The following is a 72,089-nucleotide window of genomic DNA, read 5'->3' on the forward strand; positions in this document are numbered from 1 at the left end:
TGGAACAGACCAAGCTAGACAGGAACAAGAAGCAGGAATAGGCTTGGTTGGGCAACAGAAACAGACTAGACTAACAGGAGCAGGAACCAAGAAAAGGCTGGGAAGCAGGAAGGCGACGTCTGGTCTGACCTCTGGTCAAGGCCAACAGTTAGCAAGCGGGCAACGTCAGGTCCACGTTTCTGGTCAGAGCAGGTGGCTAACAGGCAGGCAAGGTTAGGTCTGGGCTTCTGTTCAAGGCAAGCAGCTAGGTAGGTGTACTGCTGTGGATTTACAGCCTGTCTCACTAACACAGACTACTCAATAATTACTGTGGATTCTTTTGGATTCGTATTAGATAAATGAAACTTTTATTAGAGGTGCACTGGTCTCTACATCTAAGCAGTGCTAAGAGTTCTTAGACCAGGAAAAGACACAATCATACATACATCATCACTGGTCCTTACATCATCTAGGCTCTTAACATCAGCTGGGGGGGGGGGGGGGGCCATTACAGTGAAAGCCAGGAGCTTTTTAGACCAGGAACAGATCCTCTGCACAGTTCGTCCACTCACAGATGAGCCCCCCACTCTGCTGTAACAAGCCCCCTTTTTATTAGATTTAGAGCTCATGTTCAGAGCTGAGGAAAATTACAGAATACTTCTCTGTTTAGGTAAACAAACCATACTGTGGGAACATGGTCACATGCTCTCCAAGTCCAGGTGGCCAAGCTGGGCCTGGAAAACAAGTGCCATCTTCCTCTTCACATACCAACTTAATTAGAGCTGTGTCTTATCTTCCACATTCCAACTTGTTTTCACATGATCAAAGTTAAACAATCATTTTTAAACAGAATTACTTCTAATCAACAATACAGACCCCGAGTGCATTAGTCGGTCAAGACAGAGCTGAAAAACAATCTTTAAAATTCACTTCCATTTCAGTAGGCAAGGTCAGGTCCAGGCTTCTGGTCAAGGCAGGCAACTAGCAGGCAGGCAAGGTCAGGTCTAGGCTATTGGTCAGGTCTAGGCTATTTGTCAGGGCAGGCGGCTAGGCAGGCAGGCATGGTCAGGTCCAGGTTTCTGGTCAAGGCAGGTGGCTAGGGAGAAAAAGCACAAATGAAACACACCAGGTACACTGATGGAGTAGCTGAGGCAGACAGTCCCAGTCCAGCTCCTCCTTTAAAAGGTGGAGAGCGAGGCATAGGAAGTGCCAGCTTAGTTAAAGGTTGCAGTGGCCGTCAGCTCTGCTGCATAGGACGTGTGGGAGAAGGAGAGGCCGAGTGCTGCCCAGACTGCCGCACAGGACCCGAGGCATCACACCGCGGTGGACTCCCATGCAGCCGCAGAGAAAAGGGAGGAGGAGCCAAGGACCTCAGCGGAGGCAGCCAACATACAAATGAGGCAGAACCCGCGGCGGCCACTCACACCACTAGACGGGTGAGTCATGACAGTACCCCCTTTTGACAGCCCCCCCTCCTGCCCCGGGCCCAGCTTGGATGGGTAGTGGGCATGGAAATCACGAATCAAGTCTGGAGCGTAAATATTGGTGGCAGGTTCCCAGGAGTTATCTTCAGAGGCAAAGTGTTTCCAAGAAAGAAGATAAAACAATTTACCAGCACATAATTTGGAATCAAAGATATCTGCTACGTCATATTTGGGATCTGGCTCGGTTTCGGGAATAATGGGCTGTCGTGGCTCCAGGTGCTACCTGGAGGTAAAGAAGGGTTTCAGAAGAGAAACGTGGAAGGCATTGTGGATCTTAAGGTTGGAGGGAAGTTTCAAGCGGTAAGTGATGGTTCCCACCCTAGATTGGATGGGGAAGGGTCCAACAAATCAGGGTGCAAATTTAAACAATTGCAGATGTAGTCGTAAATATCTGGTACTAAGCCAGACCTTTTGCCCTGACTGGAAGGGGGTGTGGTCCTTCTCTTGTTGTCCACGAAGCTGTTTAAACTTGGCTGCAGCCTGTTGGAGGTTTTCTTGAACCTTACTCCAAATGTTATTTATTTATTTATTTGTAACATTTGTATCCCACATTCTCCCACCCATTAGCAGGCTCAATGTGGCTTACATAATACCGAAAAGGCGATCGCCAGGTCCGGTAGATGTTAAACAAATACAGTATAAAATAATGGTCAGGTAAGGTTAGGGTATACAAGTACAATAAGGGTCAAGGAAATAAGGAATATTTATTTATTTATTTATTTATTGCATTTGTATCCCACATTTTTCCACCTCTTTGCAGGCTCAATGTGGCTTACAATACATCATGAATAGTGGAAATACATCATAAAATAGGTATTTAGTGTTACAGAAAAACCTTGGGTAACATGACAATGAAAAGAAGAAGAAAAAACCTGATAGTAATATAGCAAGCAGGTGTCATTCACATTTGCTGATCTTTGTGGTACACCTTATCAAAGAGATGGGTCTTCAGTAGTTTGCGGAAGTTGGTTAGATCGTGAATCATCCTTAAGTTGTGCGGTAGTGCATTCCAGTTTTGTGTGCTCAGGTAAGTAAAGTTTGACGCATGCATTAGTTTGTATTTCAGACCTTTGCAGTTAGGGAAGTGCAGATTAAGGAGTGTGCGGGATGATCTTTTGGCATTCCTGGATGGTAAGTCGATCAGGTCTGACATGTAGGCTGGTGCATCTCCGTGAATGATTTTGTGAATTAGGGAGCATATTTTGAACGTGATGTGTTCTTTAAGTGGAAGCCAGTGTAGTTTTTCTCATAGGGGTTTAGCATTTTCATATTTTGTTTTACCGAATATAAGTCTAGCTGCAGTGTTCTGGGCTGGCTGAAGTTTCTTGATTATTTGCTCTTTACAGCCGGCATAGAGTGCATTGCAGTAGTCTAGATGACTGAGCACCATTGATTGTACCAGGTTGCGGAAAACAGTCCTTGGGAAGAAAAGTCGTACTCTTTTTAATTTAATGGAACATCTTTTTGGTCGTGTTTTTCGCGTGGCTCTCGAGTGTTAGGTGTTGATCGATGGTAACTCCAAGAATTTTTAGGGTATCCGAAATTGGAAGGTTTGGTGTGTTGATGGCGGTGAATTTGTTTTTGTTATGTAGAGAGGTGAGTATTAGGCATTGGGTTTCTTCTGCATTGAGTTTTAGTCGAAATGCATCCACCCATGAATGCATGATATGGAGACTTTGATTGATGTTATTAGAAATTTCCTTTAGATCTTGTTTGAATGAGATGTAAATCGTTATGTCGTCTGCATATATATATGGGTTGAGGTTTTGGTTTGATAATAGTTTGGCCAAGGGTATCATCATTAAGTTGAATAGTGTCGGTGAGAGGGGGGGATCCCTGTGGGACTCCGCATTCAGGTATTCATGTGGCTGAAGTAGTCGAGTTAGATGTCACTTGGTAAGACCGAGTTGTTAGGAATCCCTTGAACCAATTGAGAACGTTTCCTCCAATTCCGAAGTATTCAAGGATATGTAGTAGTATTCCATGATCGACCATGTCGAAAGTGCTTGACATGTCAAATTGTAGGAGAAGTATGCTCTTTCCAGTTGCAATCATTTGTTTGAATTTGGTCATGAGAGTAACTAGTACTGTTTCAGTACTGTGGTTAGACTGACATCCTGATTGGGAGTCGTGAAGTATTGAAAAATTATTTAAATAGTTTGTGAGTTGTTTGGTCACTAGCCCTTCCGTTAGTTTGGTTATTAAGGGGATGGATGCTACTGGTCTGTAGTTGGTCAGTTCACTGGCACTTTTCTTTGTGTCTTTGGGTATGGGGGTGAGTAGAATGTTTCCTTTCTCCTTCGGGAAGAGTCCATTTTGTAGCATATAATTTAAGTGTTTCGTTATGTCTGTTATGAATTGTTGGGGAGCAGATATCATTAGGTTGTTGGACATATGTCTAGTTTGCAGTGAGATCTGGCAAATCTTTTGAGTGTTTGGGAGATAATGTCCTCTGATATTGTCTCGAAGTTGGTCCAGGTTCTGTCTGCTGGGTGGATGCCAGGGTCTGGGTCTAGACAGTCAAGGAGTTCAGCATAGTCAATGGTACTGACAGGTATCTTAAGTCGTAATTGTACGATTTTCTCGTTGAAATATTTTGCGAGGCTGTCTGCTCCTGGTGTGTCTTTGTTGTTGGTTGTGACTGGTGTGGTATCTATTAGTTTATTCACGAGTTGGAAGAGTTTATGTGTGTCCTTATAGTTTGGTCTAATTATAGTTTTGTAATATAATCTTTTAGTTTGTCTTATGGTATATTTATATTTTCTTTGGAGTTGTTTCCAGGCTTTAAATGTGGTGTCGTCATTCATTTTGTTCCATGCACGTTCTAACCTTCTAACTTGTGTTTTAAGATTTTTCAGCTCTTCATTAAACCATGGTATTGATTTCTTTCTGTGTGAGATTCTGGTTTGGGTTGGAGCAATGTTGTCTAGTATGGATCTGCATCTGTTGTCCCATTCTAAGAGGAATTGGGTTGTATCTGTATTTGTTGACCATTCGTTGTAGTATATCTGTTGCCAGAATATTATCAGGTCTATTTTTCCTCTCGTGGTGTATTTTTTTCGTTCTTGTTTTTTCAGTGAATCTTTCGTTCGCCTTTGGAGGGAGATGTTTGCTTTATAGTGGTCAGACCACAGTGCGAGTGTCCATTTTGTGTCTGTTAGTATAAGGTTTAAGTTGGGATTAAATTTGTGTGCGATAATGTCTATTGTATGTCCTTTAATGTGAGTTTGCTGCATGTTTGTTCTGCGAAGATCCCATAGTTGTAGGAACTCTTCACATTCTTAGGTGCTTGTTGAGTTGAGGTCTTCAAGGTATAGGTTGATATCTCCTATTATGATAAGATTTGAGGTAGAGATACAAGTATTCGAGATAAAGTCCATGAAGTGTGTTTGGGTGTCTTGCCAGTTGCCAGGTGGTCTGTAGAGCAGGACTGTGTTAAGGTGTTCCTGTAAATTAGGGTGGTTAATTCTTATCAAGGCGATTTCCAGTTGTGGCAGAATGGATTCAGCTGTGGTTGTAATGGTAAACTCAGATTTGTATATTATGGCTATCCCTCCTCCTCTTTTTCCATTTCTTGTCCAGTGGATAATTTTGTAACCTGGTGGGCATAAATCTATGATTATGAGGTCTTTGAGGTAGTGAATCCAGGTTTCAGTGATGAATAGGAGGTCTAGATTGTCTGTGGTGGTCCAATCTGTAAGAGTCTATGTTTTATTTACTACTGATCTGGCGTTTACGTATCCTATTTGGATTGGTCGGTAAGGTTCAGTTTGGGGAGTGGCTGTGTTAATTTTTATTATTTGCCTGTTTTCCTGGTATCTGGTTCTGTTGTGTTCTTTCTTCCCTTTCTGTTGGTTGTTTCCGAATGTATTTGTTTTTCCTTTTAGTTGATTGTTGTTCTTTTGGGTTGGTGAGCTGTAGTTGGATAGTTTGTAGGGTTTATGTGCTGTGGGTAGATTAGTGTTTATATTGGGAGTGGTCCATGCGTGGTAAATTAGGGACTGTCTTTCTTCTATGTTTGTGCAGTGCTGCGTACGTTTTGTAGCGCTATATAAATGCTAAATAGTAGTAGTAGTAGATTATCATGAGCAATTCGTTGATATTCATGTTAGCTGTGGTTGGTAATGTTGGTGATGCCTGGTGTTGTTAGTGAATGAATTTTTGTGTGGGCATCAAGCAGTATCAGCGTTAAGCATATATAAGCATATATTAAGCAATTTGTGTGAACATCAAGCTGTATCAACGTTAAGCATATATAAGCATATATAGGCGCTTTTGTGTGAACATCAAGCAGTGTCAGCATTAAGCATATATGAATATGTATAAGCATAAGTTACTCAGTTTTGTGTGAACATCAAGCGGTATCAACATTAAGCATATATGAGCATGTATAATCATATATTAAGCAGTATTGTGTGAATATCAAGCAGTATCAACATTAAGTGCATATTAAGCAATTTAGTGTAGACATCAAGCAGTGTTATGTTAGGAAGCTGTGAGGTGCATAGAGGCAATTAGAGGTATTTAGGCACTTAGAGACATGTTTAGGTTTGTCCAAGAAGCATTCAGAGGTTTAGATTCGACTGTAAGTATTTAACACTACATAGATCCATGATATGTCCCTGCATAAGATATAAAGAGTTTAAGCTAGAAGGTTTCTATGAGAATCTATTTTGCATGCAGTGGTACAAGGAGTCTGAATACTACCCATCCATGTTTCTCATGGCCGCCATCGGAAGGCTGTCCCAGTGGGTTGGCCTCAGTCGGTTGGTGTCAGTAGCTGCCCTTCCTCCCTCTGTTCTCAGCTGTGGTTCGCGTTCGGTGGTGCACATGTGGTGTTTTGTTCTCCGCCGTCGGTTGGCATCCGTCTCGCCACCAGCGCCTGTCGTTCTCTTCCTCGCTTCGCTCAGTCCGGCTGTGTTCGGTCGGATGGTCCACGTGGCCTACCTCGGGGTTGGCGCTCAAGTTGTTGTTCTTCTCGTGTTCTTCGACCCAGTCCTTGGCGCTAGCCGGGTCGCGCTGGGTGGCCTCAAGTGTCTGGGTCTCTCGCTTTGCTCGGTGCTCAGAGGCACCTCGTGACCAACAGTAGTCTCCATGTGCAGGACCAGTCATTCTGGTCGTGATCGCACTCCCGCCGGGGTCTCTGGAACAGGGATGGCTGAGTCGGTGCGGGTGTTGGGCAGGCCCGGGCCCTGGGGTGGATCACGGCATTCGGCACCGGCACTAGCCCCCACAGGGAGAGGTCTACCTGCCTTCCTGGTCGATTCCACCGTTTCGGGCCCCCTGAGGGTCTGGGTCTCTAGTGCAAGGGCAGACTCGGGTCGACTAGGTCCGTTCGTTCTCCTTCCCTCGTTGTCAGGTTCGGCGAGGTGGGCGCGAGTCGGACTCTGTCTAGACAGGTCTCGGTCTGAATCTCCGTCTGCGCTCTCGTGTGGTCTCATCGGTGGCGATGGTTGTCTGCCGCGTGGTCTACTTACTGGTCTCTGTGGGGCAGGCAGACCACCTCTGCAGCATATGGGCAGTTTCGGTCGGTTGGACCCGGTCGTTCTCCGTCCCTCGTTTTCAGGTTCGGGCTAGGTGGGTACGGAGTCGAACTCGGCCTGGAATAGGTCTCGGTCTGTGCGGGTTCGCCGTGCGGGTTCGTCGGTTCGCTGATGGCGATGGTTGTCTGCGGACCTCTCCCTAGGCAATCTATCACTGTCCAGTACCGTTCTTATCCACGATCCGGATTTTTCAGCAGTGAATCGCCTGGTTTCAGGGCTCGGCTCTCGGAGCTCCTCCAGGTACGTCCTAGTCCGCCGCCATCTTTTATTGTTTTATAATGTCCAATCCGATGTAAAGTTTTGATGCATTGCAGAGTTGAGGCATTTAAGTTGGGTCAGTAGGGTAGTCCTTGCAAAACAGATAGGTCTTTAATGATCGCCTGAAGTTTAGATGGTCATGGATCGTTTTCACACTCTTTGGTAGTGCATTCCACATTTGTGTACCTAAGTAGGAGAAATTGGATGCATTGGTTGATTTGTATCTGAGTCCAATGCAGCTTGGATAGTGGAGGTTCAAATAGGTATGTGACGCTCTGGTTCTGTTTCTGGTCAGAATGTCCTGGAGGGTTTAGTGAGCCACTGGAGGTGGATTGGCGGCATGAACGGGTAAAGGTAGTCAAGGATGTTGTCCATAGATGATGAAGAAAAGAGACATGCCTGAAGATTCATATAAATGATTATTGTAGGCAAATTCTGCCCAGAGGAGCAGAGAAGCCCAATCATCTTGATGGCCATTCACTTACATGTGCAGGAACTCCTTAAGGGTTTGGTTGATACATTCAACTTGACCATTGGTCTGAGGATGATAGGCTGATGAAAACTGGGTTGTTACTCCAAATGTAGCACAGAGGGACCTCCAGAAGCGCGAGGTGAATTGGAGATATCGATCGCTGATTATACCTAGGGGAAGTCCGTGGAGACAAAAAACATGTTGAATAAAGGCTTGAGCCAGAGTAACAGCAGAGGGCAAAGATGGCATAGGTATGAAATGTGCCATGCAAGAAAGACGGTCAGAAACTACCCAAATCACGGTGTTGCCCTGGGATGGAGGGAGATCGGTGATAAAGTCCATTGAAACTTCCTGCCATGGGCTTCACAGAATAAGCAGAGGTTGAAGGAGGCCCCAGGGCTTGATATGAACAACTTGAAAAGCTAAAGGTGGACAAAGCCATGGGACCGGATGGGATCCACCCCAGGATATTGAGGGAGCTCAGAGAGGTTCTGGAGGGTCCTCTTAAAGATTTGTTTAATAAATCCTTAGAAACGGGAGAGGTTCCGAGGGATTGGAGAATGGCGGAAGTGGTCCCTCTTCACAAAAGTGGTGATAGGGAAGAAACTGGAAACTACAGGCCGTAAGCCTCACTTCTATTATTGGAAAAGTAATGGAAGCGATGCTGAAGGAAAGGATAGTGAATTTCCTGGAGAAAATGAGCTGCAAGATCCGAGACAACATGGTTTTACCAAAGGGAAATTGTGCCAAACGAATCTCATTGAATTCTTTGATTGGGTGACCGGAGAATTGAACCGTGGACGTGCGATAGACGTAATCTACTTAGATTTCAGTAAGGCTTTTGACACGGTTCCCCACAGGAGGCTCTTAAATAAACTCGATGGGCTGAAGATGGGACCCAAAGTGGTGAACTGGATTAGGAACTGGTTGACGGACCGGCGCCAGAGGGTGGTGGTAAATGGAGTTCGCTCGGAGGAGGGAAAGGTGAGTAGTGGAGTGCCTCAGGGATCGGTGCTGGGGCCGATTCTGTTCAATATATTTGTGAGTGACATTGCCGAAGGGTTAGAAGGTAAAGTTTGCCTATTTGCGGATGATACTAAGATTTGTAACACAGTGGACACCCCGGAGGGAGTGGAAAACATGAAAAAGGATCTGAAAAAGCTAGAAGAATGGTCTAAGGTTTGGCAATTAAAATTCAATGCGAAGAAATGCAAAGTGATGCACTTAGGGAGTAGAAATCCACGGGAGGCGTATATGTTAGGCGGGGAGAATCTGCTAGGTACGGACGGGGAGAGGGATCTTGGGGTGATAGTATCTGAGGATCTGAAGGCGACGAAACAGTGTGACAAGACGGTGGCCGTAGCTAGAAGGTTGCTAGGCTGTATAGGGAGAGGTGTGACCAGCAGAAGAAAAGAGGTGTTGATGCCCCTAAACAAGTCGTTGGTGAGGCCCCACCTGGAGTATTGTGTTCAGTTTGGAGGCCGTATCTTGCTAAGGATGTAAAAAGAATTGAAGCGGTGCAAAGAAAAGCTACGAGGATGGTATGGGATTTACGTTACAAGACGTATGAGGAGAAACTTGCTGACCTGGACATGTATACCCTGGAGGAAAGGAGAAACAGGGGTGAAATGATACAGATGTTCAAATATTTGAAAGGTATTAATCCGCAAACGAACATTTTCCGGAGATGGGAAGGCGGTAGAACGAGAGGGCATGAAATGAGATTGAAGGGGGGCAGACTTAAGAAAAATGTCAGGAAGTATTTTTTCACGGAGAGGGTGGTGGATGCTTGGAATGCCATCCCGCTGGAGGTGGTGGAGAGGAAAACGGTAACGGAATTCAAACATGCGTGGGATAAACATAAAGGAATCCTGTTCAGAAGGAAGGGATCCTCAGGAGCTTAGCCTTGAATGGGTGGCAGAGACGGTTGGGAGGCGGGGCTAGTGCTGGACTTATACGGTCTGTGCCAGGGCTGGTGGTTGGGAGGCGGGGATAGTGCTGGGTAGACTTATACGGTCTGTGCCAGAGCCGGTGGTGGGAGGCGGGGCTGGTGGTTGGGAGGCGGGGATAGTACTGGGCGGACTTATACGGTCTGTGCCCTGAAAAAGACAGGTACAAATCAAGGTAAGGTATACACAAAAAACTAGCACATATGAGTTTATCTTGTTGGGCAGACTGGATGGACCGTGCAGGTCTTTTTCTGCCGTCATCTACTATGTTACTATGTTATGTTACTATATGGGCTCTTTTATTGTGGGCGCAAGTGGGACACGTGGTGACAAAGTGGCATATATCTTGTATTGTACGAGGCCACCATTAGTGTTGGGAGATAAGGAGGGGCATAATCGAAAGCGAACATCCATCTCCATGGACGTCTATCTCCAAGAACAGGTACGTGAAGGGGCGGGACAGACCGTATTTTCGAAAAAGATGGGCATCCATCTTTTTTTTCGATAATATGGTTTGTGCCGGGCAAATCGGATTTGTGCAGATTTGAGCTGGGCGATATCGTTTTCAGCAATAATGGAAACCGAAGGCGTCCAGCTCAAAACAAACAAATCCAAGGCATTGGGTCGTGGGAGGGGCCAGGATTCGTAGTGCACTGGTCCTCCTCACATGCCAGGACACCAACCGGGCACCCTAGGGGGCACTTGTAACAATTAAAAAAAAAAGTAAAATACCTCCCAAGTTCATAGCTCCCTTCCCTTGGGTGCTGAGCCCCCCAAATCCCCCCCCCCCCCAAAAAAACCCACTGCCCACAACTCTACACCATTACCATAGCACTTATGGCTGAAGAGGGGCACCTAGATGTGGGCACAGTGGGTTTTGGGGGCGGTTTGGAGCGCTTCCATTTACCAGCACAAGTGTAACAGGTGGGGGGGGGGGGGGGATGGGCCTGGGTCCACCTGCCTGAAGTCCACTGCACCCACTAACAACTGCTCCAGGGATCTACATACTGCTGTAATGGAGCTGGGTATGACATTTGAGACTGGCATACAGGCTGGAAAAAAAGCTTTTAAAGGTCTTTTTTTTTGGTGGGAGTGAGTTAGTGGCCACTGGGGGAGTCAGGGGAGGTCATCTGGTCATTTAGGGCACTTTTTTGGTGAAAAAAAGGGTCCAAAAAAAGTGACCTAAATTTGCGCTAAAAACGCCCATTTTTTTCGATTATCGGCCAAAGGCGCCCATCTCTTCTCGGGCTGATAACCACACCCCAGTCCCGCCTTCACCACGCCTCCGACATGCCCCCGTCAGCTTTGGCCGTTTCCGCGACGGAGTGCAGTTGAAGGCGCCCAAAATCAGCTTTCGATTATACCGATTTGGGCACCTTTGTGAGATGGGTGCCCATCTCCCGATTTGGGTCGAAATATGGCCGCCCATCACTTTCGAAAATAAGCTGGAAGGTGTACCATCTTGCGGAACCCAGGATATCCTGCCAGTTGAGAGGAATGCCCCCATTTAAGGACAGTTCATCGAAGTCGGGGTGGCAGCAGAGACAGAGTGTGCGAGGGAGACACCTTCCTAGTAGTAACAATACAGGCAGGATTTAACATAGGTTGAGGTTCTTCTGGTTCTTCAGGGGGTTCAGAGGTTCTGGAAAGGGCCTGTATGTTCTTTTCAGCTGGTGAAAAGGTAAGCTGGAAATTGAAGCAAGCAAAAAATAAAGACCATCGTGCTTGCCGAGGGTTGAGAGGTTTGGCGTTTTGAAGGTATAGTAGGTTCCAGTTATGACAGTGGAGGAGTGTTTGGACCCTTCCAGTAAATAGCGCCATTCTTGTAAGGCCAACTTAAGGACTAGAAGTTCTCTATCACCGCTAGTGTAGTTGCGTTATGTAGGAGTAAATTTCTTCGAAAAGAAGAAACAAGGATGGCGTTTTCTGGATGCAGAGGATTGAGATAGGATAGCTCCGGCTCCAAGAGAGGATGCATCTACTTCCAGAATAAAAGGTTTAGTTACATCATAATATGGGAGCAGATATGAAGGCATGTTTTAGTTCCTCAAAGGCTTGAAAAGCTTCCAGAGACCAGTTCTTGACGTCAGCCCCATTTTTAGTAAGGGCTGTCAGTCAAGCAGTAATACTGGTGTAGTGGTCAGTAAACTGTCTGTAGTAATTAGCGAACCCCAAGAAGCATTGTAGGCTCAGAGACCTCGGGGTTTGGGCCAATCTAAGATGGCTCGCAATTTCTCCGGATCCATTTGCAGACCCTTGGAGGAGATGATATATCCCAGGAAAGGAATGAGCGCACTTCTCCAATTTTGCAAAGAGGTGATTATCTCGTAGTCATTGCAGGACCATTTATACATGCTTTGGATGGTCTTGCAGAGATTTGGAAAAGACCAGAATGTCATCTGGATAGACAGGAGTACAGAAGATCTCGGAAGATGTAATTCATAAAGTCCTGCAAGATGGCTGGGGCATTACACAACCTGAAGGGCATAACTAGGTATTCGTAGTGTCCTTCATGAGTGTTGAAGACAGTCTTCCACTCATCCCCTTCGCGGATATGAATGAGGTTATAAGCCCTTCGGAGATCAAGCTTAGTGAAGATTGTCGCCCCCTGTAGGCAGTCAGTTCCAATATTAGGGGAAGAGGATACCAATTCTTAATAGTAATATCATTGAGACCTCGGTAATCAATGCAGGGTTGGAGGGTGCAATCCTTTTTGGAGACAAAGAAGAAATCTGCTCCAGCGGGAGAGGTAGAGGGTCTAATGAATCCCTTCTGAAGATTCTCTTTGACGTAATCCCTCATAGCTTGAGATTCCTCGAGAGAGAGAGAGAGAGTGTATAAAGGCTGTTACGGTGGTGCCCAGGTTCCTGGCTCTCAGTCACCTTGGCCCCCAGTGGTCAGACCTGGTAGCTGCTGTGAACTGATGGTTTACCGTTTCCCATGTTCCAGAGGATATGCTGGTCCGGTCCGGATCTTCCAGCCTTCCAGATTGTTTTGGGAGTTTTTTGGAACTAAGCAGTACCCGTACCTGGTGAACTCCCTTGTATGCTGCCTTTATTAACCACCTGGGAAGGTCTCTAGTTTGCCTTGCAACAGAGGTCCTCAGAGGAGTTTCCTTTGGTAAAGTGAATGATACATACCTGTAGCAGGTGTTCTCCGAGGACAGCAGGCTGATTGTTCTCACGACTGGGTGACGTCCGCGGCAGCCCCCACCAACCGGAAAAAAGCTTCGCGGGACGGTCGGGACGCAGGGCACGCCCAACCGCGCATGCGCGGCCGTCTTCCCGCCCGTGCGCGACCGCTCCCACCAGTTGAATAACTAGCAAAAGATGAAACACACAACTCCAAAGGGGAGGAGGGAGGGTAGGTGAGAACAATCAGCCTGCTGTCCTCGGAGAACACCTGCTACAGGTATGTATCATTCACTTTCTCCGAGGACAAGCAGGCTGCTTGTTCTCACGACTGGGGTATCCCTAGCTCTCAGGCTCACTCAAAACAAGAACCCAGGTCAATAGAACCTCGCAACGGCGAGGGTACAACAGAAATTGACCTACGAAGAACAACTAACAGAGAGTGCAGCCTGACCAGAATAAATTCGGGTCCTGGAGGGTGGAGTTGGATTTACACCCCAAACAGATTCTGCAGCACCGACTGCCCGAACCGACTGTCGCGTCGGGTATCCTGCTGGAGGCAGTAATGTGATGTGAATGTGTGGACAGATGACCACGTCGCAGCCTTGCAAATCTCTTCAATAGTGGCTGACTTCAAGTGGGCCACCGACGCTGCCATGGCTCTGACACTATGAGCCGTGACATGACCCTCAAGAGCCAGCCCAGCCTGGGCGTAAGTGAAGGAAATGCAGTCTGCTAGCCAATTGGATATGGTGCGTTTCCCGACAGCGACCCCTAGCCTGTTAGGGTCGAAAGAAATAAACAATTGGGCGGACTGTCTGTGGGGCTGTGTCCGCTCCAAGTAGAAGGCCAATGCTCTCTTGCAGTCCAATGTGTGCAACTGACGTTCAGCAGGGCGGGTATGCGGCCTGGGAAAGAATGTTGGCAAGATAATTGACTGGTTAAGATGGAACTCCGACACCACCTTCGGCAGGAACTTTGGGTGGGTGCGGAGCACTACTCTGTTGTGATGAAATTTGGTATATGGAGCATGAGCTACCAGGGCTTGAAGCTCACTGACCCTACGAGCTGAAGTAACTGCCACCAAGAAAATGACCTTCCAGGTCAAATACTTCAGATGGCAGGCATTCAGTGGCTCAAAAGGAGGTTTCATCAGCTGGGTGAGGACGACGTTGAGATCCCATGACACTGTAGGAGGCTTGATAGGGGGCTTTGACAAAAGCAAGCCTCTCATGAATCGAACGACTAAAGGCTCTCCAGAGACGGCTTTACCTTCCACACGATAATGGTAAGCACTAATCGCACTAAGGTGATTCCTTACTGAGTTGGTCTTGAGGCCAGACTCCGATAAGTGTAGAAGGTATTCAAGCAGGTTCTGTGCAGGGCAAGAACGAGGTTCTAGGGCCTTGCTCTCACACCACACGACAAACCTCCTCCACTTGAAAAAGTAACTCTTTTTAGTGGAATCCTTCCTAGAGGCAAGCAAGACACGGGAGACACCCTCAGACAGACCCAACGCAGCGAAGTCTACGCCCTCACATCAGGCCGTGGAGCCAGGGATTGAAGGTTGGGGTGCAGCAACGCTCCGTCGTTCTGCGAGATGAGAGTCGGAAAACACTCCAATCTCCACGGTTCTTCCGGAGGACAACTCCAGAAGTAGAGGGGAACCAGATCTGACGGGGGCCAAAAAGGCGCTATCAGAATCATGGTGCCGTGGTCTTGCTTGAGCTTCAGTAAGGTCTTCCCCACCAAAGGTATGGGAGGATAAGCATACAGGAGCCGGTCCCCCAGGGAGGAGAAAGGCATCCGACCTAGCCTGCCGTGTGCCTGAAGTCTGGAACAGAACAGAGGCAGCTTGTGGTTGGTCTGAGAGGCGAAAAGGTCCACCGAGGGGGGTGCCCCACTCTCGGAAGATCTTGCGTACCACTCTGGCATGGAGCGACCACTCGTGCGGTTGCATGACTCTGCTCAGTCTGTCGGCCAGACTGTTGTTTACGCCTGCCAGGTACGTGGCTTGGAGGAGCATGCCGAACCGGCACGCCCAACGCCACATCCCGACGGCCTCCTGACACAGGGGGCGAGATCCGGTGCCCCCTGCTTGTTGACGTAATACATTGCAACCTGATTGTCTGTCCGAATTTGGATAATTTGGCATGACAGCCGATCTCTGAAAGCCTTCAGTGCGTTCCAGATCGCTCGGAGCTCCAGGAGGTTGATCTGCAGATCCTTTTCCTGGAGGGACCACAGACCCTGGGTGTGAAGCCCATCGACATGAGCTCCCCACCCCAGGCGAGATGCATCCGTCGTCAGCACTTTCGTGGGCTGTGGAATTTGGAATGGACGTCCCAGGGTCAAATTGGTCCGAACGGTCCACCAGAGCAGTGAAGTGCGGCAACTGGTGGAGATGCGGATGACATCTTCTAGATTCCCGGTGGCTTGGAACCACTGGGAAGCTAGGGTCCATTGAGCAGATCTCATGTGAAGGCGAGCCATGGGAGTCACATGAACTGTGGAAGCCATATGAACCAGAAGTCTCAACATCTGCCGAGCTGTGAACTGCTGAGACGCTCTGGTCTGTGAAGCCAGGGCCAGGAGATTGGCGGCCCTCGCTTCGGGAAGGTAGGCCTGAGCCGTCTGGGTATTCAGCAGAGCTCCTATGAATTCCAGAGACTGAGCTGGCTGGAGATGGGACTTTGGGTAATTTATCACAAACCCCAGCAGCTCCAGAAGTCGAATAGTGCACTGCATCGACCGGAGGGCTCCCGCCTCCGAGGTGTTCTTGACCAGCCAATCGTCGAGATATGGGAACACGTGCACTCCCAGCTTGCGTAGGTAGGCCGCTACCACCACGAGGCACTTTGTAAACACTCGTGGGGCAGAGGCGAGCCCAAAGGGCAGCACACAATACTGAAAGTGCCGTGCGCCCAGGCGGAATCTGAGATACTGTCTGTGAGCTGGCAGTATCGGGATGTGAGTGTATGCATCCTTTAAATCCAGGGAACATAGCCAATTGTTTTTCTGAATCATTGGCAGAAGGGTGCCCAAGGAAAGCATCCTGAACTTTTCTTTGACCAGGAATTTGTTCAGGCCTCTCAGGTCTAGGATGGGACGCATCCCCCCTGTTTTCTTTTCCACAAGGAAGTACCTGGAATAGAATCCCTGCCCTTCCTGCCCGGGTGGTACGGGCTCGACCGCATTGGCGCTGAGAAGGGCGGAGAGTTCCTCTGCAAGTACCTGCTTGTGATGGGAGCTGAAAGACTGAGCTCCCGGAGGACAATTTGGAGGCAAGGAGGCCAAATTCAGGGCGTATCCGCACCGCACAATTTGGAGAACCCACTGGTCGGAGGTTATGAGAGGCCACCTTTGGTGAAAAAACTTTAACCTCCCCCCGACCGGCAGATCGTCCGGAACGGACACTTGTAGGGCGGCTATGTTCCCATGGATCCAGTCAAAAGCCCGTCCCTGGCTTTTGCTGTGGAGGCGCAGGGGGCTGCTTAGGCGCACGCTGTTGACGGGAACGAGTGCACTGGGGCTGTCCCTGTGCCTGACGAGGCCTTTGGGCCGGCTGGTTGTACCTACGCTTTGCAAAAGAATAGGGTGCAGCCTGCCGGGCCCGGGAAAAACGTCCACCTGTTGAGGTGGATGCTGAAGGCGCCCGGTGGGAGAGCTTGTCGAGAGCGGTTTCCCGCTGGTGCAGTTGGTCTACCATCTGCTCGACCTTCTCACCAAAAATGTTATCCCCCCGGCAAGGGACGTCGGCCAGTCTCTGCTGGGTGCGGTTGTCCAGGTCAGAGGCACGCAGCCATGAGAGCCTGCGCATCACTATGCCTTGGGCCGCAGCACGAGATGCCACGTCACAGGTGTCAAAGATACCCCTGGACAGGAACTTTCTGCACGCCTTCAGCTGCCTGACCACCTCCTGATAAGGCCTGGACTGCTCCGGCGGGAGCTTCTCGACCAGGTCCGCCAGTTGTTGCACATTGGTCCGCATGTGAATGCTCATATAGAGCAGGTATGACTGGATGCGGGTCACGAGCCTGGAGGATTGGTAGGCCTTCCTCCCAAACGAGTCCAGAGTGCGAGACTCCCGCCCCGGGGGCGCCGAGGCGGTATCCCTCAAACTCCGTGCCCTCTTGAGAGCAGAATCCACGACCGCCGAGTCATGGGGCAATTGGGGGCCGCATTAACTCTGGGTCGGAGTGGATCCTGTACTGGGACTCTGCTTTCTTGGGAATGGTGGGTTAGTTAACGGTCGCACCCAGTTCCGAAGCAGTGTCTCCTTGAGGACATTGTGCAGCGGTACCGTGGAGGACTCTCTAGGTGGTGATGGATAGTCGAGGACCTCGAGCATCTCGGCCCTCGGCTCTTCCACAGAGACCACGGGAAAGGGAATGCTAATAGACATATCCCGCACAAAGGAGGCAAAGGAGAGACTCTCGGGAGGTGAGAGCTTCCTCTCCGGTGAAGGCGTGGGGTCCGAGGGAAGGCCCGTAGACTCCTCTGAGGAGAAATATCTAGGGTCCTCCTCTTCCCCCCACGAGTCCTCATCCTCGGTATCGGACATAAGCTCATGTAGCTGAGTCCTGAACCGGGCCCGGCTCGACGTCGAGGCACCGAGGTCTCGGTGTCGTCGAGCGGTGGACTCCCGCGCCGGTGGGGACGGAGCTCCCTCCATCGACGTCGACGGGGACTCCACCTGCGTGGCGGTCGAGACCGGTGCCGCAAGCGGCGACGGTGTCGACGGCCCCGGCGCCGGGCTAGAGCTCGCCGGCGCCACAGTCATCGGCGCCGAGGGCGCAAGCACCCCCGGCGCCGGCACAGCCTGGCGCATCAGCCCTTCCAGGATCCCCGGAAGGATGGCTCTGAGGCACTCGTCCAGGCCCGCTGCCGGGAAAGGCGGTGGGGCCGGTAGGGGTGTCGGTGCCGGAAGCTGATGGGGGCCAGGAGATGGCACCGAGGTGCCGGAACCTCGACGCGTCGGTACCTCCACAACCGACGGGGACCTCTCCTCACGTAGACGCTTCGGCGTCGCCTCCTCTCCGATGTGCACCGAGGGCGACCGGTGACGACGCTTCTTGCGATTGCCCACGCGGTCTCTCACCTCCACTCTCACCGGAGGACCGGCGGGCCGACGGGACCTGTTCTCCTGGGGGCGATGCCATCGGTGCCGACGTCTCGGGCATCGATACCGGTACCGAAGGGCCGGGCGTCGATACCGATGCCTTCGATGTCGACGTCGAGGGGCCGGCGCAAGTTCCAAAAAGACGGTCCCGTAGAACTTGCCTCGCAACCTGAGTCCGTTTCCGGAGACCGAGACACAGGGGACACGACTTGATATTGTGCTCCGGCCCGAGGCACTGGAGGCACCAAGCGTGGGTGTCGGTCTGCGAGATCGGCCGGCCGCAACGACCACACTTTTTAAATCCACTCGGGACCTTCGAGGACATCGACGGAAAAATCGCGTCGGCGAAGTCAAAGTCGTCAATGGTGGCTAGAATCACACCTCGAAAAAAGAAACGACCGAGCGGCCACTAGGCCGCAACGCGGCGTCCCCGCTGGAAGCGAGGGAAAAGGGGAGCGCGTGCTCCACACGTTCAGGGTTTTTTTGTTTTTTTTTTTTGAAAAGGAAACCGGCGGTAACCAAAAACAAGTCAAATAAGAAGCGACGATCTGCGTAAACGCGATCGAAAAATTCCGGCGGCTGAAAACAGAGAGAGCGGCGAAAACACAACTCTCTCCAGTCGCGGAAAAAAAGGAACTGGCGGGAGCGGTCGCGCACGGGCGGGAAGACGGCCGCGCATGCGCGGTGGGCGTGCCCTGCGTCCCGACCGTCCCGCGAAGCTTTTTTCCAGTTGGTGGGGGCTGCCGCGGACGTCACCCAGTCGTGAGAACAAGCAGCCTGCTTGTCCTCGGAGAACATAGTAACATAGTAGATGACGGCAGAAAAAGACCTGCATGGTCCATCCAGTCTGCCCAACAAGATAAACTCATGTGTATACCTTACCTTGATTTGTACTTGCCTTTTTCAGGGCACAGACCGTACAAGTCTGCCCAGCAGTATTTCCCGCCTCCCAACCACCAGTCCCGCTGGATTGCTGTGACTCCTTAGGTTGGGAGATGTTTACCTAAAGCATCTACTTCGAGTTCCTGTGCACTGAGGTGTGCTCTATTAGTCGCCAGTGCTTTCTGAAAAGTTTTTGCAGTCGAAAAAGCACTAGCGATACGATCTAAAAAGCTTTTCCCAGAGGAACTTGCTTCAGATTTGGTTGGTGGCAGCCTACCATGGGGCATGTCTTGTTGAGATGTTCCATTTGGCTTGGTCTGATCTCATTAGAAATTAGCTTGAAATCCTTTTGTGCTTTGCTGGACTGCAGCTTCAGTGTTTACAGATTCGTGAAGGGAGTTGGCCACATGAACTATAAGACTTCCCTCCGAAAAGGGGGTATAAAAATCAAAACTCCACTAGTAAGACATCCTTGCTCTACCGTAGTTAGCAGGATTTGAACCTGCACAGGGAGACCCCAATGGATTTCAAGTCCATCGCCTTAACCACTCAGCCATGACTACCACTTGTTTGAAGAGGTTGAGGGTCGCTGGTGTTGGGGAGGAGTGCAGAGGGTACGACGTCGGTCCGCGCATTCTTGAGATCTTTCCTGGAAGCGGCTGTCAATGCGAATGCACAAGGTGATCAGTTCTTCTAGAGACGAAGGAACCTCTCAGCCTGCCAATTCATCTTTAATACATTCAGCAAGACCCTGCCAAAAATGGTGGTTAAGGATTCCTGGTTTCAGCGTAATTCCAAGGCCAGGGTCTGAAACTGGATAGCATAGGCCCCCCACAGTGAGGTCACCCTGCAGGATGCGGAGGAGCTCACTAGCAGCCGGAGGGCAATCCTGGCTCATCAAAGAGTAGCCTAAAATGTGTAAGGAACTCAGAGACGTCAGACAAAATGGGATCTTGCTGTTCCCATAGAGGAGAGGCCCAGGCCAGTGCACAACCAGTTAATAAAGAGATAATGTATATCACTTTGGTTCATTCAGAGGTGAATGAGGCCGGCTGGAGCTCAAAATGCGTAAGACACTGATTCAAGAAGCTGCGACATGAGGAGGCTGTTCTGTCAGATCTGGGGGATTCCGGAACCCGGAGAGAAGTCCTCTTCAGAACCGCAGCAGAAGCTCCTGCCTCAGGAGAGACGCCTGGTCGTTGCTGAGAGCATAGCATGGAAAGCTGAGAACAGACATCCTGGAGCACCCCGATAGATGATGAAGATGGGATTTCTGCTGTTGGACGACCTGTGCCAGGTCAGGAAATTCAGGCTTGTCTGACGAACTCATGGTCAGTCACAGATTCAGATGTAGTGAGCCCTTTTGCTCACAAACCAAGAGTAGATGTAGGATCTCTGTTGCTGGAGAAGCGGTCGGCAAGGACCCAGATCTTCACCTGGGATGACCGCCGTTCACCAGCGGTTGAGCCCCTGGGTGTGGGCGGTCAGCAGGACTTGGGCAGGAGACTGGAACAGACCAAGCTAGACAGGAACAGGAAGCAGGAATAGGCTTGGCTGGGCAACAGAAACAGACTAGACTAGCAGGAGCAGGAAAATAATAACAGGCTGGGAAGCAGGAAGATGATGTCCGGTCCACCCTCCGGTCAAGGCCGACAGTTAGCAAGCAGGCAACATCAGGTCCACGCTTCTGGTCAAGACAGGTGGCTAGGCAGGCAGGCGATGTCAGGTCCACGCTTCTGGTCAAGGCAGGTGGCTAGGCAGGCAGGCAACATGAGGTCTGGGCTACTGGTAAAGGCAGGCAACTAGCAGGCAGGCAAGGTCAGGTCCAGGCTACTGGTCAGGGCAGGTGGCTAGGCAGGCAGGCAAGGTCAGGTCCAGGCTTCTGGTCAAGGCAGGTGGCTAGGGAGAAAAAGCACAACTGAAACGCACCAGGTACACCGATGGAGTAGCTACTACTACTACTACTTAACATTTCTAGAGTGCTACTAGGGTTACGCGGCGCTGTACAGATTAACATAAATTGACATAAAGGACAGTCCCTGCTCCAAGGAGCTTACAATGTAAAGGGCGAAATGTCAAGTAGGGGCAGTCCAGGTTTCCTGAATAGAGGTATGATGGTTAGGTGCTGAAGGCGACATTGAAGAGGTGGGTTTTGAGCAAGGCTTTGAAGATGGGCAGGGAGGGGGCCTGGCGTATGGGCGCAAGAAGATTATTCCAGGCATGGGGTGAGGCGAGGCAGAAAGGGCGGAGCCTGGAGTTGGCGGTGGTGGAGAAGAGTACTGACAGGAGGATTTTGTCTTAAGAACGGAGGTTACGGGTAGGAATGTAAGGGGAGATGAGGGTAGAGAGGTAGGGAGGGGCTGTAGATTGAGTGCATTTGTAGGTTAAAAGGAGAAGCTTAAACTGTATGCGGTACCTGATCGGAAGCCAGTGAAGTGACTTGAGGAGAGGGGTGATATGAGTGTACCGGTTCAGGTGGAAGATAAGACGTGCAGCAGAGTTTTGAATGGACTGAAGGGGGGATAGGTGGCAAATTGGAAGGCCAGTGAGGAGTAGGTTGCAGTAGTCAAGGCGAGAGGTAATGAGAGAATGGATGAGAGTTTGGGTGGTGTGCTCAGACAGGAAGGGGCGAATTTTGCTGATGTTATAGAGGAAGAAGCGACAGGTCTTTGCTATCTGCTGGATATGCGCAGAGAAGGAGAGGGAGGAGTCAAAGATGACCCCGAGGTTGCGGGCAGATGAGACGGGGATGATGAGGGTGTAATCAACAGAGATAGAGAGTGGAGGGAGAGGAGAAGTGGGTTTGGGAGAGAAGACAATAAGCTCGGTCTTGGCCATGTTAGCTGAGGCAGAGAGTCCCAGTCCTGCTCCTCCTTAAGTGGTAGAGGCGGCGTCTGAGTTCAGCATGGTGCCCCCACCCTGGAAGAGTGAGGCAGAGGAGGAGCTAGCCTAGTTAAAGGTTGTGGCGGCCATCAGCACCACTGCATGGGACATGGGGGAGGAGAGGCCGCCGCCCAGACCGCCGCACAGGACAAGAGGCAGATCACCGTGGTGGCCTCCCACGCCACCCAGAGAAAAGAGAGGAAGAGCTGAAGACTACAGCCGCTTCTGCCGCACAGGAGATGGAGAACACTGCAGCGGCCGCCCACACTGCCGGACAGGTGAGTCATGACAGTTAGGGCCTTAAGTTGCGGTAATTGCCCCTTAATGGATCTTAAAATGCTCTAACACAGTTTGTTACACTGCAAGTCATATTGTGGCCATAAAATCATGGTAAACATCTTTTCTTGTTCAGAGGTAAGGAGAGAGCAGCGCATTCATGCGTCTGCTCCTGTCCTGATGCCATCTTGACCCTGACTGCCACTGTAAACATCATACTTTCAAATATCATGTGAATTCGTTAGTTGCTAAGGCTTTCAGACCTCTGGAAATTAAGATGAATTAAGTCTTGCTTTGAAGCTAACATTCTACAGCTAATTATGCAAACACTAATTTTAGAACACATGGATTATTGTAACAGCTTTTATCATTTCATTTGATTACACCTTATAGTTCCTTTCAAAGGGCTTTAAAAACTTACCTATTTTCACTATAGAATTCTGATTTACAGTGATTTAACTTTATTTCATCTGGATGGGATTTTGTTCTGATTCTGTAATCCGCTTTGCACCATGAAGTTAAAAGTGGAATAGAGATCACATAATAGAATAGAATAATATGCTGGTGGCAGTGTGGTTATTTGCCAAAAATTACAGCTGCTCCAAAACACAGTGGCCAAGCTTATATATAAATCTACCACATTTGAAAGTACTAGATCTCTGTTAATGCAAATTGCTTTGGTTACCTGTGGAAGCTCAATCGGTGTTTAAATCAACCGCTCAATATTTAGCATTATTTAACTGGTCAGTACAGATGCTGACCGGTTAAATAGTGCTTAACCATCTATCCACCAATATTCTGCAGGGAATAACCAGCTATCTCCCACTGAATATCCACAGTTAGCGGCTAGCGGATAACCAGTTATATTTATTTATTTATTTTTTACATTTGTATCCCACATTTTCCCACCTATTTATAGTCTCAGATTGTAAGCTCTTTGAGCAGGGACTGTCTTTCTTCTATGTTTGTACAGCGCTGCGTATGCCTTGTAGCGCTATAGAAATGCTAAATAGTAGTAGTAGTAGTAGTAGTAGTCAATGTGGCTTACATAGTACCGGAGAGGCCTTTTCAGGCTCCAGTGTGAACAAATACAGGGAACAAATACAGGGTGATGTTGTGGTAAGATCAAGTTCATGTGGCACAGCCACATTAGGGAATCGGAGAACGGAAGAGTTGTGTTATATAACCGGCTATCCGCTGATTGGCAGCCAAATTTGGCCGCATCAAGCCCTGGTATATTTTTGGCCAGCTTAAGGATGACCAACTATGACTGAATATCGACATAGCAAGTTTTCTTTAAACGGGCCAGAAAAACCCTGGATATTCAATGCTGTTCACCGGAAATGGCCTGGCATTGAATATCTAGGTTTAGCGTGAACCGTGGGAGACAGCCTGGCTATCTCCTGTGGTGTAAATATCTGGGCCCATATGTATGGTCAGGTACCCAAATATATGACATCTTTACTTTATTTACAGGAAGAATTATATCATCACTTCAAGACATTTCCTCACCCTTCGATTTCCTTTCCTTCAGGGCCTGAACTATAAAGTCGAATTTGTCCGGTCTTTTTCTTACCTAGCTACACACTGGTGGAATAAAATTCCGCATAATGTGCGTATAGAAACAAACTAAGATCATGGTTGTTCTACAAATGTATTAGTGATTAATGTTAGCAATGAATATTTACTGTTTGCCTGAATTTTTGTGAATCTAGGGTTTGCACTATTCTTGAACTGTAAGCTGCTCTGATCTAAGTTTTTGGTATCAGCAGCCTATAAGTGGCATTTGAAATGTAATGTAAATAACTCCAGCTAAAATTTGGGGTCATTTTACCATGCCAGAAGCTTCAAAGCTGTGGACTGATGATCCAAAGCCTGTCCTTAATAGGGCTGAGGGGTCAATCAGAACACCTCCCTCCCCCAATAATGACTCCCCCCCTCGATCACACTTCCCTCACTGGATCAACACCCCACCTCCAATCACATGCCCTACCACCAGATCAATGCCCCCATCCCCAATCAAACTCCCCACCAGATCAACAGCCCTAACTCTTGATCATACTCCCCCCCACTAGATCAACATCCTCATCCTGACCATAACTTACCACTGGAGCAACACCCTCTATTCTCAAATCATGACTTCCCTACCCCTCTAAGGCACCCCCCTCCATCACTAAGGGCTTAAAGGCCTGTGCATGGTGGTCTAGTGGTCCAAGGGCAGGAGTGATCCCCAATCACTCCTGCCTTGGCAGCACCATCTCCAAAATGGTGCCTTTAGTTGTAGTCTCATGCTACTACTATGGGAGGGACATTTTAGGCCCTTGATGTTGGGGGGGGGGGCTTAGGGGATTGGGGTCATTACTATCTGGGGGTATTGCTCTAGTGGTGGGTCATGGTTGAGGTGGAGATTGTTCATCCAGTGGGAGAAGAGTGCGGACATGGGGATGGGGGGGTCACAATTTAGGAGGGGTTCTGATGAGCCCCAAGGTCCCTTTAACGTTAGGCATGGAGCATCAAACCATGGCTTTGAGGTCTGATGCTCCCAGCTCAATTAAATAACACTGCTTGCAAGGTGGCTTGCAAGCATACTTATTCATTTACCCCGGAAGTCAGCAACCTTCATCACTGAGATACCACAGGTTGCTGACTCCCATGGTAAATCAAAGTGCAATATAAGTACGCCTTTTACCACACCTTGACAACTACCCCTGAAAAAACAAAACAATGTTTTGGATACTACACATAGTTTTTGTATTTTGTCTCCAAAAAATAAAACCTATTGAAAAATATCAACCACAGCAACTTAGACAGATAGAGAATCTGAAAGGAGTGCAATAAATGTAAGAATCCTTGCAGCTTTGGTGAATGTCCAAATTGTTCCACTGATATTCTTTGTGATGCATTGATTTTTAGTTCTTTTCTGTCAGATGCATTATCCAAATATGTCTTTGATGCAAATTGCAACCCTCTCTTTAATTTATCCTAATTGGGAAAAATGGTGGCATATAAAACATCAATAGAATAGAAGAGAAGAGAATTTTGGGTTTTTTAAATACTGTATGTTCAGCTCTCTCTCTCCTGATAGGCTTTCTCTACTCAGGAGATTAGCATGCAGATAACCAGAATATAGAACATCACTGTGAAAACTCAGAACTCTTGAACCAGAATCTTCTTTAATGCAAATTCAAACAAAGGAAAATAACTTACAGTTAGATGTGCTGGACAAGAGTCTCTGTCTTACAGAACTGGGAGTCTATTCCAGCTCACTCTGTATACCAGGGGAGCCAGGGGTAAATGCAGTGAATACTTTTTTTTAGTTTAATAATTTTTATTGATGAAAGCAGAGATAAAACAATTCCATATTAACAAGGATAACTCAGGCAATTAACACTGCATGCCTGTACTAATACAGCAAAATTGCTATCATCAATTTCTTTATTTCTTCACCCACCTCCCCCCTTCCCCTCCCCCCTCCGTATTACTATATTAATTGACAATGGCATATGCATACAAAGGTGTTATACATAACTATTATTCATAAATCTGCCTGTGATTTTGGAATGTATCAACTAGCAACCTGAGCATTATGTAACAAAATTTAAATAAATATAAATCACTGGTACCATTCTTTGTGCTTAGTTTTTATTCCTTTGCTCTATTATACTGTGGCTCTGCCAGTCAGCAAGTTATCACCCACTAAACAGGAGAACCACATCACATCTGCATGGTACCACTATCTCCATCAGGCTTTACTTCTTTCTTTTTGAAGTTAGTTTATCTGCACAGTGCACATCAAGGGTCCTATTTACTAAACTGTTCCAGAGGCGCATTAGCCTTTTTAGTGCGCACTGCGCAGGTGTCCACACTATTCTGAAGGCGCCCACACAGCATATGCCAGTTTGTTCACTCTATTTAGATTATGTTTCAACATTTTATTGATGGTATATCTTATCACATCAACAATCATGGGTGCACACAGTGTTGCCCTAAGATATCCATTCCCATAATTCCATTACAACATCCCTCATCAAACTTTTTATGCCTCCCATTCTCCCTTCTACCCACCCTATAACTCTTCCAACCGGGCCTTAGGGTCTTATATTCTTGGTGGAATCCCTCCTATTCTTCTTTCCCGTGAGTACTACTGCTTAGAACCCCCCCCCCCCTTTCCCCCATCCCTTTCCTCCCACCCAACCCTTTCCCTCCAGCAACACAGGATATGACACCTTTGCCAGCTCCTCTAGCTTGTAATCAGGAGAAACGCGCTTAAGCAACGGGGTCCAAGGTCCCCATGTTCTCTAAACCAGTGTATAGGTATCCGCCTATGCCCCCGTCACGCCTATAGTATGTGGGGAGGATCTGCTCATCACTTACTGCCTCAGACCTGTTATGTGTGACTACCCCCTCCTCCCCCAGGCCATGTGTTCAATGTTCGATATACTGTAATACCGATTTTAAAAGTTTAATAAGTAGCTCCTTCCTCTAGGTGTCAGGGTCTCCCACATTGGTTCCCATTGTGCCCTGAACCTCTGTCCCGGTGTACTATCTATCTCTCGGACTCCACATCGGTCAATTCGCATTTGCTTAATCATTTGACCCCGCCATACCTGTAGGGAAGGTTCTGATACATCTCTCCAGAACTGCAGAATAGAAGTAATGCCATAATACATTCCAATGCATAAGAAGGCTTTAAATCCCTCTGGCGGCGTTGTTGTGTATTTAAAGTTATTGAATAATATTAGTGGGTCTCTAAGAAAGGTGCAATTCCAAATCCTGTCTATCTCCTGCCCCACCCTTAACCAAAAACTTTTGACATGTTTGCAGCTCCAAAACATATGCCCCAGAGAGGCCATCTCATAATTACATTTCGGGCAATTTCCGTTTTCCGCAAATCCTGCCTTAAATGCCCTGCTCGGGGATACATGGGTTCTTAGGAGCCATCTGTACAATCTCTCTCTCTGCGGTATTGACAATCTTTGCCCGTACAGTGATTTCAGATACATTTTACAGACCTCGGGGGAAATCACACATTCCAAGTCACGTGACCATCTTCCTGCCAACCCCTTGTAATCTAGTTCAGCCGTTGAATCCTTAAGCTGCTGATGGTGAAACTTCAAAGGAACAGTAAGCTGAGCTCCCAGGGTGAAATCCTCTGAAAGGACTTCTACTACATCCTCCGTTAAATCTTTCCAATCGATAGAGGCCAAATAGTGTTTTAATTGGTAATACGCAAAATGGTTATTTCCTGAGATCTTATACTTTTGTTGAAGCTCTGGGTAAGAATATATCTTTCCTTCCTCCGTCACTATATGTGCCAAGTATATCATTCCCTGTTTTTCCCATTTACGAAATATTCCACCTCCCTGGCCCGGTATAAAAGCCGGATTATTACAAATCGACAACCAAGGTGTTACCCGGGCCGAGAAGTGGTGTCTCCTACATGTCCACTTCCAGGTCTCCCTGAGAGCTCGCAACAGTGGATGTATTTTGAATGCATCCGGGGGCGGAGTAACTCCGGTGTGTAGTAATGAACTAAAATGTATCCCTGGGAACCTGGAGACCTCCACAGAAGTCACCGAAAAGTCTGTAGTCCCCCGGTACCAATCATTTATGTGTCTCATTGAACTGGCAACCGTCAAGAACTTAATATTTAAAAGACCCATTCCTCCCACGTCCCGTGGTGTTGTAAGCTGCTCATATGTTAATCTAGGTTTTTTCCCTTGCCAAAGGTATCCCTGTAGTAGTTTAATAAGTAATTTGTCATCCCTAGATTTAAAAAAGAGGGGCAACTGTTGGAATACATAAAGCCATTTGGGAGCAATCATCATGTTGAAAAGCGCAATTCGTCCCCAAATTGTTAGTGGTAAGTCTCGCCACATGGTCAGTTTACATTTAGTCATATCCATAAGGGGACCTATATTGTCCTTGTATAATGAAGCCAAATTTTTGGAAATCATCACCCCCAAATATTTCAATTTAGAATCTACCCATGCAATGGGGAACTCCCCTTGCCAATGCGCCCTGGTAGTCTCATCAAGGGCCATCGCTCCCGATTTATCGTAATTTAGGGAAAACCCTGACAAATCACCATATTCCCGGATCACCTCCAGGGCAGTTGTTAAGGAGCGTTGAGGGTCAGTGAGTAACATAAGAATGTCATCCGCATAGGCTAGAACTTTCACCTCTTGCTCTCCCAGTCTCACTCCGCTTATCCCAGTATCCGAGTTTAGCGACCTAAGCAACGGTTCCAGTGTCAAGTCAAATAACAGAGGTGAGAGGGGACAACCCTGACGAGTTCCCCTTTCCACAGTAAATCTTGTCGTTGTCCCACCATTAACCACTACCTGTGCGTTCATGTCATTGTAAAGGGCCTGAACTGCTCGTATAATTCTAGTCGGCAATTTTATCCACTCTAACAACTCAAATAGGAAGTCCCAGCTGACCCTATCGAATGCCTTAGCGGCATCGAAACTGACCACCAGTCCAGGAATTTTCTGGTGTCTACACTGGGCCATGGACATCAATGTTCTCCGAACGTGCAGTACCGACTGTCTCCCTGGTATAAACCCTACTTGTGCTGGTCCAATGATTTTAGGAAGGTATATTTTAAGGCGCTCAGCTAGAATCTTTGCCAATAACTTAATGTCTACATTAATTAATGAGATAGGTCTGTACGACTCTGGTTCTTCTATAGCTTTCCCAGGTTTTAATAGTAAGGATATACACGCGGTGTTCTCGTGCAGAGGAAACTTCCCCTCCGAGATGACCGCTTGATGGTATGCGTATAGGGGGCCTAGCAGTGAGAGCTCCAACATTTTGTAAAATTCACCGGAGTATCCATCTACCCCAGGAGCTGAATGGGATTTTAATCCCTTAATCGCGGTTTGCAACTCCTTTAGCTGTATCGGAGAGTCTAACATAGCTATCTCTTCCTCTCCCAAATGCGGCATATTAGTTTTCCTTAGAAACTCTCCAATTTCTTGTCTCCCTTTCAATTTATCCTTTTTGTATAAATGCTTAAAGTGTTCTTGTAAAGTGCTCTGTATCTCTTCTAGCTTATTGGTAATACCTCCCTTCTTATCCCGAATTACTGGGATCGTCCGGTTTCCGCCCCTCTTATTAACCATCCTTGCTAAAAGTCCTCCGGCCCTATTGCCAAACCTGTTAAACTTATATTTTTGGAAGGTCTGATTTCTCAGTTCATTTTCATGCAGCATGGAATTGACGGAGGCTTGTATAGCCAAGTATCTGTCTTTATTAGTTTCTGTTGGCTGCGCCAAATATCGGCGCCTTGCCCCCGTCAATTGCCTATTCAGGTTAATTAAACTACGTGTTGACCTTTTCCTCCTAGCCGCAACATATGCAATCAGGTCTCCCCGTAAGACGGCCTTCCCGGTGCACCAGAATAGTTGGGGGTTAGATTGATGGGCTTTATTAAAATGTGTATACTCATCCCATCGGGCCTTTAAAAATTTTTGGAATGATTTATCATTAGCTAAATAACTCGGGAATCTCCAACGTCTAGACGTTGCCGAGCTACGTGCGCCTTCCCATTCAATCCATACGGGGCTATGATCAGAGATCAGTATCTCTTCCATTTTAGAATTGGTAACCTGAGAGAACAGTGTCTCTGACACGAAAATATAATCTATCCTTCCCCATGTTCCATGGGCCCTCGATCTGTGTGAGTACTCCTTAGTCTCTGGGTGCAAGTTCCTCCAAGCATCTATCACAGAGAGAGAATGTCCAAATTCTTTCAGCACTCTCCCTTCCTTGCGGCCTACATGCGCAAGCCCTCTCACCCCTGTGCTATCTAGTCCGGGGTCCAACAAACAATTCATATCTCCCATCACAATCAAGTCTTTATCTTGATATGGTGTCATCAGCCTTAACAAATTAGGGAAGAATGACCTCTCTGGTGGCGTGGGGGCATATACATTTAAAATATATAATTCCCTCCCCTGTAGCCATAATTTGACCAAAAGATACCGCCCCGCAGGGTCTTGCAACTCCTTTTTGACTGAATAGGCCAAACGTTTGTGAAAACATATCGCTACTCCGCTCTTTCTGCCCTCCGCTGAAGCGTAGAGTACCTGCCCAACCCAACTTTGTTGGAGCTTGTCATGTTCTAAGTCTGTTAACTTTGTTTCCTGCAGACAAACAATATCAGCATTTAAGTATTTTAGATGTTTTAAAATCTTTTTTCTCTTGCATGGGGATGTTATACCCCCAACATTCCATGATATTAATTTACAGTGTGGTACAGATAGGAATATGGTACCACTCTAAGGCAAAGTTATATCGTTTAGCAGCTGGGTCCCAGCCCCTCCCCAGCCGCCGCTTGGAGTGTATTAGCACTCCATCAACTGTGTCGGCCTTCACTGAACAAGTAACAAGTAAGTTCCAATTTATGTCTCTCCTGTCTGATATTATCTTAATTAGGAAACTTTCTCTTCGTGTCTCTAAGTGTGCTAACTGGTGTCCCTGTGTGTTATTTCTTTTCTGTTGTTGCTTTGCGCCCTCCCCCCCTCCCCGTGTCCCTCCCATCGTGATTGAACCCATGTGAACTTCTGTCACCTACATGAAGCCCCTGACGTGACCTTCCCCCCCTTTGTTCTGTATCACTTCCTCCCCCCTATTATGTTCTACTTTGATGTATGTTAGAGTCTGGTTTCCTGATCACATTTAAATCTCACATTATAGTAACTTAATCCAACAGTGCAACTGAGAATATATCAAACAGTGTAACTTCCAACATAGATAATAACAATAGGAGACCCATTCCCGAGGCACCCTACAAAGGCCTCACTCCAGAGGTTCCTTTGGGATATTAAGAGGCAAAATGCCTCGTGCATGAGCCTGCAAATCCTAGACAGTGTCATCACATCTACCTTTACCAGTCCTCAGAACTCCTGACCGGGTGGTCCATCACCATGGCGCGTGCTCCCCTGGACCACAGTCACTCCTGTGGATCTGACTCTTTCAGGTTTGCATCCACGAATCGTTGGGCATCTGGGACCTTCTGAAATGAATGCCATTGGTTTTTATGCTGTATCTTCAGTGTGGCCGGATATATCAGCATAAATCTCTTGTTTTTATTGGCTAGAGCTGCACATATTGGATGAAAGCGTCTCCTCTGCTCCTGGACTCCGGCCGAGTAGTCTTGGAAAATTTTTATCGGAGACTCCTCATATGTAAGGGAGTCTCGCCTCGTCCTGAAGCCCCGGAGGATCTCCTCCTTGTGCAGATAGTTGTGCACTTTGATAATAACAATCCTGGGTCGTTGCATGCCCTGCTGCCAGCGCCCCAGCCTATGTGCTCTCTCTATGCATAGTTCTCCGTAACTGTCCGACAAAGCCAACTCTTTTTTCAGCCACTTTTCCAGAAGAGGCCCCAGAGACCTCTCCGGAATCCTCTCTGGCAGACCAACAAGTTTTAAATTGCACCGTCGTGCCCGGTTTTCCATGTCCTCTAGCTTGTCCTGGTGCAACTTTAATTGTTCCTGCAGACGCGCTATTTCTTGTAGGTGCTGTGATCTTAAGTCCTCTATTGCCGAGATCCGGTTCTCAGTCTCATCCACTCTCTTCTCTGTATCCGCCATTGAAGACTCCATATTCTTCATCTGACCTGCCAGTAGATCAAATCTTGGACTAAGGGCCGCACTCACCGCAGCGGTAATCTGAGCTAGTTGCTTTTCAGTAAATTCTCCCACTCCAGTTTGCTTCTGGTCCGCCATTTTCTGGCTGGGTTTAGGTGGGGATGCCTTCTCCTTATCAAACTTTGTTCCCCTGCGCGTAGTTCCAGAGGGCATATGTTTCAGATATTGCTCCATGCAAAAGTCGGGAGAGCCCTCCGTCACTTCTTGCCCAGGCTGTGAGTGCAATTGTAAGTAGAAGTTCAAATGTCCAAGAGCCCTGGCCCGCGTAAGCCTCTGGTATAATTCGCAAATTAAGTGAGCTTCCCCAGAAAGCTATTTATGCAATGCGGGGCCACAGTCCTAACAGTCCAGGAGTGCCAGAGAAGCCCCCGGTGTCCTCCGGTTGCTCGTTCTCTTCCCCTTTCTATCTTGCTTGGTACTCAGGGAAGTCGCTCTCTTTAGGTTACCAACTATCACTGCGCAACCAATTCTTCGGATCAAGGCACCGACCTCCCAAGGCCCCGTCCGCCCAGCAATCATTTACCACCACTCCGGCCTTCAGTTCTTTACCCGCCCTGGGTGGATCCCGCTGTCCTTTGGATTGCTCTTCTCTTGTTCCTGCAAGTGCCCGGGACTTAACTCTTTCTCACTGCGCTGTGTCTTCCTCTAAATGTTACCTTCTCCACTCTGCTTATTGTCGCCATGCAGCGTGCGATTCCCGCCTCAAGTCGCCATTTTGTTTGGTGGGGCGCGTCTTCCGTTTATATTTTAAATTTCTCGCCGTTACCATCGGTTCCGGACGCTGTCCCATGTACATTAATTATCCCCCGGCCTTCCGCCAGCTTGCAGTGGGTCATTAGAACGGGTCGGGTCCGTCAGCTCGGGGCTTCAAACTGCGGTGCGACGGAGCTCACGGCAGCGCTGCCATTTTGCCGCCCGGCTCCACCGGAAGTCTCATAATCTGCAGTGAATACTTTTAAATTGGTAAAAACCTGGTTATTTACAGTAGCTTGAAAGGGGAGTATGTCACAGGTATAGCAAAATTAGCTTACTGTTCTTAGAAAACCATGCTGCAGACACGCTCTAAACCCCAAAATGGAAAGAGAAGGGGCGGACTACAGTCCATATACAGAGGGACAAGGGCCAGCCAATAGGTAAAGTCCCATAAGGCCTAGGGAACCGGGACAGGTGCTCAGAAAGAGCCTATCACAAAAGAACTACATTTATATCACTTTGTAGTTCTATCCTACTTAGACAGCACAGGACACACATAAACAACAAGCACCCTGCCTCCATGAATATGGGGGTAGCACATTGTATTAAATTAACATTTACGTATTTAATATCTGGCATGCACATAGCCTGTGGGGGGTTTGTATTCATGGGTTTTGCATTGGTTTTCAAAGGGAAAGTACGTATATATTTTTGTTTTGAAATTTGCCCAAGGAAAATATATCTGCAAAAATTTGCATTTTTCTTGACAAAAACATAAATAAATAAATAAATAAATAAAAAGCATATAGGATCCCATTACAGATGTCTGCAAAGCACTACATTTATGTGCCATTTACACACTTCAAAGGCATCAAAATTTGCAGTTATGCACATAAATGCACTATTCTATAAGTTCATGCATAAGTGCTATAGCGCGTAAATGCAGGGAGGTCATATACATTGGTGGAGCGTGGGTAGGTTATGAGCGTGTCTCCAACTTGCATGCATAACTTATAGAATACTATGGGGCTCATAATCAAAAGGTCCAAAAAATGGCATACGTGACAGATGGACATGTTTCTCACTGGAAAATCTTTAAAGTATTTAATCAAACTCCCCCCCCCCCCCCCCCACCCTCAAAAGAAAAAAAAAGTTTAATTCTAATATTCACCAAATAAAAACATGTTTTCAGAAGGGGTATTTTGGGGGCATGTCATGGGTGTGAGATGGGCAGTGTTACGTGATGGACATTATTTGTGATTACAGATAGTAAAACAATTTCCTGGGGCCATAAAGAATAACGTCAGGCCTACTTTAAAAGTGTCTTTGGACCCGTTTGTGAATTTGCTGAGTTGGAGAGTGCAGAGGTGGAAGTGGTCATTTGTGAGAAAGAGTGGACAGTTGCTGAGTGGTTTTTATTTACCTTTTTTTGTTACATTTCCTGCCTTGCCTCCCCTGTGTCTCTCGCCTCCTCAAGTCCTTGCCCACAACTGATAGCCCCCTAGCCACACCCATCCCTTGCTCTGTATCTGGCCTCTTTCCCCCACCAAACCCTCACTGTCCCCAAACCCCTACATTTCTCATTCTACATCCCTACCTGCTTGTCATCTGTCTCTGCGGGCCCGATGCACAAAACTTACCGGTCCAGCATCATGCGTTTTTGACCAGTTCTAGCCAGTTTCTGAAGGCTCTTCCGGTCACAGTAGCAGCCAATGAGAATTGTATGCAAAATTATTGTAATGAGCTGATTAGTATGTTAATGCGCATTCCAAACAATGCACAGCTGTTTTCCAAGCAATGCACAAAAGCAGCCCCTACCTTTTAGGTGGAAATGTTAACATGAAGTCAGGAACTTCTGGTCCTTGAAGTTCTTCATTGTTGCAGGTAGTCCAGCTCGCCCTGTCACCTCCAGCCACTCTTGGGTCCTCTGCTGCTCCTGTCCACTTCTCCCTTTTCCCTCCATCACAGCTCCACCTCCTTCTCTTGAGGGCAGGGCCGCCGAGAGGGGGGGACAGGGGGGACAAAATTCCCCAGGCCCGGGCCTCCAGGGGGGCCCGGCGCCGGAGTCCCACCCCACCCTCCGTCATCAGGACCTCGCACCTCCTGGGGCCCTGCGGCGCTTCCTGGTGCTCCCTTCCTCGTTGCGACGCTCTCAGCTTCATTTTTTTCCAGCTGCCCTGCATTTAAAAAGTTGCAGCGGCAGCGAAAACGCAGGCTCACCTCTTCTTTAAGCCCTTCCCCTTCTCTTTCAGCGTGCACTGATGCAATTTCCGGTTTCCGCGAAGGCGGCATAGTGCACGCTGAGAGAGAAGGGGAAGGGCTTAAAGAAGAGGCGAGCCTGTGTTTTCGCCGCCACTGCAACTTTTTAAATGCAGGGTGGCTGGCCTGGAAGGAAGGGCTGTCCCTCGTTCTCTTCATTTGTGGGTAGCATTTTTATTTATTCTCACTTATATTTTCAAACGTGCCGGCTTGTGCAGCATAGGAATGTACACAGAGGAAGTATAATAACGGAATAACTTTTGGTAGTAATTTGTCATTTGGAGGGGCTGTTTATAGGGACTCCCTAGCACGTGTTGTATTTGTGCAGACATTTTTTTTCTCCTGGTAAAGGGTCACTAAACCAGACATCATTTATAAGAATCAGGTGCTCAACACTTAGAGTTTTTATCTGCATAGTTATTTACTTATTTATGACACTTATGTGCTGGAAACCTGAGGGCATAGCTGGGGCTGGGAACTGAAACTCGGGGGAGGGGGGTGAAAAGGGGGGTAAGTTGGGGCAAGTCACTGGACATGGAGGGGAAGGGAGGGAGGACAGGGAGCAAAGGAGAATCACTGGGGATGAGTAGGGAGGGCAGGGGAGCGAGGAGAGTTGCGATGGATGGAGGGGAGGGTAGGAGAAATGCTGGACATGGAAGTGAGGGAAGACAGGAAGGAGATGCACATGGATGGAGGGGAGAGGAGAAATTCTGGATATGGATGGAGGAGAGGGGAGAGTTGAAATGTTGGATATGGATGCAGGGGAGGAAAGAGAGGACATGAGATGAACATGGATGGAGGGGAGGAGAGAGAGGATAAATGCTGGACATGGATGGAGGAGAGGAAAGAGAGGAAGGAGATGCATCCTGACAGAGATGAGGGAAAGGGAAAAGAGGAGAACAACTGCACATGGCTGGAGAAAATAGACAAAAGCTGGATCCACTCTATACCTCTTCCAGTCAAGTCCGCGGAGGACCCAGCTTTTACCTATGGATGTAGGGCAAGAAATGAAGAAGAAAGGAAGAAAGTAAAGAAATAAATGGAAAGGAAACCCTGGAAGTGGAGTTAAGGGAGCAGATAGCAACAGAATCAGAGACTGGGACCAACATGATCTGAAATACAGTCACAAGACAACAAAGGTAGAAAAAAATCATTTTATTTTCATTTTAGTGTTTGGAATATGTCCAATTTGAGAATTTACACCTGCTGTCTTATTTTGCAATGTATAGCAATGTTCTGTTTTTCTGGTATTGTGCTGCTTGCAGAATCTGCATGCTAATTTGGTTTCTGTCATTTTGGGTATACTGGGGAGAGGGGTGGGTGGGCTCTGAGAACTGGTCTGCACAGCTCTCTGCAGTTGCTAAGACCTGCCCTGTCCGTCGTCGACAGTCTGCCACCAGGCTGGGCCCCCTGCATTGAAATCACAGCACCTCTCACCTCCGTGTGAAAGCGCTGCAGGCAGCAGCAGATTGCCTCCCTTCGGGCTTCCTTCCCTCTCTGTGTCCCACCCTCACGGAAATTACGTCAGATGAGGGCGGGACACAGGGAAGGAAGGAGGCCCGAAGGAGGGAGGCAATCTGCTGCTGCCTGCAGTGCCTTCACATGGAGGTGAGAGGCGCTGTGATTTCAATGCAGGGGCCCGGCCCGCTGGTGCGCAGAGGGGGGACGGGTGGTGGGAGAGCGGTGGCGACCTCGGGGGGGGGGGGCCCAGGGGGTGGCCTTGTCCCGGGCCTGGCCCAGTCTCTCGGCGGCCCTGCTTGAGGGCTAGGAGCAGCTTTGTGCATGTATGAAAACCGTGTGTGGAAAAAAGCTGCACACAGCTTTCATACACACACAAAATGAATAAAAAATCCTCCATACACAAATGCCTCTTGCCCGGGTTCTCTGCCGCTGTCCAGTAAAGATGCGGTGGCTCCTGGTTTCCAACTCTGGGGCACTGTCTGGATAGGGGGACATTTAAGAAAGAAGGGCTGTGCCAGTCCAGTTGACGTACCTTGAGCACTGATTCCATGGATCGGGTGCAAATTAAGCACCTTCCTGTAGGCAGCGCTGACCTCCTTCCCAGGACACACCATACAGAATTTATATCTTTTCTTCCCTTGAAGTACACTCTTCTGTGTCAGCCCTTGCTTATCGGATAGCTTTCTTATGCTGCTCCTAAGTGTCTGTATTTTAAAAAAGTGTAGCATCCCGGGATTCCCAATCAAAACTAACATCTGCTCATAGCACCATTATTAATTTATTAATATGGCCTTACCAATTGACTGCTATGTGCATGACCTGAGGCTTTCCCTACCAAGTTGCATGGTAATGTGACGGCTGTGGCTGTGTTCCTGCGTCCACTCCAGACTCACCTTTTTTCAGTGATCTGGCTCTGTGGCTTCTCTGAACTACTTCATCCCTACATTGATGCATCTGCTATCTGGTGTTCCTGCTATCCGGTGTTCCTGCTATCCAAGCCTCGCTCTGGTGTTCCTGCTATTCAAGCCTCATTCCAAGTTGTAACATCATCAGCAAAGTCCTTCATAAAGCACCTTGGAACTGTCATGCCTTTGCAACAGGTCTTTTAACCTTGTCTTTGTGTTCCCTGTTTAGATCCAGTTCCTGCTTGGCTTTGTTCCTGTATGCCTTTATTCCAGCCAGTGGCGTACCAAGGGGGGGGCGGTGGGGGCGGTCCGCCCCGGGTGCACGCCGCTGGGGGGGTGCCGCGCGCCTGTCGGCTCTTCGTTTTCATGCTCCCTTTGCCCTGGAACAGGTTACTTCCTGTTCCGGGGCAGAGGAAGCATGAAAACGAAGAGCCGGCAGGCGCGCGGCACCCTCCCCCCAGCGGCGTGCACCCGGGGGGGGGGGGGTTCCTTCGCCGGGGGATCAGGGGTTCTTTCGCCAGGGGGGGCGTCACGCTGTTCCGGGGGGGGGGGGGGGCGCATCGGCGATCCGCCCCGGGTGTCAGCCCCCCTAGGAACGCCACTGATTCCAGCCTAGCTTTGGTTCCTGTGAGTCTTGTCCCTGAATGTCTTGTCTCATTCAATCCAGTCCTACCTGGATCCGGTCCTTGCCTTGTCCTTGTCTTGCTCTTTTCTGGACCCAGTTTTATTCTAGTTCCGTGTGTTGCCATGTCTCAGTTCCAGTTTTAATCCAGTTCCAAGTCTTGCCTTGTCCTGTCTGGGTTCCAGTTCTAGCCCCTTTGCCTTGCTTTCCTTGCCTCGTCTGGATCCGTTCCTTGTCTTGTCTATTGCACTTTGTTACCTCTGCCTTGCTTTGTCTAGTCTCCTGGTTTATTCTAGTCCTGTCTTGTTCTGACTTCTGCTTTGTGCCAGCCCGGGTGACTTGTCTGCCTCAGCTCTGGCTGCAGTCCAAGGGCTCACTATCCCTGAATTCGTGACAGGTAAAAGTCGGTTCGGCTTATTTGTATGCAATTACTTTTGAGAACTACTCGTTATTTCCACCTTGGTAATTTTTACCGAGGTGGAAATAGTGAGCGATTGTTTCTGGGGACTTTGGGCATCTCCCCCTCAGTGTTGCTCTGTTTGTCCAGTCCTAGTTTGTCACTGGGTTGTGTGCTGTTGCTGTTTATGTGAGTGTTCTGTGGTGTTGCTGGAAGAGTGAGTGCTTTGATCTGCTGCTGTGAGTGTGAGGACTGTTTGGTGGTGCTGGGAGAGTAAGTGCTTTGTGTTGTGTGCTGGTGCTGGGTCTCACTAGGTACAGTAGATGGAGGTGTGCACAGTGGTGTTACTACGGTTAGTGGGTTGCATCTGTGGTGGTGGGACACCTGCATGATAATCATGGATGCACTGAATGCTATTGTGGCTGACACTTTCCTAGCTATGGATGAGAGTTTGGAGGACAGGCCCCGGAGTAGATACCCCTGTCTGAGAATATCTCAAACATGGGAGCTAATTTACTTAAATCCTTGACTACTACCAATATAAACCTTCAAACTTAGGTATTTAGTTTATTAATCCAGACTAAAAGTTTGAGTGAGAGAATATTTTGGCACAGGACCTGCTTCTTGGACCTCACTGACCATAAGAACATATGCGTTGCCATACTAGGACAGACCGAAGGCCTATTAAGCCCAGTTTCCAACAGTGGCCAATCCAAGTCATAAGTACTCGGCAAGATCCCAGAACTTGGGATCTTGGTGGATATGTGGGATGCCCTCCGGCAGGAGGTGGTGGAGATGAAAACGGTAATGGAATTCAAACATGCATGGGATAAACACAAAGGAATCCTGTTTAGAAGAAATGGTTCCACGGAATCTTAGCTGAGATTGGGTGGCAATGCCGGTAATTGGGAAACAAAACAGGAGCTGGGCAGACTTCAACGGTCTACGCCTTGATCATGACTGAATAGATAGGGATGGGCTGGAGTGTAAATTTTGAGGGGCTTCGACGTTAGCTTCAGAACTTAGTACAAGAACAGTACTGGGCAGACTTCTACGGTCTGTGCCCTGAGAAAGGCAAGGACAAATCAAACTCGGGTATACATATAAAGTATCACACACCATGTAAAATGAGTTTATCTTGTTGGGCAAACTGGATGGACCATACAGGTCTTTATCTGCCGTCATTTAATATGTTACTATGTAACAGTAAAACAGATTTTATACTGCTTATCCTAGAGTACTGCACTTTCCAGACTCCATATTAATAATGGCTTATGGACTTTTCCTTTAGGAAATTATCCAAACCTTTCTAAACCCTGCTAAGCTAACTGCTTTTAACACATTCTCTGGCAACAAACTTTAGAGTATAATTGCACATTAAATGAAGAAATATTTTCTCTGATTTGTTTTAAATGCTTTTACCACATTCTCTGACAACAAACTCCAGAGCTTAATTACACATTGAGTGAAGAAATATTTTCTCTGATTTGTTTTAAATTTACTACTTAGTAGCTTCATAGTGTGCCCCCTAGTATTTTTGGAAAGAGTAAACAAGCTATTCACATCTACCTGTTCCCGGTGTGTTTTTTCTAGCAAAAAAAGGTGCTGGTACTCAAATGCTAGGCCACCTTTCAAGTTTGGGGTGATTTATTTATTGCATTTGTATCCCACATTTTCCCACCTATTTGCACCTATTTGATCACTGAGGGACCCACCCCTCAATAACCAGGTCCCCTGCAACTAGTTAATGCAGAATTGGTGTGTACAGCCTGAGCTCTTTAATTAAAACTTGGGGTTCATGAGTCAATTTTCACAGACAACGGAAAAGGTGCCGGTACTCAGTATGCCCAAGTACCCTCTAAAAGAAAGACCTACTCGTTCCACTCCACTCAGTATTTTATAGACCTCTATCATATTTCCCCTCAGCTGTCTCTTCTCCAAGCTTTTTTGAGATGTGGTGACTAGAATTTCACACAATATTCAAGGTGCAGTCGCACCATGGAGCAATACAAAGGCATTATAACATTCTCATTTTTGTTTTCAATTCCTTTCCTAATAATACCTAACAGAGCAGAGGGTTTCAATGTATCATCAACAAGGACACTTAGATCCTTTTCCATTATACCGATTTATTCGTTTTTGTGAGATAAACGTCTATCTCCCGATTTGGGTCGAAATCTAGGCGTTTTTCTCTTTCAATTATAAGGTGGACAGTCTACTTTCTTAGACCACAACAATCAGAAGGAGGGAGAGGAGATAAAGCAATTAAGGAGATAAAACAAGATAGACAAAAAGTAAATAGCCTGGCTCATATTCCCCCGTCAATTTTCCATTTTCTTAATGTCTTCTACACATTTACTTGGATAGCTTTTTAGCATCTATAAACTTTTTTAGCTGGTCTGGTTCAAAAAATATATATTTATTCCCTAAATACTTGATACAGCATTTGCAGGGATAAGCCAGCAAAAAGGTAGCGCCCATAGTTTTAACCTCTTCTCTGTAAGCTAGAAACGCTCTCCTACGATCCTGAGTAGTTTTTATCACGTCTGGAAAAATCCAGATTTTTTGACCATGAAAAAGTTTAGTAGCATTCTTGAAGTAAAGTCTTAAAATTGCATTTAGGTCTTGCTCGAAAACAAAAGATATCAATAGAGTCCGACAAGTTATCTCTGAAATAGATTCTTCCAGAAATGCTGATAAGTCTTTCAAGTTTATTATCACATGGATTCGCGTTGGAGATTTTATCTGGCAAATAGTAAACTCTGTTAATAGGTGGTATTGCAGATTGAGGGTAAACCAAAACTTCCATTAAGTATTTTTTAAGGAAATCCACTGGAGTAACTCCAATTTGAAAAGGAAAATTCAGTAACCTCAAATTTAGTCTTCTATTATAGTTCTCTAAATGTTCCAATTTTAAAGAAGTTTTCATTTTGTCTTTTATCAAAGCATCCATGACAGATTTTAACGATGTTATTTCAGTTTTTTGAGCAAATTGTTCAGTCTTAACAGTTTCTAAGGTTAATGTTAAAGAATTAAGCTTATTTACCAGCAATGCTGTATCTCGAGAAGTTTTTGTGACCGTAGTTGTTAGTTGTTGAATTGCTGCCCAAATAGAGTGTAGAGTCACCGCTTGGGGAGCTTGAAGCTCTATGTTCGAACCATCTGCGTCCTGGGGAAGAGTTCTACCATCTGAGGCCCTTTGGTTACCGACTTCCGGTCCCATCGAGTCCTCATCGCTCATCCGAAGGGCTGCAGGGCAAGCGGCGGATTAAGCTCTGGCGGATCCAACAGCGGGTTTCCTCATGCCAGTATCCACAGGGGTGCTCGTGGCAAACTGTAGGAGCGTTCGCTGGCCCGGAGGGAGTGATTGGGCCGACGGTAAGACACCCTTCACTGCACCTTTTCGCTTTGTATGCGGCATATTGGAAGAAGGTAATAATTGAACAGAGCTCAGCGTTAGCCTCCACAGAGCCTCAAGCTCGAGCCGCCATCTTGACCAAAATATAACTACTCTTTATTGCTCACCACATTCTCACTCAAACAATTGATCTCACATATACCATCAAGTCTCTTTAAGTGTTCAAACATATGAACTGTAAAATACATAAGTGCCCCACATCACATGTAGTTCACAGCAAGTCTTCTCTGCTACAACCACCCTGGTTGTTCTAGCTGTGTGATCTACACACCTCTACATCCCAGAAAAGGTTGCCAAGGTCTTCAGGGCCTGCTGCATGCTGTACAACTTGACACAGCAAAGAAGACAGCCCCTGCCAGAGGACATATGGAAAAGCAGCAGCAGCAGCAGCAGCCAGACCAAGAAGATGATAATGCTCCCCTTGTCCACAGAGCTGACCAGGGACCACACCATCTGGAGGTCTGTGCCAAACAAAGACTCATACAGAGAATTTTTTCAATAAATTTAAGTGCAGTATTTATTTTCTCACATCTTTTATATCCCCACTACTACCGCTGTCATCATTAACCTCTCTCCCCTACCCAGACCCCCACACCTCCTCCCCCTAGTGTACACACATACCCCCCCAAACCCCCTTCTCCCAGCACACACATACTCAACCCCCTCCCCAGAACACCCCCAAACCCTCTCCCCAGCACACATACACACCTAGACATACCCACAATCCTCCCCAACACATATACACATAAACCCCCTCCCCCCAGCAAACACACACACATACCTCCCCCTCAGCATATACCACCACAGCATGATAATTAGGTGACTCACAGCCCTACCTCATCTTTCCCCCCTTCCCCTCTCTCATCCCCTCTGGGGGGGCTACCTCTTCCCATCTTTCTCTCTTTCTCTGGGGATAGTGCAGGCCTTGAAGGAGCAAAGACAATATCAGAGTCCTCCCCAGTGGGGTGGACTCTGCCCTCAGAGTCCTCCCCAGTGGGGTGGACTCTGCCCTCAGAGTCCTTAGGAGATGCAGCTGCCTCTGCTCCTCCATGGAAATCTGGCCACCTGGTTGGCCATGTGGCTGAGTAGTTGCTGGGCCCAGCATCCAGCAAGCCAGTGCTACCTCTGAGGGATGTGGCCTCAAGGCTGACCCACTGGCCTTGGGTCCTGTGAGTGGTTGCTTCTCTGCAGCTGAAGCAGTTGCTGTGTGTGTACTTGCTTGTACGAGTCAGTAAGCAGGACACATGAAATGGAGAGCAGACTCAGAAAAAAAGAAAAATAGTCGGTTGTCTACCGAAGAAGCAGTTTTGTGAAACAGAAACGCTCCATTGGGATAACCGCTGACAGAATTTTTCAAAACTAAGATAACTGTTGGTATACTCTCACCTATATTTTATAATGCCCTGGCAGCTAAACACAATACAGGAAAAACAAACATTAAAATGATTTATATAAAAGAAAACCATATAGGGGCCAGCATAGTTAAGAAAATCTGGAGGTTTTTAAGACCTGTGAAGAAGTTCCTCGGCAATGCTGTGAAAAACAATCATGAGAAAAGAGCCGAACATTGAAGTCTTTTCCTCCTATAAAAAGAAATCATTAATAATTACTCTTGCCATTGATATTATATGTGTATCTAAGATAAATTAGGCATGCCAATTTTATTTATTTATTGGGATTTGTTAACTGCCTTTATGAAGAGATTCACCCAAGGCAGTGTACAACAGGTACAGTTTAACATCAAACTTACAATTTTGTTAACAGCATAACAATAGTAAAATGAACAAGTATAAACATAAATACAATGAATGGTGAAACTTGAAAACAGCAAATTGAAACCTAATAGTAGGACTACCATGAAACAGGATCAAAAATATACACATTTACAGCATTGAAATTCAAATAACAGAGATGTAATACAATGCCAGCATAATAGTAATAGAATATCTAATATTTGGGTTTATACTAGTATTCTGTAATGGCATCTTGGTGCATCTCATTATAGAATTGTTGCTCAGTGAGCAACATCTGCACACCAAACTGAAGGTGCTAAGTTATAGAATTGCCCCCTAGTGTATGCATGGTAACTCTTTGCGCATGGTCAATGTAACTATTACTGCATTTGCAATGACAGCACATGTTAATTCTTTCACTAACTACAGGCCATATTATGGGATGGAGAATGAACATTAACAGCATATTGCAGTTAGTGCACAATGCTGTATATCAAAGAAGTCAAGTTATCTGGTTTCATGCTGGAGATTTTAGGGCAATCCTGTATTTGGATGTATTTTGTGACTTGCAGAACTGATTTGAATGGGCAGGATCAGGCACTACAAATCCCACACTGCTTTGGGATGCAAGTTCAAAACCTGAATTGGCCAAAAAGTCTTCCGCTTGGACCTGGGTAAATCAGTATCTCTGTTACTGCGCACTGTCAGTCATGCAGTTAGTTTGACATACTTACTGCCTTCTAAATAGAAGGCAGGTACGTGCATCTGTTCTCACTGTAATTGCACTTGCCACATTTTTCTATGTTATAACTTATAAAAACAGGCTGAGAATGCCCCCAACATTTACCATACAGACATTGCACTACCATTGGCCACTTACCATCTGGTAAGTGCAAAATGTTACCACATTTTAGTAAAAAGCTACATTCTTTTGAAATTAGAAAACTATTGAGGCAATTCTATAGATGGGCACATAGAACTATGCGCCATTTGTGTGCATCATTGACACCAGTAATCTGCAGTTCTAGGTGCTATTCTTTAAGGGCCTCTTTTATCAAGCTGTGTTAGCGGTTCCTGTGTGGCAATGCTGATGGAGCCCATTCAAAATGAATAGGCTTTGTCGGCATTACTGCACCAGGATCCACTAGTACGGCTTGATAAGAGTCCCTTTAAGGTAGCATCTAAGTTCTACTTCTATAGCACATAACTGCAAAGGGCATACATATGGGCTGAGCATGGGTGGACCATGGGCATGTTGCTAAACGAAATGCACAACTTATAGACTATTATAAGTTGGTGCATCTAGGTATGCCCTCTTACATCAGCCATTGACGTGGTGTAAATGATCATGCCTAATGTTTGGTGCACCAAAGCGGCTTAGTGTTTGTATTCTATAACAGTTTAGTCATGAAGTGCCATTATAGAATTATCACTAAGCACACCCCATTGTGGCATCTATTTCTTGACACCTAATTATAGAATTACCCTCATGTGTATCATTGCCTCCCTTGACTTTTTCCCACTCATGAAAATGTATTGTGAAGTAACATGCTTACTTTTACTTGCATACTGGACAATTAAAAAAAATAACCTTTTTCAAAATTGGTCTTTTGCCTTGCAGAAGTCACTTAGATGGAAACAGGAAATGGAAGTAGTGTGACAGAATTCATCCTCCTAGGATTTACAGATGATCCAGAGTTGCAGATATTTCTTTTTGCACTGTTTTCTGTTTTCTACTTGATCACCTTGGTGGGAAATTTCATTATAATCATGTTAGCAATTACTGACCCTCACCTTCATAATCCCATGTACTTTTTTCTTACCAACCTCTCTTTTCTAGACATTTGCTATTCATCTGTCACTGTTCCAAAACTTTTGGTTAATTTTCTATCAGAAAGCAAAACCATCACCTTCCAAGGGTGCATCACACAGCTACATTTCTTCCATTTCTTTGGGAGTACAGAGGCCATAATTCTTAGTGCCATGTCATATGACCGCTATGTAGCAATCTGCAGTCCCTTACACTATTCAATTGTTATGAACAGAAAAGTCTGTATTATGCTGGCATTAAGCTCTTGGTTAACTGGCTTTCTCTATTCAATGATGCACACTTCTTTAACAGCCAAATTACCTTTCTGCAAATCTAATAAAATTAGTCATTTCTATTGTGATATTAAACCTTTGTTGAAGCTGGCATGTACCAACACTCAACTCAACGAGCATCTGCTAAATATTGTCACTGGATTTGTAGCACTTGGCTCCTTTTCATTAATCTTAACATCTTATGCTTACATTGGTTCCTCTATTCTTAAAATGCATTCAGTTCATGGACGACAGAAGGCTATCTCTACTTGTGCCTCTCATCTGACTGTTGTTCTGTTCTATCATGGGACAGCTATCTTTACCTACCTGACACCCTCATCAGCATACTCACTTGAACAAGATAAAATATCTGCAATTTTGTTCACTGTCTTAACTCCAACATTGAATCCTATTATCTATACTTTGAGGAACAAGGAAGTTAAAGTCTCCTTCAGAAGAACAATGTTCAGAAAACTATTATAAGAAGATATTTGATTTGCACAGACACCTTTAAAAATGAACATGAAACAGAAGTTCAAGATCTCCATTATTTTTCCATCCATGAATTGGGAAGAAGTTTATACAAAACAATATCTCCAAACTAACACATCTATCACCTTGTTATAGTGGAGTTAGGAGAAGGATAGAGTTACCATGGTGAACATTGTTGCGTGCAATTTATTCTTCCACCTTTCCTTTTGTTGTACCATACAGATATGCTAACAACTCAAGGTTGAACTTCAGACAGATTTATTTCAGCCTGGTTTACATGCAATAGAATATTTGGATTTTACCACTATCAGCTAGGAAAACATTCCAGATTTTTCAAAATTCTAATACATATTTAAGAAATTTATTTCAAGTAACTTCACCTAATTGGTTTGACAAAATAACATACTTTTTCCAGGTTTACTGCTGGGGCAGTCTGTGGGCAGAGCCTCAGAGAAGCATAGACTTAACCAGTTAGCAGTCATATTCAGAATGTTAACTGGTTAAGTAAGCAACTAAAGTTAGGACAGCAAAAAAGGTGTTCTGATCATTCTCTGTCTCTCTCTCTCTTCCCCCCCCCCCCCCCCCCCCCACTAAAGGATGATACATCAAGGCAGAGTGATCCCATTATGGGGCCAGACCCACAATAGGGAGGAGTGAGTGGACATCGCTCCTGCCTTCATTACCCACTAGACCACCAGGGTCTTTCCAGGTAGGCTCAGGAGACCTATGTGATGGGGGAGAGGGTGGGGGCTCCACCTTGAAGCATCATCCTTGGGGGGAGGGAAGGAGGAGGATTGGGGGAAAGTGATCAGAGGCACCTGCACTTACTTATACGGTTCCAAGCTGATATTCAACCAGGGCCAGATTAAGTGTCTTACACAGGTCGTAGATGAATTTTGGCTGGGACCCGCATAAGCTCTGGCAGCTCATGCAGTTGAAATTAGCACTAGATATTCAGTGCCAGTGCCCACACATGGCCCACCACTGAATATCCAGGGTTAATTCTGCCCATGACAAACAACATTTAAAAAAATCGCTGATTGCCATGGGCTGAATATTGACCAGAATGTAATTTATAATGATAAAAGCGTATTACCTGTTTAAACTGACAGTCTGAAAACTGCCCATCCTTAATGTAACTAAACAGTCTGGCATTGTTCCTGCAAATTCTAAATCACATTGAGAGGCTTTGTTCTTGGGTATTTCTAGGCTGGGAAAAGAAATAAATGTATATTTATTTATTTCATTTATAAATTGCCTATAATTCCCAGAAACTCTAGATGATGTTTAATCTTTAAAACATACACCATCATTAGTAAATAATTTCATCTGTTTATTAATTTCAATAAGACGTTCAACAAGAACAGCCAGCATACCGCACAATGAGAACAAAACAATGTGTATAAAAACACAGTAAACTATGTAAAAAAGTTTTGCTTTTACTAAACAGTGAAAATAGATACTTGTATAAAACAACAATAGCTTTAGCAGAAATACAAATCACCCATTAACAAATGGATCAGCAAACTATATTTTTTGTTTTTAGGAATGATCCCAACCTTACTTGATACAGTTCAAACAACCATGTTTTCCAATTCCTTCTAAAGCTGAAAAAATCCTTAATGCATCTCAACTCCTTTACCCCCCCCCCCCCCCCCTTTTTACAAAGCTTTGTAAAAGGGGGCCTTAGAAAGTAGATTCCAATTCTTGGGACAAAGTGGGAAAAAGATCTTTTTCAGTTTTGACATACCTAGACATAGGAACTAATAAATAATAGTAATAATAGTAAGAACCTTCCTAGGGAATACTATTGCAACATATCTTTCAAATACTTGGATGGTCCACTCAAAGGTATTTTGAACATCAAGGACAAAATGTAATTCCCTAGATAGCATTTTGAAACCTATGCACCTATGCTTTCAAGCAAAATTCTACCCACTTAAAAAGCAAATACAAGTTTTTATTGTCAAGGCAGTTTTCAAATAAAAGTCCTCCCGTGCTTTCCCTATAAAAATTGATATAAAGACCAAAGGTAGAAAAGATGCACAAACTTTGCATCACTGCGGGCAAGTTGAAAATGAAGTTTTTTTCTAGCAAATAGAATAAAAGTGAAAGTCATGATATTTGATATATACGTCTGAATCCCCACTAATACTTTTTTTTATAACAGTTTCCCATTCTTTCTTTCTTTTTCTTAATTTTAATTTTTAAGCTTTTATAAGTGATAATAACAGGTAATATTTCCATAACATACATCAGATTGCTAACGAAAAAATACAGTTTATCTCTATCCCCCCTTCCCCCCATCCCCAAACGCATTTACCCCACAATGGTATCTCTATGAAGTTAAGAGCGCAGCAGGGTTAGGGCCAGAAGACCATTGCACATAGGGGCCCCTTATACGATGATAAGGAAGCAAGCATCCCGTGCGTAAGGCAGTCAGCTTAGACATCAGGTGAATATAGTCTAATCTATGCAAAATCTTATGAAGGCCCGGTAAAGTCGGTTGTTTCCATGCTGCAGCAAGTACCAATTTGCTGGCCACAAACACATGAGCAGCCAACTGATGTGTGTGAGATTTCACTCCCTGTTGCTTTACATGCAGAAGACAATAATCCACTCTCAAGGAATACTGGATCTTGGTTAGGCTTAAAACAAATTTCAACGCTGTAGTCCAAAATTCTTGAGCTCGTGGACAGGCTTCCCATATATGGTGCATGTCACCCTCTTGACCACATTGACGCCAGCACAAGGCCGACCTTGTGGGGGACATTTTGGCCAACTGCTTAGGTGTATAGTACCACCCATACAATATTTTATACCCATTCTCCATTAACCCACTAGAGATAGATCCACGTTCCCACTCTGGATACTCATAAGATACTCCCATAGCGCTTTCCCATTTGGTTAAATAATACACAATGGGTTTATGATAAGCTAAAAGAGATCTATATAATCTAGATATACATCCATTACCCCCTCCACTCGCCGTTGGAGTGGAGGAGTGGCCTAGTGGTTAGGGTGGTGGACTTTGGTCCTGAGGAACTGAGTTTAATTCCCACTTCAGGCACAGGCAGCTCCTTGTGACTCTGGACAAGTCACTTAACCCTCCATTGCCCCATGTAAGCCGCATTGAGCCTGCCATGAGTGGGAAAGCGCGGGGTACAAATGTAACAAAAAAAAATTGCCCACTCCAGAGATGTCTCAGGCAAACTCAGCTCCCCCCTGGCCCGTGTGATGATAAAGTCACGCACCTGCTGATATTGAAAACCACTATGAGCCAGGAGCCCATATTTTTCCTGATTATTTTGAAAGGAAACTAGTTCTCCTTCCTCCTATATCTGCCCCAATTCACATAGACCTAACCCCCTTCAAGAGTGATAACAAGGGTCAATATCTCCCAGGGCAAACTGAGGAGCAAAGCGGATGAACATATGCAAAAAATACATGCTACCTGGAAAAAAATTCCTCTGAATAGTACTCCAAACCAACAAGGGCCAAAGGAGGAGTGGCAGAGTATCACGGGCTATCTTCCGTAAGATTTGATCTGGCAACCAGGGGACGGCTTTCAGTGGATAAGGAGCAAGCCATGTCTGTTCGAGAAATTGCCAGTCTGCTAAGATTCGGAGGTGGGCAGCTTGATAATAATCAACAAAGGAGGGAACACCCATCCCCCCATTCATACTCATCTGGTATATCACTTCTTTTCTTCCAAATAAAGGAGAATACCCTTCGCCTCAAGTTCCTGAAAAACTGATCAGGTAAGGAGATGGGGAGAGCCATAAACAAATAAAGCAACTTAGGAAGCAAGGTCACCTTAACCGCATTAATACGGCCTAGCCAAGAGATTGTCAATCCCTTCCACCGATCCAGCTTGGAGAACAGCTCACGTACTTTCCCAGGGAAATTCATCTCATATAGATCAGCCAGATTATGTGTCAAATTAACCCCCAAATACCGCACAAATTTTTTCACCCAACGAAAGGGAAAGTTAAATTTCAATCTATCTAACTGATCTTCATCAAGAGAAATATTCAAAGTCTCTGACTTCCCCATATTAATCTTAAACCCAGAAATCTGTTCATAATCTTGTAGAACAGAGGCTGCCGGAAAAGAAGTGTCTGGATCCATCAAAGTTAATAGTATATAATCCGCAAACAACAGAATCCAAGTCTCCACTCCCCCTTTACTCAACCCAATGATATCTGGATGCTCTCGAATACAACTAGCTAAAAGGCTCCACAGCCAATGCAAAGAGAAGAGGTGATAAGGCACAACCCTGTCTAGTACCTCTAGCCAAAGGAAATGAAGCAGAGAGCTGACCATTGACCCTAACTGAAGCACATGGGGTGGCATATAGAAGCCGAAGCCAGGAAAGAAATTGTCCTGTAATACCGACCCTATCAAGAACTGCAAACAAGAATGGCCAATGCCCTCTATAAAACGCTTTCTCAGTGTCCAGTGACAACAAACCTAGAGGGATTTTAGCGGCCCCCGCATAGTGTATAAGATGAAGTGCCTGTCTTATGTTATCAAAGGTTTGACGCCCACAAATGAAGCGCGTCTGATCCTCATGAATCAAAGATGGAAGATAATACTGTAGCCGGGTAGCCAATATCTTAGTAAAGATTTTATAATCAACCCCCAATAATGAAATGGGATGATATGAACCACACAATTGGGGGTCTTTCCCTGGCTTAAGTATCACTGATATAGTCGCTAAATTCCAAGTTTCCGGGATCAGCTAGCCTTCACTAAAAGAATTAAATAGATGCAATAATAGCGGGCCCAGAAGTTTAGCAAAAATCTTATAGAATTTATTAGTGAACCCACCTGGGCCTGGTGCCTTACTAGGGGCTAGAGTATGTATCACTTGCAGTATCTCATCCGGCTCAATAGGCCGAGATAATCGTTGCTGAGCCCCCAACAAAAGTCTTGGTATAGTGACCCGATCTAAAAACGCTGAGATAGTCTCCATTGAGGGGTCAACATCCGGAGTATATAGCTTCATGTAAAACTGCTGAAATAATCGCTGTATTTGTGTCTGCTCTGATGTTACCTTACCATCCTCATCCCTAAGACTAGAGACATGATTCTGAGAGGCCTGTTTCTTTAGTTTATGTGCTAAAAGTTTACTAGACTTATCAAACACGAAATGATTTTGGCAAACTCATTGTAGTTGTTCAGCAACATCTGCCAGTTGCAGTTCATATATCTCGTGATGAGTCTTATGCATTTGATCTAGCAATTGTGCAGAGCCTTGCAAGGGTTGTTGGTATAATGATCTCTCAATGCCCCTCAACTTCTTTTGCAATGTATTCTCCATACTACATCACTCTCTCTGTATGTGGGCTTTTAAAGCTATAAAATGTCCCCGCAGAACCGCTTTCAGTCCATCCCACACAATCCCCATTGGGACCTCCCCATTGTCATTGAATATATTCCTTAATGTGATTTTCTAATTGAAAAATATGTGACATTTCCGATAAAATAGAATCATCTAGATGCCACTCTGGTATGGCTCTCCCCATTGCTGGAAGGCATATGTGTAACACCACAGGGCTATGATCAGACCACGTGTGGCAAGAAATCTGATGGTCCAAAATCACATGAGTAAGTTCCACACCCCCCAACCAAAGGTCTATGTGTGAAAATGACTGATGCACCTGTGAAAAATAGATGTACTCCCATCTCATTGGATTCGCTTGGTGCCAAACATCTTACACTTGCCATCGTGCAAGAAATGCATGAAATAGCTCCCGATCCCGCTTCGCATATGTCACTGTGCTGGTGGAGTTATCCAAGCTAGGGTTCACCGTTAAGTTAAAATCTCCCCCAATTAACAAAAAAACAACCCTATGCCTCAGTAATACCTGGTCCAGCTGATGAAAAAAATCTCTATGGTCAGCGTTAGGCCCATGAACATTTAGCAAAGTGTATTTTTGAGTGCCCAAAGAGAATATTAATAACAAAAATCTCCCCTCTTTATCCCTAACAACTTTTTCTATATTCCAGGGGCAGGTCTCATTAAACATAATCAGGACCCCTCTGGTTTTATTGCCATCTCTATTATTTATTTATTTGTTTGTTACATTTGTACCCCACATTTTCCCACCTATTTGCAGGCTCAATGTGGCTTACATAGTACCGTAATGGCGTTCGCCAAGTCAGTTGCTAACAAATACAAGGTTATATTGTGGTCCGATGAGGTAGGTGTGTGTCAGGCACCATGAGGGTCAAAGGGAATGTAAAATTGTTTATTGTCCCATACAGTCATTGATTATTCTGTATTGCTGGGTATGGTGATTTATGGTGGATTGGTGGGATAAGCCTTTTTGAAGAGGTTGGTTTTTAGTGATTTCCTGAAGTTTAAATGGTCATGGATTGTTTTCATAGCGTTTGGGAGTCCATTCCATAGTTGTGCGCTTATGTAGGAGAAGCAGGATGCATAAGTTGTTTTGTATTTAAGTCCTTTGCAATTTGGGTAATATAGGTTTAGATATGATTGTGATAATCCGATTCTGTTTCTGGTTGGTAGATCTATGAGGTCTGTCATGTATGCTGGGACTATACCGTAGATAGTTTTGTGGACCAGGGTGCAGATTTTGAAGATGATCCTTTCTTTGATTGGGAGCCAGTGCAGTTTTTCTCGGAGGGGTTTGGCTCTTTCGAATTGTGTTTTACCAAATATTAGCCTGGCTGCTGTGTTTTGGGCGGTCTGGAGTTTTTTTGTGAGTTGTTCTTTGCATCCTGCATAGATTCCATTGCAGTAATCTGCATGGCTTAGGACCATTGATTGTATTAGGTTTCGAAAAATTTCTCTCGGGAAGAAAGGCTTTAATTGTTTGAGTTTCCACATTGAGTAGAACATTTTCTTTATTACGGAGTTTACTTGGGTCTCAAGGGTAAGGTTGCGGTCGATTGTGACTCCGAGTATTTTTAGGCTGTCTGAGATAGGGAGGGTGTGACCTGAGGTGTTTATGATTGTGGGTTTGTACTTGTTATGCTGGGATGAGAGGATGAGGCAGTGTGTTTTTTCAGTGTTCAGTTAGAATGAATTTGCCCAAGAGTCCATGATGTTCAGGCCGTCATTGATCTCATTGGTTATTTCTGTTAGGTCATATCTGAAGGGAATGTAGATTGTTACATCATCTGCATAAATGTATGGGTTAAGGCCTCGATTGGATAGGGACTTTGCCAGTGGGATCATCATTATGTTGAAGAGTATTGGTGATAGTGGTGATCCTTGGGGTACTTCGCAGGCTGCTTTCCACGGTGGTGATATGTTTGAATTTGATTTTACTTGGTATGTTCTGGTGGTTAGAAAACCCTTGATCCAATTAAGTACGTTTCCATCGATCCCAAAGTGGCCAAGGAGTCTTAGTAGTATGTTGTGGTTTACCATGTCGAATGCGCTCGACATGTTGAATTGGAGGAGAAGTATGCTTTTACCTGTGGCTATTTCCTGTTTGAATTTCGCTAGGAGAGTGACTAGGACAGTTTCAGTACTGTGGTGGGGGCAGAATCCTGATTGTGAGTCGTGTAGTATTGAGAACTTGTCCATGTATTCCGTAAGCTGTTTGGTCACCAAGCTTTCCATCAGTTTGACTACTAGTGGGATAGACGCCACTGGGCGGTAATTGGTGAGGTCGTTTGTGTTTTTCTTAGTGTCTTTTGGTATTGGGGTGAGTAGGATGTTACCATATTCCTCGGGGAAGAGACCTTGTTGTAGCATGAAGTTAAGGTGGGATATGAGGTCTGCTATGAAGCGGCCGGGAGCGGATTTAAGTAGATGACTGGGACATATATCCAGTTTGCAGTGGGTGTTGGTGAACCTATAAGTCGCTTGTGTAACTGATTCAATGGTGAGGAGGGTAAATGTTGTCCAGATACAGTCAGCTGGGTATCCACCAGGGATTAGATCCAGGTCGTTGATGAAATTTTCGAGAGAAGAGGACATTTCTCTGGTAAGTGAACGCTACTTTGCTTTGTGCTTTGGGAACTTAAAGATTGGGGTTTAAAGGAGGAATTGTAGGTTAGTGTTAGGCAAAATAAAAATATAAAAAGCAAATTTTAACAGCTGATCTCCATAGTCTTTTCCACTTAGTTTTAAAAGCTTTGTACCACAGTAATAACAAATATAATCTAACAGGCACTACAGGATCTAGTTTAGTATTAAGGGGGAATAAAAAAAGAGAGAGAGGAGGAAAAGCAAGCAGGACCTAGTTTAGTATTAAGGGGGGAATAAAAAGAGAGAGAGAGAGAGAGAAAAGCAAGCATCATTAACTAGTTGTCACAGTGTACAAACCCTTTTCCCATTGTTTTAAACTGAAATTTTCTCTAGAAATATGCATTATTCCCATAGTTTTAAACTGAAACCTTTTCTAGAAGTAGAAACGAAACAGCCAAAAACTCCTGTTCGAAAAGGCAGTTATTTTCTGCTCCTTGGCTGCTGGAGACGTAGCTCATCCAGCGACCTCAATTAAGTGTTAATTAAGGTGTGGGGAAGTAGAATACTTGCATAGGTTGCTGAGTCAGCTTCAAAGAGCCTGTTTAAAAGAGGCCCCTTAGATTCAAAACTATATAAAGAAGAAAGGTCCCACTGAACTTTCTTTCTGAGAAGTTCTGAGAGAAGAGGACATTTTTCTGGTAAATGAACGCTACTTTGCTTTGTGCTTTGGAAACTTAAAGATTGGGGTTTAAAGGAGGAATTGTAGGTTAGAGTTAGGCAAAATAAAAATATAAAAAGCAAATTTTAACAACTAATCTTCATAGTCTTTTCCACTTAGTTTTAAAAGCTTTGTACCACAGCATTAACAGATAGAATCTAACAGGCACTGCAGGATCTAGTTTAGTCTTCCCACCCCTAGGACAACTCTTCATTTATAGTCAGTTATTGTAATTAGGGTAACAAGCAAGGAGTGCTCTTACAGAGTTTTAAATACATTTCATTACCATCTAAGAAGGAAACACTAAATAAATCAAACAATATATTATCCAGCTTATAATCGAAAGACAAAAATGCCTATATTGCGACCTAAATCGGGAGATAGGCGTTTATCTCCCAACAACGAATAACGCGGTATAATCGAAAGCCGAACTTGGACGTTTTCAACTGCACTCCATCGCGGAAGCGTACAAAGTTGACGGGGGCGTGTCGAAGGCGTGGTGAAGGCGGAACTGGGGGCGTGGTTATCGGCCGATCAGAGATGGGCGCCTTTCGCCGATAATGGGAAAAAAAATATGCATTTTTAGCGAGAATTTAGGGCACTTTTCCTGGACCCTGTTTTTCCATGAATAAGGCCCCAAAAAGTGCCCTAAATGACCAGATAACCACTGGAGGGAATCGGGGATGACCTCCCCTGACTCCCCCAGTGGTCACAAACCCCTTCCCACCACAAAATATGCCATTTCACAACTGTTTATTTTCACCCTCAAATGTCATACCCACCTCCCTGGCAGCAGTATGCAGGTCACTGGAGCAGTTATTAGGGGGTGCAGTGGACTTCAGGCAGGTGGACCCAGGCCCATCCCTCCCCTACCTGTTACAATTGTGCTGCTTAATGCTTATTAGTCGTCCAAACCCACTGTACCCACATGTAGGTGCCCCCCTTCACCCCTTAGGGCTATAGTAATGGTGTAGACTTGTGGGCAGTGGGTTTTGAGGGGGATTTGGGGGGCTCAACACACAAGGGAAGGGTGCTATGCACCTGGGAGCTCTTTTACCTTTTTTTTGTTTTTGTAAAAGTGTCCCCTAGGGTGCCCGGTTGGTGTGAGGGGGACCAGTGCACTACGAATCCTGGCCCCTCCCACGAACAAATGCCTTGGATTTATTCGTTTTTGAGCTGGGCGCTTTCATTTTCCATTATCGCTGAAAAACAAAAACGCCCAGCTCACAAATTGTCGAATAAAACATGGACGTCTATTTTTTTCGAAAATACGGTTCGGTCCGCCCCTTCACGGACCCGTTCTCGGAGATAAACGCCCATGGAGATAGACGTTTTCGTTCAATTATGCCCTCTATATAAACTAAAAGACACTTTTATATTAGGCTAACATCCTTAATACTGTAGCAAGTTTTAAATTATTGAAAAAATCAAAAACACTAAGATGGAGTCAGCAGTCCAGCAGTGAGAGGGGTGCTATCCAGTCTTTTGCATTGAGTGTCACATGTATGATTATCTCCCAGTTGGTGAGATGTCATATGTGTGTGCCCGATGCAAACAGCTCCTAGCTCTCAGGGAACGTGTCCGTTCTCTTGAGGCTAGAGTAGTAGACTTGGTGGAGCTGAGTGAGACAGAGAAGTACATAGAGGAGACCTACAGGAGTGTTGTAGATAAGTCCCACCTCCAGTATGGTAGCCCTTGTGCTACCTTGGAGGAGGGAGGTCTCCTAGAAGGAGAGCATCACCCTGGTGAAGTAGGAAGTACTCCTGTAGCCAGGACCTGCCCACCAGGGGATGTACTATCCTCTCGCAAGTGCTGCCCGGAAGGGAAAGGTTAGGACAGCCGGTGATTCGATCATTAGGCATATAGATAGCTGGGTGGCTGGTGGACGTAAGGCTCTCCTGGTGACTTGCCTGCCTGGTGTGAAGGTGGCAGACCTCACGTGTCACCTAGATAGGATTTTAGATAGTGCTGGGGAGGAGTCGGCTGTCTTGGTACATGTGGGTACCAATGACATAGGAAAATGTGGGAGAGAGGTTCCGGATTTGGAAGCCAAATTTAAGCTCTTAGGTAGAAAGCTCAAATCCAGATCCTCTAGGTTAGCATTTTCTGAAATGCTACCTGTTCCACGCGCAGGGCCAAAGAGACAGGCAGAGCTCCAGAGTCTCAATGCGTGGATGAAACGATGGTGCAGGGAGGAGGTTTTTAGATTTGTTAGGAACATTCTGGGAAGGGGGAGCCTATTCCAAAAGGATGGGCTCCACCTTAACCAGGGTGGGACCAGGCTGCTGGCATCGGCATTTAAAAAGGAGATAGAGCAGCTTTTAAAGTAGAAATGGGGGGAAGGCCGACAGTCGCTCAAAAGCACATGGTTCGGCATAAGGTATCTTGCAAGGATACCTCACAAACAGGGAAGATAGGGTTTCTGGATAGTGAGGTTGCACAACAGACCGTGGTAGGCCAGGTGCCCTTAAATACAACTAAAGATCAGACAAAAGATGACAAATCAATAGTGTCAAGTACTAAGCATCATGCAAATAGGAACAACAAACATACTCTGAAATGTCTATATGCAATTGCTAGGAGTCTAAGAAATAAGATGGGAGAGTTGGAATATATTGCACTAAATGAAAAATTGGATATAATAGGCATTACTGAGACCTGGTGGAAGGAGGATAACCAGTAGCACACTGTCATACCGGGGTACAAAATATATCGTAGTGATAGGGTGGACCGGACTGGTGGAGGGGTATTGTATATTAACGAGAGCCTTGACTCAGATAGATTACAAATTCAGCAGGACACAAGTCACACCTTTGAATCATTGTGGTTTGAAATTCCATGTATAAAAGGGAAAAGGACGGTGATAGGAATGTACTACCGTCCGCCTTGCCAGGATGAGCAGGTAGACGTAGAAATTATAAAAGAAATCAGAGACGCAAACAAAATGGGCAATGTGATAATAATGGGTGACTTCAATTATCCAAATATAGACCGGGTAAATGTAACATTGGGACACGCTAGAGAGGTACAATTCCTTGATGAAATCAAGGACAGCTTTATGGAGCAGCTGGTGCAGGAGCCGATGAGAGAAGGAAAAATTCTAGACTTGGTCCTTAGTGGAGCACATGATCTGGTGAGGGACGTTATGGTACTTGAGCTGCTTGATAACAGTGATCATAATATGATCAGTTTTGATATCAACCTTGAAGTAACTATACACAGGAAGTCAAATACGTTAGCGTTTAACTTTAAAAAAGGAAGCTATGATAAAATGAGAAGAATGGTAAAAAAAAAAAACTTAGGGGGGCAACTGAGAGGGTATAAACTGTACAACAGGCATGGACGCTGTTCAAAAATACCATCCTGGAGGCCCAGGCCAAACATATTCCGCGAATTAGAAAAGAAAGACGGAAGTCCAAAAGACAGCCGGCATGGTTGAAAAGTGAGGTGAAGGAAGCTATTAGGGCTAAAAGAAACGCCTTCAGAAAATGGAACAAGGAACCATCTGAAAATAACAAGAAGCACCATAAGGAGTGTCAAAGCAAATGCAAGACTGTAATACATGGGATTGAAGGTCAGCTGGGGATGGAATGAGTGGAATGTTTTGGCTGTAATTATGTGTTGATATTCTCTGTTATGGGAAACAGGCTAGTTGTTTAAGGGATGCCAGCACCTTTGGGAAAGGCACCTTCAACCTGTGCAGGTCTGGGGGAGTTATTCTCTGTTATGGTGGTTGTTTAAGGGATGCCAGCACCTCTGGGAAAGGCACCTTCAACCTGTGCAGGTCTGGGGGAGTTATTCTCTGTTATGGTGGTTGTTTAAGGGATGCCAGCACATCTGGGAAAGGCACCTTCAACCTGTGCAAGTCTGGGGGAGTTATTCTCTGTTATGGGAAACAGGCTGGTTGTTTAAGGGATGCCAGCTTGTGCAAGTCTGGGAAAGGCACCTCTGTTTCACACTATAAAAGAGGGTGGAGCACTGACCTTCTTTAGAAGCTTGCCTGAACATAAGGGACGCCTGGTTCAGTGATGTCCCTGCAATCTCTGAGGAAGAGCTAGTGCTTCCCTGGTGGTCTTCCCAGATGCTGACTGAATTGCAGGTGCTGTAAGTATCTTGGTGTATGTGTTCACATATGTATCACCAATAAAAGCGATATACCGCATATTGTGTCTGGTGGCTTTTGTGTTGTCATAAGCACAGCGCCCCCTAGTGTTACAATTTGGCGTAGTCGGCAGGATATCGCATTGTTGTTACGGTGATTACATTTGTGAATATATACTTGTTTTATTGTATTATTGTTTTGTGAATATGTTGAAGAAAGGGAAGAAGAGCAAATCTCATCAGGAGGCTGTGCAGGCACAGCTTCCGCAGCTGTTTGCAATTCCTGGATGGGATAAATACCCATATCAGGCATTGGCAACAGAATGGGCGACAGATACGGGGTTGAGTGAGAATTGGGAGGTATGTTTAGGAGAGGGAATGTGTGAGGATGTGTTGAAATGTTTACAAAATGCCCCTGTGGTTAAAGGGAAAGAGTTAAGAACTGTGGGTCGGAGAGGGTGGATTTTGTTGTCGGCATATCGCCTGATGCACCAGCAGAATCTGTTATTACAACAGAAGCTGTTGGAATCACAGGCTGAGATTCTGACATTGAAAGCGACTTGGTAATGTCACAGTGTCAGGGCAAATTGATGATGGATAAGTGTACGGGGTACCAGCAAATTGCTGAGCGGGCGGCGGTGCGAGTAGCGCAGTATAAGTATCGGAAAAGGAGAGGGCGTGTGAGTAAGGTAAAGGTTGCAAAGGTGATGGCTACTGCCACACAGAATCCTAACGGATGGGATCCTGAGACGTGGGATGGGGATATCTGGTCTTCCACACCCGAGAGTGAGTCAGGGGGTGAGGAAAGTGCTGCTCCGGAAATGAAGCCGATAATTCGGCGACGAGCACAGTTGGGTGGGGCAGCACCAGTGCGCATGGATTTAGCAGAAGACTATACGCAACAAGAAATTCTCAATATCATGCAGCAATTCCAGCAGCGTCCAAATGAATCCCTTATTGCTTGGTGTGTAAGGCTGCATGATACTGGGGCAATGGGGATACGGATGGACAATGAGGACTGTTTGAAATTTATACCTTTATCTCGAGATGCTATAATTCAAAGTGCATTTCGGGAACATAGTTTAGCAATGCCTGATGGGAATGGGTCAGAGGCTACTACTCTGATTGAGTTAGTGGGAACAGGGTGTCGTAGAAAGTACCCTTTAGAATCAGATTGGCCTGGGGATGACAAGCCTTGGTATACTTTGAAAGATTGTATCCAGCGATTAAAGGAAGAGGCAATGAAAGTGTGTATTGTCACAGGACAGATGGATACACTTACCCAAGTGCCTATGTCAGCGGCAATTAGAAACAAAGTAATTAAAGGGTCTCCTCCAATGTATAAACAAGTTATTTTGACTCTCTTGATGAATGAAACAGATAACCCGTTGGAGGGCATTATGGATAAAATCGAGCAATTAGGAGATTTGGGGGATTGGAGTCTGAAGCTGACAGATAGGAAAAATAATGAGGGGCAGAGAATTGGGGAAGGGCCGAAGGGGCAAGGTTCAGAGGTAGAGCGAGTATCTCGTAAAGATATGTTTGCCGCTCTACTACAAGCGGGGGTGGCTCGGGAGAAAATAGATGGAATTCCCACTGGAGAGTTATGGCAGCAATATAAAAAATTAGGATTGGATAAGAGAGGGATGAAACCGGTTCGGAAAACCCGGACAGTGGGAAAAGAAAACTTCCTTCAGCCCCACCTGTGGAGGGTCCGGACTATTCAGATTTGTATCATGAGGTCCGTACTCTCCTGCAGAGAATGACACTTCCATCTACTACTACTCTGCCCCCATCTAAAGCAGAAACCAATCCGTTTAGAGAGGATTGACTAGTACGGGGATGCAATGTAAAAATTGATCCACGTCCCTATATTGATGTTGTAATTGTTGGATTATTTGTAGTAAATAATTAGCAGATTTTAGTACACACAGCTTCAGCTTTAGAAATGTTAATTTCTTTCTTCATCTCTCTCATACACCCCTGAATAATTCACTGCTGAGTCACTTTAAAGTTGAAGTAACAAAACATCTGTTTACTCACAGTTTGTAGTTAGATTATATTCAGACAGGCTTATATATACATAATACTATACATTTGGATTATCAGCTCTTTCCATGTGCTTAGATGGTAATGGATGCTCACACCACCATAGATCCTCTCAGGTTAGGAGAGATCATGAGCTCCATGTGCTGTGTCTAACCCCCACAGGAAGTTGCATAGCTGTGTGACCTCTCTAAGTAATTCACATCAGAGGTCACAGAGTAATCACAGAGAAAAAATAGGTGACAGGCAATGCATGTAAAATACAATACATTCCAACAAACCCCTTCTCATGCATAACTGTCATGCAATTATTTATTCATACAAAGTCCAAGCTTTATACGCAGATTCTCAAAACGTTCTCTGGGTAACGGTTTGGTCATGATGTCAGCTGTCATCTCACTGGTGTGACAATAGTGTAGACTGATGACCCCTTCTTTCGCCAACTCTCGCACGTTGTGGTATTTCGTTGCGATGTGCTTGGTGCGTGACTGAACCTTGTCATTCTGTGACAGTCGGATGCAGCTCTGATTGTCTTCCATTATCTGGATTGGTCTCTGTTCAGCTATTCCAAAATCCAGCAAAAGTTTTTCAATCCACATCAGTTCTCTGCACGCTTCTGATACGGCCACATATTCAGCTTCTGTAGAAGACAGACTCACAATACTTTGTTTATGACTGGCCCATGAAATTTGTACATTTCCATACATAAACACATATCCACTTGTGGATTTATAATCAGAATGATCCCCTGCCCAATCTGAATCACAGTAACATATTAGTTTTGGATTACTATTGGCTGAAATCTTTAATTTACAATCAATGGTACCTTTTAAATACCTTACCATCCTTTAACTGCAGTCCAATCTGATTTGGTAGGTGAGCTGACCCTTCTGCTCAAAATTCCTACTGCATTTGCTATATCAGCCCTGTATGTGGTAGTTAGATATAAAAGCTTACCTATGGCTGATCTATATTGGATGTTATCTGGTAAAGGTTCTCTTACTGTTTCATCCTTCAGAAAATCAGTGATCATGGGAGTGCTTACAACTTGGACATCTTGCATACCTAAACTTTCAATAAGCTCATTTATTTTCTGCTTCTGGCTTAGAAGATAAGAACCATCATTTTGTTTCTCAATTTCTATACCAAGATAGTATGACACATTACCAAGTTCTTTTATCTCAACATTTAGGTTTAAATATTTTACAATGTCCTTGTACTCTTGCTCACTTTTGCTTGCAATGAGCAGATCATCAACAAAAGCTAAAATGTATGCATATTGTCCATTTCTGCACCTAGTGTACAAGCATTTATCTGCTTCACCTTGCTTAAATCCTAAATTTGTCAATATTTCATGCAATTTGTCATTCCAACATTTTGCACTTTGCTTTAATCCATAAAGACCTTTGTTTAATTTACACACTAGCTGTCTTTGTTTTGTATTTATGAAACCTGTTGGCTGTTCCATGTACAAGTCTTCAGTTATATCTCCATGAAGAAATGCTGTTTTCACATCAATGTGGTTGACTTGCATGCCTTTTGAGACTGCAATGCTCAGAAGTGTTCTAATTGTCGTGTGTTTCACTACAGGTGCAAACACTTCATCAAAATCTTCTCCATATTTTTGAAGATATCCCTTTGCCACTAATCTGGCTTTATACCTTTCCACTTTCCTTGTGCATTCCTTTTTAACTTGAATACCCATTTGCATCCTATAGCTTTCTTGCAAGGGAGGTAATTTTGTAAGAATCCAAGTATTATTTTTATCCAATGCATCAATTTCTTCTTGTGCAGCTTTATGCCATTCAGCAGCTTCTTCTGCTGGCATTTTCTCAATCTCATCCCATGTTAAGGGCTCTTGAGCTTCTGCTGACTTTGTTAGGTAAGACAGTCTTGGGGGTGAAACACCTTTGTTTTCCCTGATGAGCGTCTGACAACAGGTTGGTCTGACCTTTCCGCATCCTCTAAATCTGAGAGTCCTTCTCCAATTGATTCCCCTTCTCCAACTGTACTGTCTTCTTCAATGATCCTTTCTGTGTCTGCTTCCTCTGCCTGTTCCTCGTTAGATACAGATGAGTTGCTTTCAGACATCTGCCTTGGTATGGCATTTATATACACTGGCATGTCTATTATGGTTCTAGTTTCATATTCTGGATGATAAAGGCTCATCTGGGATAATCCAGCCTTTATCAACCCTTTTGTTTTCATCAAAATATGTAACATGTCTTATGCCAACAATGCCAGTTTTCAGATTCAAAATTCTATATCCTTTGTGTCCTGGAGCATAGCCAACTAAAATGCCCCTTTCTGTTGTGGAATCCAGCTTATGCCTTCTTTGCTTTGGTACATGAGCATATGCTGTACTTCCAATGTTCTTATGTGTGACAGGTTTGGCTTCCTACCATGCCATGTTTCATGTGGTGTGCGCTCAGCGCCTTTAGTTGGCATTCTGTTTTGTAGGTACACTGCTGTGAGAATGGCTTCCCCCCCATAGTCTTTTAGGGAGATTGCTATCTGACAGCATACATCTGGTCATTTCCACAAGTGACCTAAATTTTCTCTCTGCAACAGAATTTTGCTCTGGTGTATAAGCTACTGTTGTGATATGCTGAATGCCTTCTTGTTCTAGAAATGTGCGCATGCTTTGTGAAGTGAACTCACCACCATTGTCGGTCTGAAGAAACCTTGGTTTTCTTTCAAATTTATTGCTCACCATGGCTACGTATTTCTTCAGCATGTCTGTGACTTGACTTTTTTCTTTCAGCAAATAGGCCACACAGTATCTAGAGAAATCATCCAAGAATATTAGCACAAATCTGTTATTTCCCAATGATGGGATATTAAACGGTCCACATAAGTCACTGTGTATTAAGTCCAGCACTTTATTACTCCTATTTCCTGTGTATGCAGGAAATGAGGGTCTCACACCTTTTTGAGTAACACAGTCTATGCATTTCTCCATTTTACCAGCATCTGCACTTATCTGAATGCCGGTGGCTAGTTGCTTACTGTAAAGATCCTGGATCACCTTAAAATCACGATGTCCCAGGCGGCGGTGCCAGATTTCCAGACTACATTTACCATCATTCTTCCTTACTTGCGCCATATGTGAGGCTTCACCTGAAATGCTCAGTTTATAAACATCATTATGCATAAAAGCTTCAGCATACACTTCATCATTTTTAGAGATTGTGCACTTACTGTTTTCAAAATGAATCACAAATCCCTTCTTATCTAATGTAGATACACTAAGCATATTGCAAACTGCTTGGGGAATATACAAGACATCACTTACAGGAATTTCTTTAACTTCATTAGACACTTTGCATTTTAAGAATCCAATGCCTTTTGCTTGGATCTGAGCAGTCCCTGCGTTTGCAGTTTTAAGAATACCTTTTTTTGGACTCATTTCCTGAAAGAAATCCTTAGAATTGGTTAAATGGCATGTGCTCCCCGAATCCAAAATCCAAGTACTTTCATTTGAATTATTATTTACCATAGTCAAAGATTTTTCTGCCATTAGAAAGCCCTTGTGTTTATCATTGTCTTTCATACATTTTCTGCTAGGAAAATTCTTTTCTTCCATTGGCTTAGGTGAGCTAGAGGGAGTGTTTTGTGTTTCCTTACACCATTTAGATACATGTCCCTCCTTTCCACATGAGTAGCAAATCAGCTTGCCCTTGGGTGGAGTTTTCCCATAGCTCCGCCTTCCTCTGTTCTTTGCCAAGAAATTTGTTTCATTTCTCTCTGACTTGCTTTGAGAACACATCTCCTCAGAATCATTTATTATGCATTCCTGCCTTAGTTTTGATGTTGCCTGTTCAAAAGATTGCCCTTCAATGGCTTCATTTACAGACCTAAAAACATCAAACTTCTTTGATAGTGAGGTAAAAAGAAATGCTCTTTTCAATGCATCACACATGGGAATTCCAGAAAGTTCTAACTTTTGAAATGAAGACATAAGATGCATAATGTGATCATTACATTTACTTTTATCCCTTAATTTGGTTTCATTCAACTCTGCTAACCAAATTGGTTGCTGCTTTGCATATGTAGTTGCATACATAGTTCTCAGTTTATATAAAATGTCCTTTGGTGTATCTTTTCCCTCCACTAATATGGCTTGTTTCTCTGAGAGAGCTTCCAAAAACATGCACTTCACATAATAGTTTGCATTGTCCCATTCAGCCATATTTTCAGCTGTTCTGTTTTGGTCTAAGCATATATTTAATCCTTTTGCTTGAAGGAGACATATGAATCTTAGTTCCCATTGCTGATAATTAAATTCAGTTAATTTAGGCACCTTGAGAGAGTAGAAAAATGGTGAATTTCCTCCCTCAGCCATTTTCTTAGCCTTCTGTTTGGTGTGTGGGGGGAGAGAGAGACAGACTGAATCTTTCTTTTAAAACTTAAGAGAAAAATGTGGCTTTTTTACTGCCTGGTAATATTTCTCTTCTTTTTCAATTCCTGAGCCTGGGCCCATAACCCTTTTGTTGGATTATTTGTAGTAAATAATTAGCAGATTTTAGTACACACAGCTTCAGCTTTAGAAATGTTAATTTCTTTCTTCATCTCTCTCATACACCCCTGAATAATTCACTGCTGAGTCACTTTAAAGTTGAAGTAACAAAACATCTGTTTACTCACAGTTTGTAGTTAGATTATATTCAGACAGGCTTATATATACATAATACTATACATTTGGATTATCAGCTCTTTCCATGTGCTTAGATGGTAATGGATGCTCACACCACCATAGATCCTCTCAGGTTAGGAGAGATCATGAGCTCCATGTGCTGTGTCTAACCCCCACAGGAAGTTGCATAGCTGTGTGACCTCTCTAAGTAATTCACATCAGAGGTCACAGAGTAATCACAGAGAAAAAATAGGTGACAGGCAATGCATGTAAAATACAATACATTCCAACAGTAATACAATGGAGTCCGGGAAATTTTCAACAAGTACGAGCTTTGATAGATACCGGAGCAGAAGCAACGATTATAGCTGGTAACCCTTCTAAGTTTAAAGGACCAAGTGTAATATTGTAGGACTAGGGGGGAAGAGTATTCCTGCAGTGGAAACACAACTGGCTATGCAAATTGGGGATTTACAGCTCCAAAAGTATGCTGTAATGATTACGCCAGTGCCAGAATATATAATTGGTATGGATATTCTGAGAGGTTTAAAACTTACTATTGAAGGGGGAAGTTGGCAATTTGGAATGTCTCCCGCAGTTCCCCGGCGTTTGAAGTATATTTCCACTTATAATATTCACGCAGTATTAGTGGGAAAAATTGTTGATGAGCCTCTCACCATACCAGCCGCCACTCAATTAGTTGCACAAAAGCAATATCGGATTCCTGGTGGTATTGCAGAAATTACACGAACAATACAGGAATTACAAGAGGTAGGGGTTATTGTCCCAGTTACTACCAAATGGAATAATCCAGTATGGCCAGTGAAGAAATCTGATGGATCCTGGCGGATGACAGTAGATTACCGTCAATTGAATAAGGTTACACCCCCGCTGCATGCTGCAGTCCCCGACATTGTAACTTTAATTGAGAACATACAAAATAGAAAAGGAAAATGGTATGCAGTGATAGATTTAGCAAATGCCTTCTTTACAATAGCCTTAAAAGAGGAATTTTGGGAGCAATTTGCATTTACGTGGCAGGGAAGGCAGTACACTTTTACACGGTTGCCACAGGGATGGTTGCATAGTCCTACAATTTGTCATAGGGTGGTAGCGCAACATCTAGATGCACTATCGTTGCCACCAGGTTTAGAGTTAACCCACTATATTGATGACATACTAATCCAAGGGGATACAGAGGAGTTAGTGGCCTCTGGGCTAGAACAACTAGTACAACACATGAAGAATAAGGGTTGGGAAATTAACCCAGCAAAAATCCAGGGACCCGCCCAGACAGTGAAGTTTCTGGGAATTAATTGGAATAAGGGACACCAGGAAATTACTGAGAAAGCACTAAACAAAATAGCAGAATTTCCAGTACCGGTTACCAAACAGCAAACACAGAAATTTATTGGGTTGTTTGGATTTTGGCGTAAACATATCCCACACTTGGGGCAGGTGTTACAGCCATTATACAGAGTAACACAAAAGAAATGTGTATTTCAGTGGGGTGCTACAGAGCAACAGGCTTTTGACCAAGCCAAGTTAGTAGTACAACAAAGTGTCAGTCTGTGGCCAATACGTGCCAATGATCCAATTGAATTACAAGTATCAGTGCATGCAGAGTATGCCAATTGGAGCATGTGGCAGAAACAAGATGGGAAACATTGTCCGTTAGGATTTTGGACACGTAGATTACCCGATGCAGCTCAACGATATATACCCTTTGAGAAACAATTGTTGGCTTGTTATTGGGCTCTTGTGGAAAGTGAACAACTAACTTTGGGGCATGAAGTAATTTTGAGACCAGAAATTCCAATTTTAACTTGGATTAATAGTGAACCACATACTCATAAAATTGGCCATGCACAGGAGGTATCTATTATAAAGTGGAAGTGGTACATCCAAAATAGGCAGACTAAAAGTGGTCCCAATGGGGTCTCGCAATTACATGAACAAATTGCTCAGATTCCAGTAGGTGAGGGGGAGGAAGTATTAGTATCTGGGGGTGGTAGTGCCACCCATCGTGTTGCTAAATGGGGAGTACCTTACGACCAATTAACTATTGACCAACGTCAGTATGCCTGGTTTACTGATGGTACAGCCAAGTATACTGATGGTAAGCGGGCATGGAAAAGTGTGGCCTACAATCCTCATACACAACAGATATTGCAGAGCACGGGCCCAGATGGGAGTAGTCAATATGCTGAATTATATGCAGTCTATCTGGTACTTAAACAAAATGCGCCAGAGGCATACATATATACTGATTCATGGGCTGTGGCAAATGGATTAACAACCTGGTTACCTACATGGAAACAGAATGATTGGTATATTCATACTAAACTGGTTTGGGGATCACAGTTATGGCAAGAAATTAGTGAATTTTTGCAATCTACTTCTGCCTATGTCTATCATGTTGATGCACATGTTTCCCCTATAACCTCTGATCATATTTTTAATCAGACAGCAGATTCCTTAGCTACTATTCACACGAATGTCATCTCTGGAACAGATGATTCTACTATTCATCGGGGTGAAGAAGAGACCGGTATTGCAAGCTGGGCACATCAAAAATGTGGACATCTCGGAGAGCAAGCCACCTATCACTGGGCGCGGCAGCGTGGGTTAGCATTGTCTCTTTCTACCATTAAAAATGTTATTGCTCACTGTCCTGTTTGTCAACATTTGACTAAACGCCCTATACCACACCCAGTCAAAGGTACACTTGCTCGAGGTAAGTTACCTGGTCAAATTTGGCAACTAGATTATATTGGCCCTTTACCAATTTCGCAGGGATGTCAATATGTCTGTGTTGCCGTGGATACTTATTCCGGATTTTTGCTAGTCCACCCTTGTCGTAGAGCTACAGCTCAGCAGACTATTGTTCTTTTGGAATCCATATGTAGACATTATGGCGTTCCACTGCAAATTCAAAGTGATAATGGCTCTCATTTCAAAAATCATCCTGTTACTGCCTTTTGCGCCCAATTTAACATTGAATGGGTTTTCCATATTCCCTATTATCCACAAGCTGCTGGTCTTGTGGAACGTATGAACGGTGTGTTGAAAACACAGATACGGAAATTAACTCCTACTCACACTCTTGCGCAATGGCGCAAATATTTGTACCCAGCAGTTACTATCCTCAATAATCGTCCAATAGGGGAGAGTGAAACACCATTGATGCGTATGTTGACTCCCCATCTTCAAGTCTTGCCCAGTACACATGTCACCCTGGGAGTTAAGCTCTTACATCCGAAAGCTGTTATACCGCTCCGTCATACGATTGACGCTGCTGGTTTTGATCTTGTAGCCCTCTTTGACACTCTTTGTGCGTCCCGAGTGGTGACAAAATTTCCAGCCGGGTTTGCTTTATCTCTCCCAGCTGGCCATTATGCTCAGATTGTGGCCCGTTCCAGTTGGGCTCTTCGTGGCTTACTTCCTGTGGGAGGTGTCATTGACAGAGATTATCAGGGGGAGGTCATAGTCCTTCTGATGAATCACACTGAGGAGGATGTAATGGTGCAGGCTGGGGATAGGATAGCACAATTGTTGATAATTCCTGTCAATTCCTCCTCTTTTACTCAAATTTCTGATTTTGTGGGAGTCACTGAGCGAGGTACACAGGGGTTTGGATCTACTGGGAGGGGTGTGGGTGGTCGGGTATGGCATCAGGACCCTGCACACCCAGGTCCTCCTCAACCTGCTGAAATTATAGCCCGAGGGGAGGACAATACTGTTACAGTAGTTCAGCCAGGACAACAGAGTTGGACGAATGTTCCTGCTGATCATTGTTATTTAAGGGAATAGGATTTATATGTGTTTCTCCATTTCTTTTTGTTTCAGGGCATACTGTTTCTCTGTTTGGGGTTGGGAACTCGATGCCCGTACTCCTGGCGAGCGGGTGCTGGGAGTGACCTCGCGTGTCCACTATTGGTGGAGCAACAAAAATAACTCGACCTTACAGCAAGATAATTATACATGTCATACTGCATGTCCGGTATTGAACGTAACTGCTTCCCAAGCTGTGTTTCATAAAACTGAACAGCGCTTTGTAGTTGTTTCATCCAGTTTTGTGAATGTGACTATCCATAATGCTACGTCCTGGGTTATGTGCATCCAGCCTATGGGATTCCGGGACCAGATATGCAGACTATGGAATCGGACACGCAAAATGCAGTTCCTCCAAACTTGTAACAGCTCTAGAGTAAATATTACTTTGAATCGAACTGCTGAATGGATTTTCACTAATGCTACACCAATTGCAAACCGTTTTACACCCTGGATGGACTTCTTGCATGTGTTGCTTGCTGTTAGTAATATGACTAATCCTGCTCCACTGTCACGCATTCCCACTACATGCAAAAATATGTCTATGCAGTATAGAAAGACAGTATTAACTTACAATGTTACATTTCCACACTTGCCTCGCTGTACTAGGATACGGCGAGCATGGTATGATACTATTTTGGGGGGTGCGGGAACTGGACTGGGAATTCTGAATACTGTAGATACAGATACTCTGTTTAGTAAACTACACTATCTAGGTAAGGACTTGCATACTGAACTGAATATTTTAGCCAATTGGTTACCTGCCATTCCAGGAACAGGACAATTAATGGTGCCTGCGATAGCAGACATTAATAATTTATTAGCCCAAACTTTTAAGTTTGAAAATTATACTGACACTACTTTGACAAAAGCATTGAATTATACTTGGTGTTCATTACAGACGTTGTACGCTTTGCATCAGCGGGACAGAGTCCAGATGGCTCTACAATTGGGGATGCATACCCAGTTGCAGACCCTTTTCACTGGATATATTCCGGTTGATGAGTGGTTGTTCCCACATTCAGAGAGTACAGTCTGTACTGATCGATTCTGTACAGGGGTTTTATCTTCATATAAGATTTTCCATACTCATATAGTATGTAAGTATTATATATCTCCAGTATTAGTGAATGTTTCTGGTATCGTAACCTTTTGGGCCCCGCATATGAATGGGGAGTATATAACTGTATATAATGAGACATATAAATTAGATATGTGTAATGAGCAGGGAAATCGCATGATTTGTCCTTTCCAGCCACCACAATTTGAACCTTGCTTATCCCCACGTTTTGGGGAATGCACATTTACTGTTTTCCCTGCCAACTATGAGTTCTTTGTAGAAATTAGTCCACGGATATTATGTATTTCCACTGCTAATTTCACAACTTTGTCAAATAATACCTTCCTGACCGATCTGTCAGGAGTCAGTTCCTGTTTTACTAGCATATCAGTATTTTGGTGGAAAGGACAAAAGTATGTATTATATCCGGATTTATTTAATTCTGCTTTCATACAGTACAATTATACCTTCTTTACGGAGCCAATTTTAGCTGTAAATTATAGTAAGTTGACCCACATGTTGCATATATCCTCTCTTATTAATGAGTATATTCAAGGTGTGAATCACACCTTAAGAGTCATGCAAGTAGATGCTCAATTTGACAATCACACTGTTCGTATAGTGGCAGAAAATATTCGAAGTAAATTACATCATAATTGGTGGGATCCATTATTGGGACATTCTCCTAGTGCAGATGCTTTCCTAAAATGGATCACTCATCCTTTACTTGTAGTACTATTAGTTAGCATCCTGCTAGTGATTTGGAATTGTATTTTGACTTGTAAAATTTGGAAACGACCTACGGTGGTCCATAATACTATGTATACTTCTGTCTCCTCATAAGCAGAGAATATCAAGGGGTGGAATGTAATACATGGGATTGAAGGTCAGCTGGGGATGGAATGAGTGGAATGTTTTGGCTGTAATTATGTGTTGATATTCTCTGTTATGGGAAACAGGCTAGTGTTTAAGGGATGCCAGCACCTTTGGGAAAGGCACCTTCACCTGTGCAGGTCTGGGGGAGTTATTCTCTGTTATGGTGGTTGTTTAAGGGATGCCAGCACCTCTGGGAAAGGCACCTTCAACCTGTGCAGGTCTGGGGGAGTTATTCTCTGTTATGGTGGTTGTTTAAGGGATGCCAGCACATCTGGGAAAGGCACCTTCAACCTGTGCAAGTCTGGGGGAGTTATTCTCTGTTATGGGAAACAGGCTGGTTGTTTAAGGGATGCCAGCTTGTGCAAGTCTGGGAAAGGCACCTCTGTTTCACACTATAAAAGAGGGTGGAGCACTGACCTTCTTTAGAAGCTTGCCTGAACATAAGGGACGCCTGGTTCAGTGATGTCCCTGCAATCTCTGAGGAAGAGCTAGTGCTTCCCTGGTGGTCTTCCCAGATGCTGACTGAATTGCAGGTGCTGTAAGTATCTTGGTGTATGTGCTCACATATGTATCACCAATAAAAGCGATATACCGCATATTGTGTCTGGTGGCTTTTGTGTTGTCATAAGCACAGCGCCCCCTAGTGTTACAAAGACGCAGATAAAGGCCAAGAGGGATTACAAAAAAAAGATAGCATTAGAGGTAAAAAAACATCAAAAAAATTTTTTTGGTATATTAAAAGCAGGAAGCCGGCAACTGAATCGGTTAGGCCGCTGGATGACCGAGGAGTAAAAGGGGCGAACAAGGAAGATAAAGACGTAGCGGAGAGATTGAATGAATTATTTGCTTCGGTTTTCACAGAGAAAGATTTGTGTGGGATACCAGTGTCGGAAATGGTATTTCAAGCGGACGAGTCGGAGAAACTTACTGACTTCACGGTAAACCTGGAGGACGTAATGGGGCAGTTCAGCAAACTGAAGAGTAGCAAATCTCCTGGACAGGATGGTATTCATCCTAGAGTACTGATAGAACTGAAAAATGAGCTTGCGCAGCTACTGTTAGTGATATGCAATTTATCCTTAAAATCGAGCGTGGTACCGGAAGATTGGAGGGTGGCCAATGTAACGCCCATTTTTAAAAAAGATTCCAGGGGAGATCCTACTACTAC

General features: G+C 45.1%; 1 protein-coding gene and 1 non-coding gene across 2 annotated transcripts; one reads left to right on the plus strand and one right to left on the minus strand.

Moving 5' to 3' along the window:
* Positions 1-19,301: 19,301 nt before the first annotated feature.
* On the minus strand, positions 19,302-19,383 carry TRNAS-UGA. Its single transcript has one exon. It is a non-coding gene; the product is annotated as a tRNA-Ser (tRNA).
* A 4,138-nt stretch (positions 19,384-23,521) lies between these two features.
* On the plus strand, positions 23,522-45,690 carry LOC115458078 (olfactory receptor 12D1-like). The gene is made up of 2 exons (XM_030187890.1): positions 23,522-23,591; positions 44,747-45,690. The coding sequence occupies exon 2, from the start codon at positions 44,758-44,760 to the stop codon at positions 45,688-45,690; it is 933 nt and encodes a 310-aa protein (XP_030043750.1). The 5' UTR covers positions 23,522-23,591; positions 44,747-44,757.
* Positions 45,691-72,089: the final 26,399 nt, after the last annotated feature.

The sequence above is a fragment of the Microcaecilia unicolor genome, chromosome 14 (genome assembly GCF_901765095.1).
Source record: "Microcaecilia unicolor chromosome 14, aMicUni1.1, whole genome shotgun sequence".
NCBI lineage: Eukaryota > Metazoa > Chordata > Amphibia > Gymnophiona > Siphonopidae > Microcaecilia > Microcaecilia unicolor.

Coding starts and splice junctions, on each gene's coding strand:
- LOC115458078 (XM_030187890.1), top strand. CDS start 44,758: ATGGAAACAGGAAATGGAAGTAGTGTGACAGAATTCATCCTCCTAGGA.